Source organism: Lactuca virosa, chromosome 2 (genome assembly GCF_052849685.1).
Source record: "Lactuca virosa cultivar CGN04683 chromosome 2, Lactuca_virosa_CGN04683_v6, whole genome shotgun sequence".
Classification (NCBI taxonomy): Eukaryota; Viridiplantae; Streptophyta; class Magnoliopsida; order Asterales; family Asteraceae; genus Lactuca; species Lactuca virosa.
In genome coordinates, this window is record NC_136427.1 from 162,377,034 (window position 1) to 162,449,122 (window position 72,089).

A 72,089-nucleotide genomic window follows, 5' to 3' on the forward strand; every position below is an offset into this window, starting at 1 on the left:
TACTCTATGAGATATCATGTATGCATGTATCATCATGCATAATATGGTTGTCGAAGATAAAGGACGCAATATTGCAACGTATTCGCCTACGGAACCAAGACACGTGCAATTTCAACCAGTGACATCAGAATATTTACATAGAGTGGTTGATATTCAAGACCAATGAAAACACAAGCAACTCTGTGAAGACTTGGCGGATTACATCTATGTTGGTTACAAAGATGAATAGTTTAGGTGAAAAAATGTAGGTTTTATCATCCTTTTTTTTTTTTGTTTTTTAGGTTTTTAAATGTTTTTACTTTTCAAATGTTATTTTTAATTTATGATTTAATTTATATGATAAATATAATTGTTATGATATAAATAAAAAAACAAATTCAAAATATAGAAAAGAAAAACATCAAAAAAATTAAAAAATAAAATAGAAAATAAATGGTGTTATCACATGTTATTAGATGTTGCCTATTTCGACATTGGGTGTTATAACACCCATGTATGAGTAGGATGTTGACGTGGCACCTTATAGGTGTGGTAACATGCAATAACATGTTGCCCACACCCAACAGTCTAAATGGAAAATTGTCATTGATAAGTGCACACAAAATATTCTAAATGGAATGTTAGTATTCTTTCTGTAAGGGGTCGTCTAACTGTACTTAATTTAGTTTTAGGTTGCCTATATATCTACTTTATGTCGCTTTTTCAGAGCCATAGATTCTATCATTAGTTGTTTAAAGTATCTTTAAAGTAGATTCTTTTAGGGAAGATTTGTGTAAGAAAAAGATTGTGTGGATGAAATGGAAAAAAAATATTTCTATTAAAGATCAAGGTGGGATAAGGATTATCAGTCTTTATACTATCCATAGAACGCTTCTTTTTAAATTGAGATGTAGATGTTTAATAATGTCAATTGCTATGTGGGTTATTATTTTTAATGCTTTGTATGGTTTGAAGGGGGGGGGGGGTTATTCGTTACGGTTTGGGAGGTGGAGGATTTGGGCCATGGTTGAATATTATTAGACCAATTGATTAATTGCGAGATGAAGGGTTTAATCTTGGTAGTTTTATAAAAAAATGTGGGTGCCAGAGATTCAATACATTTTTGGGAAGATGTTTTGGTTTTGCAAATTGGACTTGAAAAGTCATTTTTCTTGTCTTTATTGTTTAGAAACTGATATAGTGGTCACGGTTAAAGATCAATGCAATTTGGAAGTGTAGCCTTTTTGCTTGTGTATATGTTAAAATATGTATATCTTTCTTCTCAAACTTATCATTGATTATATCATTTATTAATTGTATCCTATTTTTATATCCTTTTATGTTGATATCATTTGTTTAATTATTTGTCTAGGGTTAGTTTGTAATTTATTGGAACTTGTTAGTAAAGATTATTTGCAAGAGGGACTTATCCATGTTTTACCCGAAGTATATATATATATATATATATATATATATATATATATATATATATATATCTTTTTGTATGTGTATTCATTGTTTTATCAATTCATTTGTTCACTTTACACTTTGTGTTTAGCTCTCAAGTTCTCTCTACTCTAGATTAGGGTTTTCTCTCTGATTAGGGTTTGTTAACAATCATTCATATTCTATCTTCTTTTACAAGTTCTTGTTCTAGACTGGGTGTGAGTAGAATAGGTGAGAGTTGTAGTGAGGATTGATGTATTAAGTGATTTGAGAGAACTGTAGTGAGGTTTTTGTGTAAAATCTGAAAACCAACTGGTTCTTGATTAATAAGAATTGTTGATGTTGTGGTATTTTGTATTTATGTTAGTTTTGGATTTGTTTAAATGGTATCAAAGCCTCGTTTGGCTAGTTTTTTTAATCTTATTTCATTTTTAATCGTGTTAGGGTTTCAGGTCGAGGTTTTAGGGTTGGTCTCTTGTCTAGATCTGGTTCTAGTTCTCCGGTATGCTATCAGATCCTGGTGTGGATTGTAGATTGTTTGTTTCTATTTCTGATCAAGTTTTTGTTGCTTGTTCTTTAAGCTCTATTATCAAATCTTGTGTTTCCCTAAGATCTACTATCAGATCGTAGGTTTAGTGATGTTAATCAACGTGGTAGTATTCTTGTCACACATTTGAGAGTAAGCGTTTCCGATAAAAGTAAACGATTAAGGTTAATAATTTGTTAAATCAAACGGTCAACACAATCATCAATGGTCAACGTCAAGTGTGTGCAAATAAGGGGCTATTAAAAGTGTTGGTTCTGGCATTTGAATGCCTTGTCTTCTTCAGTGATAAATCTATGTTTCAGATTGATTGAAACTACTTTGCGGCTTGCAGAGTATTTTTTGTGGATCACTGTAACTCACACACACTCTTCTTATGTTGTTTCTTTTAGTGTTCCTAATTTATCAGCTATATGATGATCACGACTGTTCACGTCTATAGTTCAATATGCTCTGGCCTTATATGTGCTATGAACCTTGTTTGAACTATAGAAACAATCTTGTGAATCTTCGTGCTTAGGGTTTAAAATTTTGAATCTGTGGTGATTCGTGATTTTTATCAATCATGATTGGAACACCAGGAGAGAGTTCTAACAAGAATGATATAGTTAATTTTGATGATTTTTTATATTTGCATCCCACTGATAACTCTGTTACCATTATAATTAGTTTCAAATTACTTGGTACTGAGAATTTTAGAGTATGGAGGAGTTCTATTACTAGAACCTTGGAGGCTAGAAATAAAAATGGATCTATTTAAGGTACTAAAATTAAAGTTAAAAAGGATATTGTTAGATCCCTTAAATGGGATAGGGTAAATGCAATTGTGTGTTCTTGAATTCTTAATTCATTATATGAATCCATTTATATTGGTCATGTTTGTTCTGAATTTGCTCTTGATATTTGGAATGATTTGTGTGAAACTTATTACAAGGCTGATAGGTCTGTGGTGTTTAATGTGCATCAACATATAAGTTCTTTAACTCAAAGGGGCTTATATGTGTCTGATTATTTTAATAAATTGAATGTTCTATGGAAAGAGTTTGATGCTTTAACTAAATGTACTAAGTGTATTTGTGAAGTTGTTGCACAATTAACTAATCATTCAAAGTTAATGAAATTAATGTAGTTTTTGAGTGGTTTAGATTCTTTTAGTCAAGTAGAGAGTCACATTTTGATCATGTAACCATTACCTAATGTTATAAATATGCTTTTTCTATAGTTTCTAGGGAAGATTCAGATCAGAAAATGATTATGTTTCTGTTATAACGAATAAAAGTCAATCTTCTACTTTTTCTAGTAAACTAAATGATTCTAAAAAGTTTAAAAATAGGAATCAAGGTCTTTTCTGTAAAAACTATGGTTTGAAAGGTCGTACTATTGAAAAATTTTATAAACTGATAGGATATCCTAACGACTATTAACCAAGAACTGAATTTAACAAATCTTCTTCTGTTTCTGGAAGTGCTTCTTTTTCAAATGATTCTTGCAGTTCTTTGGATGGTCCTTCTAATAAGGCTAATCATCATGTTTTGAAAAGTGATCAATATACGAAATGTACGGCTCTTCTTAATGATAAAAAAACTTTCTGAAGATGTTTCTAGGATTGTCAATATGGTAGGTATTACTTGTAACAATGTTTTTACAAAAGATAAAAAGTGGGTAGTTGATTCAACAGCCAGTCAACATATGATTGCATCTCAATCACAACTTGTTGATGTTGTTGATGTTTATAGGTTAAATCTTAGGGTTGATTATCCAAATGGATCTACTACTAAGTTTAACAAAATAAGGAATATTAATTTTTCTAATTCTGTGTCTTTGAATGATGTTTTTGTAATACCTGACTTCCATGTTGATCTTCCTTTTGTTCATAAACTTTTGAAAGGAAAGCAAATGTAAACTCGTATTTGATGAAATTCATTGTACCGTTCAGGATTCACAGTCCATGGAGATCGGTAAAGAATCATGGGTCTATACTATCTTGAAAGTAAATCATTAGGTGGATCAAATTCTGTTAGCAATAATTCTAAATGTTTTCTTTCTAAAGTCACACGCCATAATAGACTAGGGCATCCTGTTGATCAAGCATTAAATGTCTTGAAGCATGTTCTTAATTTTGATAATGAATATGCTAAAAAACTGGTTCTTAATCTAGTTTTTCATAATAAAACTAAACACTTCGATGTTGATACTCATTTCAGTAGAGATCGATTATCAAAGGGTGTTTTGGAAATTTTCAAAAGTGTTCTGTTCATAACATAACAAATAATTTTACCAAATCTTTGGGAGTTTTGCAGCACAATACTTTATTTGGAAAAATGGATCTTGTTGATCCACTTCAAGGAAAGTGTTAAATAATTTTTATCAATGATTAAGTTGGAAGGGGTGTTAATATATATATATATATATATATATATATATATATATATATATATATATATATATATATATATGTATTTGTTCTCAAACTTATCACTGATTATATCATTTATTAATTGTAGCCTTTTTTATATCCTTTTATGTTAATATCATTTGTTTAATTATTTGTCAATAGTTAGTTTGTAATTTATTGGAACTTGTTAGTAAAGATTATTTACAGGAGGGACTTAATGTGGCATATTGTGTTTCTATTGGACTGCAGCTCGTATTGTGAATCTCTTATTGAACATGCGGATCTTTTCCGGTTCGGATCATGCTGGGGCAGAGTTGGATTTGGTGTTTATTTGATCCATGTTTTACCCAAAGTATATATATATATATATATATATATATATATATATATATATATATATATATATATATATATATATATATATATATATATCTTTGTGTATGTGTATTAAGTGTTTTATCGAGTCATTTCTTCACTTTACACTGTGCGTTTAGTTCTGAAGTTCTCTTTGATGGGTTTTGAGCATTCTAACACTCCTAAGGTGTACATGCAACCATAAATACCTTGGATCTATGTTTTCTCTATTATACATGCAAACTTTTATTTTCCAAGGTATTACCCTAACTAGCATACAAAACTTTGATACTTGGGGTAATAAAACAAGTTAGATAACATACCTTTTGTTGTAGCTTGTTGCTTGGAGCTTCAAGAGCCTAGCACCAATAATGTGAATGCCTCAAGTGGAATCACAAATCACCACTAACACTTGGAAACTTGGAAGAGGACTCTTTAGCTCACAAAAATCGGCCACACTCTTACAAAGACTCTAGGTGCCAATTTCATTAACCAAAGGGTTTCTTATATAGTGTGGCTACATTAGGGTTACACCATGCAAACCCTAATGTGCATGTCTTTCTACATTCCTCATGCTCCATGGGTTTTAACCTCCATGGAGTATCCATGGGTCACCACATGGGTTTAGCCCAACTTAAGGAATCATGGATCATTAGCCCACTTTATAAGAATGAATGATTTACACAATCAATCCCTATATATATTAATTAGTCTCCTTTGATCACCAAATTAATTCTTGATCAATACTAATTAAATAATATGATTTCATATTAATATATTAGAACTTATAATATATTAATAAATCATAATTATCCTCTTCTCAAAAATCCAAATTGTTCCGGTGAAGTGCAACCCAAATAGACCATGCTAAATCGGGTCAAGTACATACCAAATATAGTTATGGACTTAGACACTTTATCCAACAGTCTCCCACTTGGATAAGTCTAGTAACTATAGTTGCAAGTATGACCTCAGGATCCGACTAGGAATCCTGGCTCTTAAATGCCTTTGTCGAACTTAGACGTACCATTTCAGACCAGTGATCATAGAATCCACTGTTCTCAAGATATCAGCCAGACAAACACATGGAACACAGTCAACATTATTGTCCAACAGTTTGTTTCCCGATTTTTGATTTGTTTGACATAGAACTTAATCGAACACATCAATTTAGTTCTGATCGGGCCCGACACATTGGTCAAAACAAAATCATCGAGGGGCCCAAGATATCGCTTTTAATCCTCCAAGGACTAAAAGGAACATATAAACTTTGACAGTATATGCTTGTACTAACTATTCACTGAACCATACACAACAACACGTTTTATAACATCGAGTTACCGATGCGTTTTCGTACTATCAATGTACGACCAACTCACAGTCAACAACTCATATATCTAGGTTTGAAGATTATATGATATTATCGTCTCACGATCACTGGAGATAAGTTCAATGAAGTGATACAAGTGAGTGTGGGTTGAATCCAATACTCAGGCCTTATGAGCACTCATGGATGTCATAGCAATGTCTAACTATTTCTGACAATCTACAAGCCAAATTCATGACAGTCTTGATTCAATACCTACATCCAAAGTATGATCGACTGTGGATGGTTTGAATAATCCAATTATTCAGGAAGTCAAAACATGCAAAATTGAAACAATAGTAAAAAAATTGACATGAGACAATACCATACTAGTAAATAAAAAACACCTTTTATTTAAGCATCAAACGTCAATTACAATTTATCTATTACAAGTTTCGAAACATCTATCTAATCATTAAAACTAATATCATCCCTCAGCCCAATGCGCCTCGCATGCTGTAAATGCTTAACCCTACTCAGTCCCTTCGTGAGGGGATATGTCGGGTTCTCATCTGATGATACCCTCTTTGCCACGAGGACTCCTTCTTCTATCTTTTGTCTTATGAAGTGATATTTCGTGTCGATGTGTCTGGACCTGCCATGATCCCTTGGTTCCTTGGCTAAGGCAACCGTACTATCGCTGTCACAGAAAATCTCCACAGGCTCCTTTATAGCTGGTACAACTCCAAGGTCTCCGATGAAGTTCTTCAGCCATATCGCCTCCTTCGTCGCTTCGCTTGCTGCTATGTGCTCTGATTCGCAAGTTGAATCAGCTACAGTCTCCTGTTTGGAACTTTTCCAAGTTATTGCTCCTCCATTCAGGGTAATGACCCAGCCCGAATGAGAGCAGAAATTATCCGTGTCGGTCTGAAAGCTGGCGTCAGTATACCCCACCACTCTTAAGTCATCACCCCCACCAAGTGTATGGACCCAGTCCTTAGTCCTCCGCAGGTACTTGAGAATGTTTTTCACTGTAGTCCAGTGAGCCTTGCCAGGATTCTCTTGATATCTGTTGACCATGCTCAAAGCAAAGGCCACATCAGGGCGGGTACAAGTCATTGTTGGATTAATGTCTAAGTCCATAACTATATTTGGTATGTACTTGACCCGACCCGACATGGTCCATTTGGGTTGCACTTCACCGGCACAATTTATATGGATAGTCTTTTGAGAACAGTATATTTATGATTTATATTAATATATTTTAAGTTCTAATATATTAATATGGAATCATATTATTTAATTAGTATTGATCAAGAATTAATTTATAATTAATTAAATGATCAAAAAGAACTAATTAAATATGGACTCTTATACATATAGAATGGGCCAAGTTCATTTAGGTTGGGCTAAGCTTTCATGGATGGTCCATGGAGCTTTTAACCCATGGATCCTATGTAAATGAAAGGTCATGGGTATTAGGGTTTACATGGATGTAACCCTAATCCTCCATAATATATAAAGGGGTCCTTGGCTCACAAAATTGGCACAAGTGTGTGAAAATAAGAGTGGGCCGATTTTAGTGTGCATACATATTCTCTTAAGTTCTTCCAAGGTGTTTTGGTGATTTGTGATTCCATTTGAGGCTTCCACACTATTGGGGCTAAGCTCTTAAAGCTTGAAGACATCAAGCTACATCAAAAGGTATGTCATCTAACTAGAACTTTGTAGTATAGGTGCTTCATAATATGCAAGTTAGGATGAAACCTTGGAATAGTTAATATTTGCATGTATAATAGAGAAAACATAGATCCAAGGTTTATAGGGTTGTATGTACACCATAGGAGTGTTAGAATGCTCAAAACCCAACAGTGGTATCAGAGCCATTGGCTGTTTTCTGTTATATTGATGCAAAATGTTTTATTTTCAAGTTGAAAAAAAAAAGGAAAAAAAAACATGACGTTTGTCAAATTTTAAGATAATTACTTGTTTTGTGAAAAACGAATTAATTAAATGGTTTTAATTTTGAATTTAATAATTGGAATTATGATGTTTTATTGAATAATTCAATTAACTCTTATGGACTTTATTAATAGATAATTAAAGTGTTTAATTAAAAGATAATTAATAATTCCATAATGGCATGGTTTAAATTTAATTAAAAAAGAGTATAGTTTAATTAATAGATTAAACCACCAAGTATTTTAAATGTCTAAAATACACCCTTATACTATTATAATATTAAAAGTTTAATATATTATATGTATAAGAGCAAGTTGTCTTACCATTAGTAGGCCTCATTCACGAAGCCGGTCTATAAGAGGGTATAAGGTTACTGCCTATAAAATGGCAGTTTAATGGGTATCCACTCTCACCCACCGCTTCCTTGACTGGTGGAGGGTCGTTAGCCGAACAGATAGGACAAGGACTATAATTCTCCCTTCATTAAAGGTATTAATGATAAATACTAAGTAACTAAACTTTTTATAAATTCCCAATCTTAGTTACTTAGGAAAATGTGAATAAGGTGCTAATCCATGAAATTACACTTTGCACTTTGTTTAAGCTGTTAGTGGAGCGTGTGTGGTTAACCGGCACACTAACTTGGACTTAACAAGGTAGGCAAAGGGTAACTTAATGTTTATCATAGTATCGTTGGAGCGTGTGTGGTTAACCGGCGCATCAATTGAGGGGTAAATATTAAGGGTACCAAATATATTTGCATGGTTACTTCACACCTTGTTTTGTGATCATCGGCATCCCAGTCACAAAACCTGAAGGGCACACTCGAGATTGAAACATGTCATTGAAAAGTTCAATGAATCTCAAAAGAATCTAGGAGTTTCAAAACCAATTAAAACCTAATAATACATTTCGTTTATCTTGGTGGAAATTGGTGAATCGTCATTCACCTACCTTCAAATATTTTATAGCTTGGATTACGGCATCCCTCTTCCAAGTTATAAAATAGTTTGTTGGGTCCTAGCCTTAATATTTCATATTGGGTGTTATATTAAGGACTTAAATCAACTTTACGTGAATTTCTCCCATTGTTGATGTCTGGTTTAGACAACAATGATCTTCCCAAACCAAGCTTTCCTAATGAATATGAATTCCCGAGTTTGGCTCATGGAAGTCATACTTCTCTTCCTCCACCTCCTCCAATTATTCTCCCTAACCCACAAGTTCAAGGTCACTCAAGCCCTAATGGCAAGCAAGGTCTATGTGTGATCACATCTTAGAGATGAAGTCACATATTGACAAGCCGAGAGAGTTGGGTGTCAAAGTCTTGAGAAAGTTGGATGTTCAATCACTTTCTAAGTCACATAGTGAGTTCCTTTGGGACTACTATGAAACAGACTATGACATGAACCTTAATGATCATATCTATTTGCTTGGTGCTGCTGAATCAGCAATGATTTGGAACGATAGTAAAGCAAATTTGATTAGAAGATCAACTTCCCAAAAACTTTATGGACAGTGACAATGGTGACACTGGAAATCCAGAAAAAGCATTCTCTTCCCAATGGAAAGGGATTGGCCATAGTCAACCCGGTTGACCAAATGGTAAAGAGAAAGGCTAAGTCTGAGATAGTCCCATTACCAAAGGGTCCATATGTTTATTTTGACAAAGGAAGGGGCGTTGATTGCAAAGCTGCCAAATTTACCTAAGGATGTTAAAGTCAATAAGTTTGACTCTACATCAGGTAGAGCCCATTATCTAACTCTGTTAAGTTCTATTCTGAGATCCTCATTACATGATGTGACTGGGTCACATGTTGATGTTTTAAGAATCAAAGAATAGAGAGAAATCTTAAAGGAAGTATATGCTGATTCTGATCGCGAAGGTGGATTTCGATCGCATCAGAATTTTGAGCAGTTGCTTAAGAAGTTATGATATATTGCTAAGGAATAGATAACAACAATTTTCCATGTGGATTGTAAGGATAAGTTTTTCCGCAAAGTTTTAAAATAAAAGAAAATTGTTTAATTTTATTTATTTGAAGTATCCTTACAATGGCATTTGTGGAAAATTGTTGCTTATATGATTCCACTGACAGCAATATTGGAAAATGGATTTGATTCTTTCATTTGTGGTAGTGTCTAAATTTACCAAATCAGGAAAGTTCCTCATCGCCCAAGTTTCAATTGGACCGAAACTTGGAATCATGCAAGTTGAATAGTATGATGAATGAGAACTTTCAAGCATTGGAAAATCAAGACTAATTACTTGTTCACATGGATGTGTGAGTCAAGTGAAGGACTAAAGGGATCGAGTACACATTCTTGTGCACTGGTCATGTCCACCACAAAGCTCGTTAAGACTATTTGATTTACTAAAGTTTAGGTTATACTTACAAGTTTAAGTATAATTCTGAAACATTGGAAAAGTCTCAATGTATGGCAGAACGAATAGGAAGAATCAAATTAGGCAGAAAGATAAAAGTTTCTCAAATCTGAAAAGATGGGAGAGTACTTTAGTATCATGTTTGTGATCATATTAATGATTTAGAAATCATATCACAATTAGTCCTCTAAAGGTCATCTTAGTGCATTATTATGACTAAGAAGAGGAGTCATGAATTGTTGAAATGGTTAGATCAGGAAGATGAGTCATACTTCGTTCCAAAACAATTCTTAGAGTCATACTCCAAGATTGTAACTTGAGTGATATATCTTAAAGAAAGGTTTAAAACACTTGTCAAATGTAAGAGTAAAAGTGTCCTACTCTTGTACATTTGAAATTGGTAAGTTGTGATGTTTTGGATAAAACAAAGACCAACTAAGGCCAATTGTGTGAAGTGTTTGTCTTGATAAAGAATCCGCACTATCTCTTGAATATTTGGCAAGATAGTCTTATATGTCAAGAGGATAGTGGGAGTCTTAAAGATCCTAAAAAGAATTTCAAGAACTAATCAAGAATAAAACCTGAGGTTCTTCACTAGCACACGACTTGAGGTTTATAACCTATCGTGTTGACATATTCTGTGCCCATTCCAGTTAAAGTTGGCTTTGCATAGGAGTTCTGAAAGTTCTCAATTGGTTGCATAACAACTTGGAAGCAATGGCAGGCCCTGTACTGCCAGGTGGCAAGAAGTTAAGATTGCATAAGTTCAGTCCATATGAGTTTGGATTTGTCATTATCCTTGTCTTGTGACTATGGTTTTGACGATTCACATGGATAAGAACACATACACCATAAAATCTAAGGGTCATAAGGTTTCTCTCCGATTCATGAAAATGATGGTGAGGAAACACTTCCACCAAGTAGATTTGAAGAAGATGGCAAAAGGTCTAAACAATTGAGACTATGATTACGACATCCCTTTTCATAGTTCTGAAATTGTTTAGACACACATGCATGCTATCTAAGGAAAGGTGTATGATTTTGATAAAGTTTAATCAAAGCATCTCGTATCAGAAATTTGAACTTTGGTAAGAAAGTTAATAAAGTATTGATTTCTAGAAGTCCAGCTGATTTCTGAGTACATGTCAAAGCTAGTGGGAGCATAAGTGTTATGCTAATAATCATCATGTTAGTGGGAGCATGATAATTATTGTTAGTGTTGCAAGTTAGCAATGTTAATTATAGAAAACAAAAGTTTCAATTCGTGAGGCTGCAAGGATTGAAAAAGTTGTTTTGCTATAATTAAGGGAGAGGATATACTTCATTTCAGTTCTAAAGGCTTAGATTGAGACCTTAATCATCTTTAGTCAAGAATATATATATGAATTTCATGTTGGATTGGTTCAACTTAAGGAAATTCTATATATTGCGTTCTCAAAATTCGATTATGATTACGGCATCCCTCTTCATAGTCAAATTTTGAAAACATGGCAAATAAAAATATTGTAGCAAAAGACTGGTCTAGAATCATGTCTTTATGTGAGACATCATGAATCGTGTACCATTTGCTTTGGGTACAGGATCGATTGCATGTGCTATAATATTTGTCATTTCTAAATTTTTCCAAATGTCCAGAGGCATTAAGAAGGGAAAAGGTCTAGAATTGGATATGACTAAAATGATTAAGCAATTGTCGAGGACAATCTGAGGTTTACCAAAGATTGGTTGCTCAGGGACAGTTGGAAGTATAGTGCTAATTTTGGAAGGACCATATTGACATATTCTGAAAAGAGGCATCTCTTATTCAGAAGTGATAGTCAAAATGAGAATATGGAGTTGTCTCCATAGGTGGAAGTTATCTGTGTAAGATTAGAAAACTTAATGCAAGAAGCATGTCCAAAGCAATGTACTTTGAATATGAGACTTAGTTTCCATGGAGTTGATCTCCATTGGAATACCTTATAATGACTGTTGACAAGTCTTTGTGACTTTGTACATATTCATTAGAGGAGGGTCAGTGCATATAAGTTTAAAATCTACACAGATTTCGATAAATGATAGGAATTTGAAATTCCCACATTTTTCGATAAGGATTTGGGAGTGTGAAATTAGAATCATTGAAATTATGTTCAATTGGTTTATTTCACAAAGTAAGGATCATAGACAAACATAGAGTGCATACTTGGTGTATGGCAAAGCTATTGTTTAAGAAAAACATAGTGTACATGCTTGGAGCATGGGACAACTAGTGTTTTTAATTCAAGTATAAAGTTGATAAAACCGAAACAATGAATAATGAGTAATCAGTATGGTGATAAATAAAAGTGTTTATTTATATTCATACGGTTTGATACCATATTTGATTCATTTATTCTTGTGTTTCACTTGACATGTTTTGACTTCCAGAATAACTAAGTCGCTCTTCCTGAATGATTAAGTTATTCAAACCATCCACAGTCGGTCATATGTTGGAAGTAGATATGAATCAAGACTGTCATGGGTTGGTTTGTAGAGGTCCAAGTTGGTGGACAAAGTGGTGCTACAACACTCATGAGTGCTCATAAGTTCTGAGTATTGGATTCAACCCGCGCTCATTTGAATCACTTCATGGATTTTATCACGAGTGATCATGAGACGATAATATCTTATATTCTTCAAACCTAGAGATATGAGTTGTTACTATGAGTTGGTTATACATTGATTGCACGAAAATGCATTTGGTAACTCGATGTTATAAAACGGGCCTTTGTGTATGATTCAACAAGTAGTAGAACAAGACATATGAGTCGAAGTTTATCCATTCCTTTTACCTTCGGGATAAAAGCGATATTTGTGGTCCCCTCGATGATTTAGCGATGACACATGTGAGTGCTTGGCCAAGCCAGGACTGATTTGATTTGTTCAATCAGTCAGTCATCATAAATCGAAAATCGGGAAACAACAAATGGACAGAGAGAATGATTATAGTCCATGTCTCAGTCCATATGATATCTAGAATGGAGGAATATATGATCCCTTATCTAATGGACAAGTCATTGACAAGGTCAGAGTTCGACAATGGCTTTAAGAGCTACGATTGCCAGTTAGGTTTTGAAGTCATACTCAATAATAGTTTTAGACTAATCCAAGTGGGTGACTATTGGATTAATGTCTAAGTCCATAACTATATTTGGTATGTACTTGACTCGACCCGGCGTGGTCCATTTGGGTTGCACTTCACCGACACAATTTATATGGATAGTCTTTTGAGAATAGTATATTTATGATTTATATTAATATATTATAAGTTCTAATATATTAATATGGAATCATATTATTTAATTAGTATTGATCAAGAATTAATTTAGAATTAATTAAGTGATCAAAAAGAACTAATTAAATATGGACTCTTATATATATATATATGGAATGGGTCAAGTTCATTTAGGTTGGGCTAAGCTTTCATGGATGGTCCATGGAGCTTTTAACCCATGGATCCTATGTAAATGAAAGGTCATGGGTATTAGGGTTTACATGGATGTAACCCTAATCCTCCATAATATATAAAGGGGTCCTTGGCTCACAAAATTGGCACAAGTGTGTGAAAATAAGAGTGGGCCGATTTTAGTGTGCATACATATTCTCTCAAGTTATTCCAAGGTGTTTTGGTGATTTGTGATTCCATTTGAGGCTTCCACACTATTGGGGCTAAGCTCTTAAAGCTTGAAGACATCAAGCTACATCAAAAGGTATGTCATCTAACTAGAACTTTGTAGTATAGGTGCTTCATAATATGCTAGTTAGGATGAAACCTTGGAATAGTTAATATTTGCATGTATAATAGAGAAAACATAGATCCAAGGTTTATAGGGTTGCATGTACACCATAGGAGTGTTAGAATGCTCAAAACCCAGCAGTCATAGCATACATGATCGAGCCAACAACGGAAGCATATAGTAATCGACTCATCTCAGCTATCTCAGCCTCTGTACTCGGACACTGAGCCTTGCTCAGTTTGGCATTGCTCTGGATCGGTAAGTCACCTTTCATGGAATTATGCATTTTGAACCTCTTCAACACCTTGTCCAAATAGGTACTTTGACTAAGTCCAATTAGTCTCTTACTCCTATCTCTTAATATCCTTATCCTTAGGATATAGGCAGCTTCTCCAAGGTCCTTCATAACGAAACACTTCCCAAGCCAGGATTTCACCTCCTGCAAAGTTGGGATGTCGTTTCCTATGAGTAATATGTCATCCATATACATTACCAAAAAACTAACTATACTCTCACTAGCTCTGACATATACACATGACTCATCCTCACTTCTCGAAAATCCAAACTCTTTGACTTTCTCATCGAAACAAAGATTCCATCTACGAGATGCTTGTTTCAATCCATAAATGGATTTATCAATCTTAGACACTCTATTAGGGTACTTAGCATCGACAAAACCCTCTGGTTGACTCATGTAAACATCCTTAGCCAACTTCCCATTAAGGAAAGCGGTTTTGACATCCATTTTCCATATTTCATAGTCATGAAATGCAGCAACGGCTAGCATAACCCTAATAGACTTAATCTTTGCTAGTGGTGAGAAGGTTGTTGGATTAATGTCTAAGTCCATAACTATATTTGGTATGTACTTGACCCGACCCGGCATGGTCCATTTGGGTTGCACTTCACCGACACAATTTATATGGATAGTGTTTTGAGAATAGTATATTTATGATTTATATTAATATATTATAAGTTCTAATATATTAATATGGAATCATATTATTTAATTAGTATTGATCAAGAATTAATTTAGAATTAATTAAGTGATAAAAAAGAACTAATTAAATATGGACTCTTATATATATGGAATGGGCCAAGTTCATTTAGGTTGGGCTAAGCTTTCATGGATGGTCCATGGAGCTTTTAACCCATGGATCCTATGTAAATGAAAGGTCATGGGTATTAGGGTTTACATGGATGTAACCCTAATCCTCCATAATATATAAAGGGGTCCTTGGCTCACAAAATTACACAAGTGTGTGAAAATAAGAGTGGGCCGATTTTAGTGTGCATACATATTCTCTCAAGTTCTTCCAAGGTGTTTTGGTGATTTGTGATTCCATTTGAGGCTTCCACACTATTGGGGCTAAGCTCTTAAAGCTTGAAGACATCAAGCTACATCAAAAGGTATGTCATCTAACTAGAACTTTGTAGTATAGGTGCTTCATAATATGCTAGTTAGGATGAAACCTTGGAATAGTTAATATTTGCATGTATAATAGAGAAAACATAGATCCAAGGTTTATAGGGTTGCATGTACACCATAGGAGTGTTAGAATGCTCAAAACCCAATAGTGGTGTTAGAGCCATGGGTTGTTTTTTGTTATATTGATGCAAATGTTTTATTTTCAAAGTTGGAAAAGAAAGAAAAAAAAACATGACGTTTGTCAAATTTTAAGATAATTACTTGTTTTTGTGAAAAACTAATTATTTGTAAAATTTGAATAATTTGTTATATGAGTTGAATTAGGTCAAATTTAGTAAAAGATAAAATGATATGATTATTTTATTAGTTTTAAAAGTTTGATCTAAAGAGTTTTTTGAAACCTCCGTAAGTTACGGATATGAAAAGGTTTTTAAAAAAAATTGATTCAAAGTTTTTTATGGAGTTAGAAAACTTGGTCTTAATGTTTTAAAGAATTCCATAACTTGTTCTTAAGTTATGGAACATGAAAAGTTTCATCATAAAACAAGTATTTAACTCCATAAGTTATGGAATCCAAAAGTTTTCAAGAGTTACAAAACTTGCCCTCAAGTTTTGGAATTTGGAAAAAGTTTTTTTATGATAAAAAAAAGAATTGAATTCTAAAATTCTTGGGTTCATAACTTAAACAATTAATTAAATGGTTTTAATTTTGAATTTAATAATTGGAATTATGATGTTTTATTGAATAATTCAATTAACTCTTATAGACTTTATTAATAGATAATTAAAGTGTTTAATTAAAAGAGAATTAATAATTCCATAATGGCATGGTTTAAATTTAATTAAAAAAGAGTATAGTTTAATTAATAGATTAAACCACCAAGTATTTTAAATGTCTAAAATACACCCTTATACTATTATAATATTAAAAGTTTAATATATTATATGTATAAGAGCAAGTCGTCTTACCATTAGTAGGCCTCATATGATTCCGCAAAGTTTTAAAATAAAAGAAAATTGTTTAATTGTATTTATTTGAAGTATCCTTACAATGGCATTTGTGGAAAATTGTTGCTTATATGATTCCACTGATAGCAATATTGGAAAATGGATTTGATTCTTTTATTTGTGGTAGTGTCTAAATTTACCAAATCAGGAAAGTTCCTCATCACCCAGGTTTCAATTGGACCGAAACTTGGAATCATGCAAGTTGAATAGTATGATGAATGAGAACTTTCAAGCATTGGAAAATCAAGACTAATTACTTGTTCACATGGATGTGTGAGTCAAGTGAAGGACTAAAGGGATCGAGTACACATTCTTGTGCATTGGTCATGTCCACCACAAAGCTCGTTAAGACTATTTGATTTACTAAAGTTTAGGTTATACTTACAAGTTTAAGTATAATTCTGAAACATTGGAAAAGTCTCAATGTATGGCAGAACGAATGGGAAGAATCAAATTAGGCAGAAAGATAAAAGTTTCTCAAATCTGAAAAGATGGGAGAGTACTTTAGTATCATGTTTGTGATCATCTTAATGATTTAGAAATCATATCACAATTAGTCCTCTAAAGGTCATCTTAGTGCATTATTATGACTAAGAAGAGGAGTCATGAATTGTTGAAATGGTTAGATCAGGAAGATGAGTCATACTTCGTTCCAAAACAATTCTTAGAGTCATACTCCAAGATTGTAACTTGAGTGACATATCTTAAAGAAAGGTTTAAAACACTTGTCAAATGTAAGAGTAAAAGTGTCCTACTCTTGTACATTTGAAATTGGTAAGTTGTGATGTTTTGGATAAAACAAAGACCAACTAAGGCCAATTGTGTGAAGTGTTTGTCTTGATAAAGAATCCGCACTATCTCTTGAATATTTGGCAAGATAGTCTTATATGTCAAGAGGATAGTGGGAGTCTTAAAGATCCTAAAAAGAATTTCAAGAACTAATCAAGAATAAAACCTGAGGTTCTTCACTAGCACACGACTTGAGGTTTATAACCTATCGTGTTGACATATTCTGTGCCCATTCCAGTTAAAGTTGGCTTTGCATAGGAGTTCTGAAAGTTCTCAATTGGTTGCATAACAACTTGGAAGCAATGGCAGGCCCTGTACTGCCAGGTGGCAAGAAGTTAAGATTGCATAAGTTCAGTCCATATGAGTTTGGATTTGTCATTATCCTTGTCTTGTGACTATGGTTTTGACGATTCACATGGATAAGAACACATACACCATAAAATCTAAGGGTCATAAGGTTTCTCTCCGATTCATGAAAATGATGGTGAGGAAACACTTCCACCAAGTAGATTTGAAGAAGATGGCAAAAGGTCTAAACAATTGAGACTATGATTACGACATCCCTTTTCATAGTTCTGAAATTGTTTAGACACACATGCATGCTATCTAAGGAAAGGTGTATGATTTTGATAAAGTTTAATCAAAGCATCTCGTATCAGAAATTTGAACTTTGGTAAGAAAGTTAATAAAGTATTGATTTCTAGAAGTCCAGCTGATTTCTGAGTACATGTCAAAGCTAGTGGGAGCATAAGTGTTATGCTAATAATCATCATGTTAGTGGGAGCATGATAATTATTGTTAGTGTTGCAAGTTAGCAATGTTAATTATAGAAAACAAAAGTTTCAATTCGTGAGGCTGCAAGGATTGAAAAAGTTGTTTTGCTATAATTAAGGGAGAGGATATACTTCATTTCAGTTCTAAAGGCTTAGATTGAGACCTTAATCATCTTTAGTCAAGAATATATATATGAATTTCATGTTGGATTGGTTCAACTTAAGGAAATTCTATATATTGCGTTCTCAAAATTCGATTATGATTACGGCATCCCTCTTCATAGTCAAATTTTGAAAACATGGCAAATAAAAATATTGTAGCAAAAGACTGGTCTAGAATCATGTCTTTATGTGAGACATCATGAATCGTGTACCATTTGCTTTGGGTACAGGATCGATTGCATGTGCTATAATATTTGTCATTTCTAAATTTTTCCAAATGTCCAGAGGCATTAAGAAGGGAAAAGGTCTAGAATTGGATATGACTAAAATGATTAAGCAATTGTCGAGGACAATCTGAGGTTTACCAAAGATTGGTTGCTCAGGGACAGTTGGAAGTATAGTGCTAATTTTGGAAGGACCATATTGACATATTCTGAAAAGAGGCATCTCTTATTCAGAAGTGATAGTCAAAATGAGAATATGGAGTTGTCTCCATAGGTGGAAGTTATCTGTGTAAGATTAGAAAACTTAATGCAAGAAGCATGTCCAAAGCAATGTACTTTGAATATGAGACTTAGTTTCCATGGAGTTGATCTCCATTGGAATACCTTATAATGACTGTTGACAAGTCTTTGTGACTTTGTACATATTCATTAGAGGAGGGTCAGTGCATATAAGTTTAAAATCTACACAGATTTCGATAAATGATAGGAATTTGAAATTCCCACATTTTTCGATAAGGATTTGGGAGTGTGAAATTAGAATCATTGAAATTATGTTCAATTGGTTTATTTCACAAAGTAAGGATCATAGACAAACATAGAGTGCATACTTGGTGTATGGCAAAGCTATTGTTTAAGAAAAACATAGTGTACATGCTTGGAGCATGGGACAACTAGTGTTTTTAATTCAAGTATAAAGTTGATAAAACCGAAACAATGAATAATGAGTAATCAGTATGGTGATAAATAAAAGTGTTTATTTATATTCATACGGTTTGATACCATATTTGATTCATTTATTCTTGTGTTTCACTTGACATGTTTTGACTTCCAGAATAACTAAGTCGCTCTTCCTGAATGATTAAGTTATTCAAACCATCCACAGTCGGTCATATGTTGGAAGTAGATATGAATCAAGACTGTCATGGGTTGGTTTGTAGAGGTCCAAGTTGGTGGACAAAGTGGTGCTACAACACTCATGAGTGCTCATAAGTTCTGAGTATTGGATTCAACCCGCGCTCATTTGAATCACTTCATGGATTTTATCACGAGTGATCATGAGACGATAATATCTTATATTCTTCAAACCTAGAGATATGAGTTGTTACTATGAGTTGGTTATACATTGATTGCACGAAAATGCATTTGGTAACTCGATGTTATAAAACGGGCCTTTGTGTATGATTCAACAAGTAGTAGAACAAGACATATGAGTCGAAGTTTATCCATTCCTTTTACCTTCGGGATAAAAGCGATATTTGTGGTCCCCTCGATGATTTAGCGATGACACATGTGAGTGCTTGGCCAAGCCAGGACTGATTTGATTTGTTCAATCAGTCAGTCATCATAAATCGAAAATCGGGAAACAACAAATGGACAGAGAGAATGATTATAGTCCATGTCTCAGTCCATATGATATCTAGAATGGAGGAATATATGATCCCTTATCTAATGGACAAGTCATTGACAAGGTCAGAGTTCGACAATGGCTTTAAGAGCTACGATTGCCAGTTAGGTTTTGAAGTCATACTCAATAATAGTTTTAGACTAATCCAAGTGGGTGACTATTGGATTAATGTCTAAGTCCATAACTATATTTGGTATGTACTTGACTCGACCCGGCGTGGTCCATTTGGGTTGCACTTCACCGACACAATTTATATGGATAGTCTTTTGAGAATAGTATATTTATGATTTATATTAATATATTATAAGTTCTAATATATTAATATGGAATCATATTATTTAATTAGTATTGATCAAGAATTAATTTAGAATTAATTAAGTGATCAAAAAGAACTAATTAAATATGGACTCTTATATATATATATGGAATGGGTCAAGTTCATTTAGGTTGGGCTAAGCTTTCATGGATGGTCCATGGAGCTTTTAACCCATGGATCCTATGTAAATGAAAGGTCATGGGTATTAGGGTTTACATGGATGTAACCCTAATCCTCCATAATATATAAAGGGGTCCTTGGCTCACAAAATTGGCACAAGTGTGTGAAAATAAGAGTGGGCCGATTTTAGTGTGCATACATATTCTCTCAAGTTATTCCAAGGTGTTTTGGTGATTTGTGATTCCATTTGAGGCTTCCACACTATTGGGGCTAAGCTCTTAAAGCTTGAAGACATCAAGCTACATCAAAAGGTATGTCATCTAACTAGAACTTTGTAGTATAGGTGCTTCATAATATGCTAGTTAGGATGAAACCTTGGAATAGTTAATATTTGCATGTATAATAGAGAAAACATAGATCCAAGGTTTATAGGGTTGCATGTACACCATAGGAGTGTTAGAATGCTCAAAACCCAGCAGTCATAGCATACATGATCGAGCCAACAACGGAAGCATATAGTAATCGACTCATCTCAGCTATCTCAGCCTCTGTACTCGGACACTGAGCCTTGCTCAGTTTGGCATTGCTCTGGATCGGTAAGTCACCTTTCATGGAATTATGCATTTTGAACCTCTTCAACACCTTGTCCAAATAGGTACTTTGACTAAGTCCAATTAGTCTCTTACTCCTATCTCTTAATATCCTTATCCTTAGGATATAGGCAGCTTCTCCAAGGTCCTTCATAACGAAACACTTCCCAAGCCAGGATTTCACCTCCTGCAAAGTTGGGATGTCGTTTCCTATGAGTAATATGTCATCCATATACATTACCAAAAAACTAACTATACTCTCACTAGCTCTGACATATACACATGACTCATCCTCACTTCTCGAAAAGCCAAACTCTTTGACTTTCTCATCGAAACAAAGATTCCATCTACGAGATGCTTGTTTCAATCCATAAATGGATTTATCAATCTTAGACACTCTATTAGGGTACTTAGCATCGACAAAACCCTCTGGTTGACTCATGTAAACATCCTTAGCCAACTTCCCATTAAGGAAAGCGGTTTTGACATCCATTTTCCATATTTCATAGTCATGAAATGCAGCAACGGCTAGCATAACCCTAATAGACTTAATCTTTGCTAGTGGTGAGAAGGTTGTTGGATTAATGTCTAAGTCCATAACTATATTTGGTATGTACTTGACCCGACCCGGCATGGTCCATTTGGGTTGCACTTCACCGACACAATTTATATGGATAGTGTTTTGAGAATAGTATATTTATGATTTATATTAATATATTATAAGTTCTAATATATTAATATGGAATCATATTATTTAATTAGTATTGATCAAGAATTAATTTAGAATTAATTAAGTGATAAAAAAGAACTAATTAAATATGGACTCTTATATATATGGAATGGGCCAAGTTCATTTAGGTTGGGCTAAGCTTTCATGGATGGTCCATGGAGCTTTTAACCCATGGATCCTATGTAAATGAAAGGTCATGGGTATTAGGGTTTACATGGATGTAACCCTAATCCTCCATAATATATAAAGGGGTCCTTGGCTCACAAAATTACACAAGTGTGTGAAAATAAGAGTGGGCCGATTTTAGTGTGCATACATATTCTCTCAAGTTCTTCCAAGGTGTTTTGGTGATTTGTGATTCCATTTGAGGCTTCCACACTATTGGGGCTAAGCTCTTAAAGCTTGAAGACATCAAGCTACATCAAAAGGTATGTCATCTAACTAGAACTTTGTAGTATAGGTGCTTCATAATATGCTAGTTAGGATGAAACCTTGGAATAGTTAATATTTGCATGTATAATAGAGAAAACATAGATCCAAGGTTTATAGGGTTGCATGTACACCATAGGAGTGTTAGAATGCTCAAAACCCAACAGTGGTGTTAGAGCCATGGGTTGTTTTTTGTTATATTGATGCAAATGTTTTATTTTCAAAGTTGGAAAAGAAAGAAAAAAAAACATGACGTTTGTCAAATTTTAAGATAATTACTTGTTTTTGTGAAAAACTAATTATTTGTAAAATTTGAATAATTTGTTATATGAGTTGAATTAGGTCAAATTTAGTAAAAGATAAAATGATATGATTATTTTATTAGTTTTAAAAGTTTGATCTAAAGAGTTTTTTGAAACCTCCGTAAGTTACGGATATGAAAAGGTTTTTAAAAAAAATTGATTCAAAGTTTTTTATGGAGTTAGAAAACTTGGTCTTAATGTTTTAAAGAATTCCATAACTTGTTCTTAAGTTATGGAACATGAAAAGTTTCATCATAAAACAAGTATTTAACTCCATAAGTTATGGAATCCAAAAGTTTTCAAGAGTTACAAAACTTGCCCTCAAGTTTTGGAATTTGGAAAAAGTTTTTTTATGATAAAAAAAAGAATTGAATTCTAAAATTCTTGGGTTCATAACTTAAACAATTAATTAAATGGTTTTAATTTTGAATTTAATAATTGGAATTATGATGTTTTATTGAATAATTCAATTAACTCTTATAGACTTTATTAATAGATAATTAAAGTGTTTAATTAAAAGAGAATTAATAATTCCATAATGGCATGGTTTAAATTTAATTAAAAAAGAGTATAGTTTAATTAATAGATTAAACCACCAAGTATTTTAAATGTCTAAAATACACCCTTATACTATTATAATATTAAAAGTTTAATATATTATATGTATAAGAGCAAGTCGTCTTACCATTAGTAGGCCTCATATGATTCCGCAAAGTTTTAAAATAAAAGAAAATTGTTTAATTGTATTTATTTGAAGTATCCTTACAATGGCATTTGTGGAAAATTGTTGCTTATATGATTCCACTGATAGCAATATTGGAAAATGGATTTGATTCTTTTATTTGTGGTAGTGTCTAAATTTACCAAATCAGGAAAGTTCCTCATCACCCAGGTTTCAATTGGACCGAAACTTGGAATCATGCAAGTTGAATAGTATGATGAATGAGAACTTTCAAGCATTGGAAAATCAAGACTAATTACTTGTTCACATGGATGTGTGAGTCAAGTGAAGGACTAAAGGGATCGAGTACACATTCTTGTGCATTGGTCATGTCCACCACAAAGCTCGTTAAGACTATTTGATTTACTAAAGTTTAGGTTATACTTACAAGTTTAAGTATAATTCTGAAACATTGGAAAAGTCTCAATGTATGGCAGAACGAATGGGAAGAATCAAATTAGGCAGAAAGATAAAAGTTTCTCAAATCTGAAAAGATGGGAGAGTACTTTAGTATCATGTTTGTGATCATCTTAATGATTTAGAAATCATATCACAATTAGTCCTCTAAAGGTCATCTTAGTGCATTATTATGACTAAGAAGAGGAGTCATGAATTGTTGAAATGGTTAGATCAGGAAGATGAGTCATACTTCGTTCCAAAACAATTCTTAGAGTCATACTCCAAGATTGTAACTTGAGTGACATATCTTAAAGAAAGGTTTAAAACACTTGTCAAATGTAAGAGTAAAAGTGTCCTACTCTTGTACATTTGAAATTGGTAAGTTGTGATGTTTTGGATAAAACAAAGACGAACTAAGGCCAATTGTGTGAAGTGTTTGTCTTTATAAAGAATCCGCACTATCTCTTGAATATTTGGCAAGATAGTCTTATATGTCAAGAGGATAGTGGGAGTCTTAAAGATCCTAAAAAGAATTTCAAGAACTAATCAAGAATAAAACCTGAGGTTCTTCACTAGCACACGACTTGAGGTTTATAACCTATCGTGTTGACATATTCTGTGCCCATTCCAGTTAAAGTTGGCTTTGCATAGGAGTTCTGAAAGTTCTCAATTGGTTGCATAACAACTTGGAAGCAATGGCAGGCCCTGTACTGCCAGGTGGCAAGAAGATAAGATTCCATAAGTTCAGTCCATATGAGTTTGGATTTGTCATTATCCTTGTCTTATGACTATGGTTTTGACGATTCACATGGATAAGAACACATACACCATAAAATCTAAGGGTCATAAGGTTTCTCTCCAATTCATGAAAATGATGGTGAGGAAACACTTCCACCAAGTAGATTTGAAGCAGATGGCAAAAGGTCTAAACAATTGAGACTATGATTACGGCATCCCTTTTCATAGTTCTGAAATTCTTTAGACACACATGCATGCTATCTAAGGAAAGGTGTATGATTTTGATAAAGTTTAATCAAAGCATCTCGTATCAGAAATTTGAACTTTGGTAAGAAAGTCAATAAAGTATTGATTTCTAGAAGTCCAGCTGATTTCTGAGTACATGTCAAAGCTAGTGGGAGCATAAGTGTTATGCTAATAATCATCATGTTAGTGGGAGCATGATAATTATTGTTAGTGTTGCAAGTTAGCAATGTTAATTATAGAAAACAAAAGTTTCAATTTGTGAGGCTGCAGGGATTGAAAAAGTTGTTTTGCTATAATTAAGGGAGAGGATATACTTCATTTCAGTTCTAAAGGCTTAGATTGAGACCTTAATCACCCTTAGTCAAGAATATATATACATATGAATTTCATGTTGGATTGGTTCAACTTAAGGAAATTCTATATATTGCGTTCTCAAAATTCGATTATGATTACGGCATCCCTCTTCATAGTCAAATTTTGAAAAACATGGCAAATAGAAATATTGTAGCAAAAGACTGGTCTAGTATCATGTCTTTATGTGAGACATCATGAATCGTGTACCATTTGCTTTGGGTACAGGATCGATTGCATGTGCTATAATATTTGTCATTTCTAAATTTTTCCAAATGCCCAGAGGCATTAAGAAGGGAAAAGGTCTAGAATTGGATATGACTAAAATGATTAAGCAATTGTCGAGGACAATCTGAGGTTTACCAAAGATTGGTTGCTCAGGGACAGTTGGAAGTATAGTGCTAATTTTGGAAGGACCATATTGACATATTCTGAAAAGAGGCATCTCTTATTCAGAAGTGATAGTCAAAATGAGAATATGGAGTTGTCTCCATAGGTGGAAGTTATCTGTGTAAGATTAGAAAACTTAATGCAAGAAGCATATCCAAAGCAATGTACTTTGAATATGAGACTTAGTTTCCATGGAGTTGATCTCCATTGGAATACCTTATAATGACTGTTGACAAGTCTTTGTGACTTTGTACATATTCATTAGAGGAGGGTCAGTGCATATAAGTTTAAAATCTACACAGATTTCGATAAATGATAGGTATTTGAAATTCTCACATTTTTCGATAAGGATTTGGGAGTGTGAAATTAGAATCATTGAAATTATGTTCAATTGGTTTATTTCACAAAGTAAGGATCATAGACAAACATAGAGTGCATACTTGGTGTATGGCAAAGCTATTGTTTAAGAAAAACATAGTGTACATGCTTGGAGCATGGGACAACTAGTGTTTTTAATTCAAGTATAAAGTTGATAAAACCGAAACAATGAATAATGAGTAATCAGTATGGTGATAAATAAAAGTGTTTATTTATATTCATAGGGTTTAATACCATATTTGATTCATTTATTCTTGTGTTTCACTTTGCATGTTTTGACTTCCAGAATAACTAAGTCGCTCTTCCTGACTGATTAAGTTATTCAAACCATCCACAGTCGGTCATATGTTGGAAGTAGATATGAATCAAGACTGTCATGGGTTGGTTTGTAGAGGTCCAAGTTGGTGGAAAAAGTGGTGCTACAACACTCATGAGTGCTCATAAGTTCTGAGTATTGGATTCAACCCACGCTCATTTGAATCACTTCATGGATTTTATCACGAGTGATCATGAGACGATAATATCTTATATTCTTAAAACCTAGAGATATGAGGTGTTACTATGAGTTGGTTATACATTGATTGCACGAAAACGCATTGGTAACTCGATGTTATAAAACGCGTCTTTGTGTATGATTCAACAAGTAGTAGAACAAGCCATATGAGTCGAAGTTTATCCATTCCTTTTACCTTCGGGATAAAAGCGATATCTGTGGGCCCCTCGATGATTTAGCGATGACACATGTGAGTGCTTGGCCAAGCCAGGACTGATTTGATTTGTTCAATCAGTCAGTCATCATAAATCGAAAATCGGGAAACAACAAAAGGACAGAGAGAATGATTATAATCCATGTCTCAGTCCATATGATATCTAAAATGGAGGAATATATGATCCCTTATCTAATGGAGAAGTCATTGACAAGGTCAGAGTTCGACAGCGACTTTAAGAGCTACGATTGCCAGTTAGGTTTTGAAGTCATACTCAATAATAGTTTTAGACTTATCCAAGTGGGAGACTGTTGGATTAATGTCTAAGTCCATAATATATTTGGTATGTACTTGACCCGACCCGGCATGGTCCATTTGAGTTGCACTTCACCGGCACAATTTATATGGATAATCTTTTGAGAATAGTATATTTATGATTTATATTAATATATTATAAGTTCTAATATATTAATATGGAATCATATTATTTAATTAGTATTGATCAAGAATTAATTAAGTGATCAAAAAGAACTAATTAAATATGGACTCTTCTATATATGGAATGGGCCAAGTTCATTTAGGTTGGGCTAAGCTTTCATGGATGGTCCATGGAGCTTTTAACCCATGGATCCTATGTAAATGAAAGTTTATGGGTATTAGGGTTTACATGGATGTAACCCTAATCCTCCATAATATATAAAGGGGTCCTTGGCTCACAAAATTACACAAGTGTGTGAAAATAAGAGTGGGCCGATTTTAGTGTGCATACATATTCTCTCAAGTTCTTCCAAGGTGTTTTGGTGATTTGTGATTCCATTTGAGGCTTCCACACTATTGGGGCTAAGCTCTTAAAGCTTGAAGACATCAAGCTACATCAAAAGGTATGTCATCTAACTAGAACTTTGTAGTATAGGTGCTTCATAATATGCTAGTTAGGATGAAACCTTGGAATAGTTAATATTTGCATGTATAATAAAGAAAACATAGATCCAAGGTTTATAGGGTTGCATGTACACCATAGGAGTGTTAGAATGCTCAAAACCCATCAAAGGTCTCATCATACTCAACTACTGGAGTTTGAGTAAAGCACTTCACAACCAGTCGTGCGTTAGAAGTGTGTACTTTCCCATCCATGTCAGTCTTCTTCTTGAAGATCCATTTGCACCCGACTGTCTTACGACCCGATACATTGTCAACCAAGTTCCAAACTTGATTGTCATACATGGACCGAATCTCGTTGTCTATCGCCTCTTTCCATTTACCAGACTCGGGGCCTGCCATGGCTTCCCTGTAGTTGTTAGGTTCATCCATATTTATCAATGTACTATCACTGATAAATGTATCACCCTCAGATTTTATATGAAAACCATATAACACAGGTGGAACACTAACTCTACTGGAACGCCTCAGAGGTACGGACTCGTCAATCGGATCGACAGGAGTTTCCTCCCCAGGTTGATCGCTAGTGTTTGAGGTTCCTTCACCGCTTGACTCTTGAAGTTCTTCAAGATCAATTTGCCTCCCACTATCCCTGTAACAACGTAAATTTTAAAACAAATTTTCATTTTTCGACATAAATAAACTCATATAATATTCTCAAAATCTCATGTATCAAATGTCATCATAATAAAACATATCCCAGAATCTCAAAACATAATCCCCTGCCAGTGTGTACAAATCATGCCGGCGCCTTCCCACGATCCTCGCTAGTATCTGAAACACATATCACATAACACAGTAAGCATAAATGCTTAGTGAGTTCCCCAAAATACCACATACAACACATAAGCCACTCGAGGCTATAACTCGGTATGACCCTCCGGTCAATGTGTCTCAGCGGGACCCTCCAGTCCCGTAGCTCGTTGGACCCTCCGGTCCTGTCTAGCTCGTTGGACCCTCCGGTCCGGTCTAAATCGTTGGACCCTCTGGTCCGGTCTAAATCGTAGGACCCTCCGGTCCGGTCTATATAACACATGACATACATATATCACAAAGCAAATAAACTCAACATACACATAACACATAAGACTCTCCGGTCTGCACACAGTTACCACTCGAGGTAATGTATAGTGAGAAGACTCACCTCGGGAAATCTCGGAAAGTCTCGAACTCGAATATCTGATCTAGCCTCCGCATAATCACATAAAGTAATTATCTCTAATTAGTACGGCTCTCAAAGGTTAGACTAATCCCTCCCTATATCCTCTCAGAAGGGAAAAAGACCATTTTACCCCTCCAATGGTCCACTGCCCAAATGTTGACCAAACCCTAAAAGTCAACCCCAGTCAACGGTCCAACTTTGACCAGACTCGTCGAGTGCACTCGGGTGACACGGCGAGTCCATACGGGTCCTCTGAATCCTCCTAAGGCCTCACTCGACTCGTCAAGTTAACCTTACTCTCGACGGTTACCACTGATCACGAATCGTGGCGCAACACGATCCGACTCGCCGAGTCCGCTCATGGACTCAGCGAGTTTCTTCCATGAGAATGCTCAAACGACCTTCTGAGGTCAAATCTGTTTCTCTAACCTATAGATCTGGCCTTCTAACATTCAAAAGTTACGTAAAGTTCCAAACTTTATGCTCATGCAACACTCATTTGGCTCTATATGATGATTTTGCCCTAAAATGACAATCATGTCCCAATACCCAAAAAGGAACTGCATAAAGCTGGATGCTTGGGGCTCTCTGGACCTCTCAAGGTCCAGATCTAAGGTCTATTTCACATTGGGACCTCTCATGCTCTTATTCCAACTCAAGAAAGGGTAAAGAAACCCTTGATTCAAGAAGCTTACACAATAAGGAAGAAAAAGGGCCGAAATGCTACCTCAGAGTGAAGCCTCCTTGCTTGAAAGTCTCAGAACAACAACCTCCTTTGGTCCTTCTTGCTGGATCACTTTTCCTCCTTAGCAAAATCACAACAAATGGGTCAAGATGGCTCTCTTCCTCACTACACACGCTCAAATATGCTAGGGCTCTTTCTTCTGGGAAGGTAGCCGCAACTGAAGGCTATAAATGCCTTTAAATAGGGCTCAGGCCCAAAGATTTAGGGTTTCTGCCAACAACGCGGACTCGTCGAGTCGCCTCACCGACTCGTCGAGTCCATTCATTAATCCGAGTCATCAATCGCGATCCTACTTGACGAGTCTAGGCGCCAACTCGTCGAGTCCCTCTTCTCAACTCAAAATAAATATTTAAATTATGATACCTGGAAATCCGGATGTTACAATCCCCTTGGAATATAAGTTCCCTCTCTCGGAAAACCCCTCTCCTCGCAACGAAGACAAAATTGTCACTCGGTCTGTAGAAGAGATAACCAAAGGACTTTTGCGGGTAGCCGATGAAAATACACCGCTCACTCCAAGGTTCGAGCTTGTCGTGAGTCTCGCGCCTCACAAATGCGTCGTAACCGCAAACCTTGATGTGTGCTAATGAGGGAGCCTTCCCTATCCACATCTCGTGAGGTGTTTTGGCAACCTTTTTAGTTGGGACTCTATTAAGGATATGGGCGGCAGTCTCCAAGGCATACGCCCAGAATGAGATTGGTAACGAAGCTCAACTCATCATGGAACGAACCATGTCTAACAAGGTTTGGTTGCGCCTCTCAGCCACACCAGTAAGCTGTGGTGTCCTAGGTGGCGTCAACTGTGAAACAATTCCACACTCCTTAAGATAGTCCAGGAATTCAATACTAAGATACTTACCACCTCGATCGGATCGGAGCATCTTTATCTTCCCGCCCAGCTGATTCTCCACTTCTTTCTTAAACTCTTTGAATTTCTCAAAGGTTTATGACTTATGCTTGATTAAGTAGATATAGCCATATTTGCTGTAATCATCAGTAAAAGTCACATAGAAGCGGTTAGCATCCCATGTGGCAGTTCTGAAGGGCCCACACACATCGGTGTGTATGAGATCCAACAAACCCTCACCCCTTTCACAAGAACCAATGAAGGGTGACTTAGTCATTTTTCCAAGAAAACAAGACTCGCAAGTGTCATCCGACCTTAAGTCGAATGAATCCAAGACTCCAGCCTTCTGGAGTTGGCCTATGCGCTTCTTGTTGACATGTCCACGACGACAATGCCACAAGGATGCCTTATCCAAATCATTAGAAGAATCGATATGCAACATATTATTTCCTAAGTTGTCTACAACCATCACAGTTTCATATACACCATTACAAGGTAATGCTTTAAAATGAAAAATACCATTATAATAAGCATTTATTGCACCAATTTCATTATCAAACGAAAATGTGAAACCTTGTTTGTACAAACCATGAAAAGAAATAACATTTCTCGCCATTTCAGACGAGTAGCAGCAATTATTCAAATCTATTTCTAACCCACTACTAAGCAATAAAGTGTAAACTCCAATCTTGGTGACAGGTGAAACCTTCCTATTACCCATGATCAAGTTTATCTTCCCGTGCTCCACATCCTTACTTCTTTTTAGGCCCTACACATCAGAACAAATGTGAATTCCACAACCTGTGTCAAGAACCCAAGAGTTATAATGTGATGAGTTTTTAGATAGAATAGTATAAGTACCTGCATGGGTGGGTTTAACCTTCCCATCCTTAACACCCTGCAAGTACTTGGGGCAGCTTCGCTTCCAGTGCCCCTTTTTTATGGCAATAGAAACACTCTATTTCTTTTGGGATGTCCGAGGGAGTAGCAGAACCTCATTTGGTTCCACTTGAAGAGGATCCATCAAGAGACTTTCCCTTGCGGCTCTTGGAAGGAGCCTTCCTCTTCTTCCCCTTACCTTGCCCAATTGCCAGAACAGGGGCATTAGCAGTACGAGTGTTACAACAGATTTACCTTTGAGACCACTTTCGGCAGTCCTCAAAAGGCCCTGAAGTTTGCTCAGGGGGACTTCCTCCTTGTTCATATGATATGTCATGCGGAAATGATCATAACATGGAGGTAAGGAGTGTAGAATAATGTCTATAGCCAGCTCCTCATCAAAGTTCACATTCAATTTGAGCAGACGGTCCACAAACCTTTGCATTTTCTACAAGTGGCCAGTGATGGGTTCACCATCCTTCATCTTTGTTGTAATCATGGAGCAGATGATTTCATACCGCTCTTGACAAGCACTCTGATGGTATCTTTCCATCAGGTCTTGGTGCATCTCAAAAGGGTATAAGTCCTCATAGGACTTTTGGAGTTCAGGAGACATGGTGGCAAGCATGATACAAGCTACCTTGGTGGCATCTTCCTCATGTGACCTGAAATCAGCAATCTCCTGAGGAGTAGCAGCAGACTCATCGATTTCCTTAAGCTCCTTGGCGAGGACATATTCCTTGTCCTCGTAGCGAGTGACCATCCTGATGTGCCGGTAAACCATACACACTCCATTGACCTTATGATAAACATTAAGCTACCCTTTGCCACCCTTACTAGTCTAAGTTAATGTGTCGGTTAACCACACACGCTCCATCAATGACTTGGTAAGGTGCAAAGTGTAATTTCATGGATTAGCATCAATTTCACATTTTCCTAAAGTAACTAAGAATGGGAATTTATAAAAGGTTTAGTTACTTTATTACTATCATTACACTTTTAATGAGAATTATAGTCTTTGTCCTACCCGTTTGGCTAACGACCCTCCACCAGTCAAGGAAGTGGTGGGTGAGAGTGGACACCCATTAAACTGCCATTTTATAGGTAGTAACCTTATACCCCCTTATAGACCGACTTCGTGAATGAGGCCTACTAACGGTAAAACTAACTTTTTCTTATATATATATATATATATATATATATATATATATTATTGAACTTATAATATTATAATAGTATAAGGGTTGAATTTTAAACTTTTAAAATTCTAGAGTTTGGAATTAAAGTATTAATGTGTGACTTTACAAATTCCAAAACTTGATGGCAAGTTTTGAAACTCTTCAAAAATTTTCAACTTCATAACATATGAGTTTAATGCTCTTTTAAAATGAGACTCTTTATTTTTCTATAACCTATGACTTTTAATGATTCATTTAAATGAAAAACTTTTGGAATTCCATAACTTTAGGACAAGTTATGGAGCCCATTAAAATCATCAAGATCATCAATTAAACTAACAAGCATGTTCAAGTTCTTGATTAAACTCATATGAACAAGATAATTCAAATCAAACAAATTCCATGTAATTAGACTAATCATATAAACGAATACAAAACATGAAATTTTGACATTTATCTTTTGAATTGGATAAGCATGATCAATACCACATCAAAAACAGGTTTATAAGTTTAAAAACAGTTTAGGGTAATGATCTTAGTCCAATTCCAGCCTTAAAACTATAAAATCTGCACTCAGGGGCTCCGACTCGTCGAGTGTATGAACAAACTTGGCGAGTTGGGCTGTTTTGTGAAGGGACTCGGCGAGTCCCCCAGTGGACTTGGCTAGTCCACTGTCCAGACAACATATTTTTTATTTTTAAAGCATTTTCAAGCAAGTAGCATCAAGTATAAATGAAAACAAGCCTAGGCTCTGATACCGCTGATGGGTTTTGAGCATTCTAACACTCCTAAGGTGTACATGAAACCCTAAATACCTTTCATCTATGTTTTCTCTATTCTACATGCAAAATTTCATTTTCCAAGGTATTACCCTAACTAGCATAAAAAAAACTTTGATACTTGGGTAATAAAACAAGGTAGATAACATACCTTTTGTTGTAGCTTGTTGCTTGGAGCTTCAAGAGCCTAGCACCAATAATGTGAATGCCTCAAGTGGAATCACAAATCACCACTAACACTTGGAAACTTGGAAGAGGACTCTTTAGCTCACAAAAATCGGCCACACTCTTACAAAGACTTTAGGTGCCAATTTCATTAACCAAAGGGTTTCTTATATAGTGTGGCTACATTAGGGTTACACCATGCAAACCCTAATGTGCATGTCTTTCCACATTCCTCGTGCTCCATGGGTTTTAACCTCCATGGAGTATCCATGGGTCACCACATGGGTTTAGCCCAACTTAAGGAATCATGGATCATTAGCCCACTTTATAAGAATGAATGATTTACACAATCAATCCCTATATATTTAATTAGTCTCCTTTGATCACAAAATTAATTCCAAATTAATTCTTGATCAATACTAGTTAAATAATATGATTTCATATTAATATATTAGAACTTATAATATATTAATAACTCATAATTATCCTCTTCTCAAAAATCCAAATTGTTCCGGTGAAGTGCAACCCAAATGGACCATGCTAAATCGGGTCAAGTACATACCAAATATAGTTATAGACTTAGACACTTTATCCAACACTCTTTAATCTAGACTTGGGTTTCTCTCTTATTAGGGTTTGTTCACAATCGTTCTTATTCTATCTTCTTCTACAAGTTCTTGTTTTAGACTACGTGTGAGTAGAATAGGTGAGAGTTGTAGTGAGAATTGATGTATTGACCGATTTGAGAGAATTGTAGTGAGGTTTTTGTGTAAGTTCTGAAAACCAACTAGTTCTTGATTAATAAGAACTGCTGATGTTGTGATATTTTGTATTTCTGTTAGTTTCTGATTTGTTTAGAGTAGACCTACTCGTGGGGGACTTGAGTCTGCTCAATTTTGGTAATTTGAAGGTCATTATTTATTCAACTATACTTTCGTGCAAGAAAGATAGGTGGAATTTCCAGTTGGAGCCGACCAAAGAGTATTCACATTCTTCCACAAGACAATTTATATGGTTCTATTGTGGTTATAGATGTTTCCACAAAGTGGAAATAGTCTTGGACACGTGTCATAGGAATTAGATGTGTAGAGAACGAAGCATTTATATTTGTATGGTTGGACTAGATTTCCTTATAGTAGGGCATTAGCTAGGTTGAATTAATCTACCAAATCCAAGAAAATTTTGTTTATCGGAGAAAACTGTAACACAATTGCATTTTTGGCTTTTTTCTACAGCAGCAAAAAAAAATAAAGGTTAACTAGGTTGGATAGGTGCAAAATTGAACTTTAACTCTGTCTTTTTTGTAATAATTGTGTAGCTTCTTATTAGGTTTTAATACATGTTGATTTGTTATTTAAAAACTTCTTTCAAATTTTAGTAGTACTCTTGGCTAAGTGGTTATAATCAAAGTTAATTAGTTCATTTTATGATAAACTGAAGTATGTGCAATTGTAACATCTTGATATTGAGGTCTTTCCATCTTAACCCTAAGTATGAGAATTAATTGCATTTTGGGCCGTTAGTGACATTTTCATAATTTTTGGAAGTGGGGTGCGTACGCTGGGCGTACGTGGTCAGGGTGCAAACCCTAATTTTTAAAGTTTGGACCATATTTAAACATCCTTAACCCCCAAGTCTTCTTCCTTTCATTAGCCTCCAAGCCCATTTTGACCCCCCTTGCAACCCCTAATCCATTTGAGAGCATTAGTGTGTTTTTGTGATTTTGAAGTAGCAAGAAAGAAGAGAAGGTCATCTTGGAGAAGTGGAACTCTTTGGATCCAAAATAACAACATCATTTGACACCATTTGAAGGTAAAAAGCTCTGAACTTGATGAAGCATTGATTAGATCTTGTTTATCCATGAAATTGTGTTATTTTGGTCCCATAAGCTTGGTATTATGAGTATGGATGACTCTAGTCCATATAAGTTGTCCTTTCAAACATTTTGGAGCATTTAGAAGCATAAAATATAATCTTGATTGTTAGTTTCCTTCCATGCATGAGTTACAAGGTCTTAATAAGTTAAGTAGTTATGGTTTTTGTTATTGGGCACTTATTGGCCATGCAAGACCATAAAGTTGGAAACTTTATGGTCAAGGATGTTATTTTAGGGCTAGATCTGGAATATGGACAATAGAGCTTAAGGATTAAGCTCTTAATAAGAAAAGAAGGAACACATCGCGTACGTTGGGCGTAACCCAGGTATGCTGGGCATACGAGGTCAACTCCTTGCATTTTAGTCAAGCTTCGTGTACACCATGCGTACCAGCTGAGTACGTTAGGCGTACTCAGCTCTGTTAACCAAGTTTGACTTTTTGACCTTGACCAGGATTTGACCATGTTTGACCTAAGGGTATTTTGAGTTGTAGTTGATATTGGTCACTATTTGATAAATAAGTGACGGGTAGAGCTGAGATTCGAAGCAGAGACGTATTAAACTATTTGTTCAGACTGAGAGGTGAGTTTTTCTCATTGTACTTGTGGGTCGAAGGCACCAATGCCGACCTACTAGGTTATGTATCGTGGTATATAGGATGATGTTTGCAAGTTATATGATATATTAGTAGATGTGTATGATTACCTATATTTTTTGGATATGTGTTTATGTTTATTTGTTGTATATGTTAACATATTGTGGATGGGTTGAGACGGTCTTGCTTTGTGATGAAGGCCAAGATACCCGATGTAATGCCCGTATTTCTAGGCTAGGCATTAATATTGACATGATAGTCTAGGTTAACCTTTGTGACTCATTTTGAAGAAATGAAAAGGAATTATGTGAATATTATGTGTTTTATGTGTTTTATGCTTAATTATTAGGGTTTAATTAATTAAGAATAAAAATGAGCGTCAAAAATTAAATTTTAGATAAAGCCGATATCTATTAAGAAACTTGTAGTGGGCGTGACAAGGATTACAGATATATAAAGAATGCCGAAATCCGAGTTATAACGAAGAAGTTATGATCTGTCGAAGTTTCGCGACAAAATCGACACGGTGCCGAATGTCGTAAAAAGTGAGTTTTTGATAAACTACTTTTTGGCCTTAGTGATCTAAACAAAACTCGTAGTGTTCGTTAAACCGAGAGTAGGTATAAAAACAACGCCCAAATCTGACTTCGTATGAGGAAGTTATGATTTTTCGAAGTTTCAGCTTAGCAGTAGACAGCTAAAAACTCGAATTTTAGATCGATTGATTTTTAGCCGACACGACCTAAATGAGAATCGAAGGTCTCGTCATTAGTAGCACAATGGTAAAAAAGTCTGACGAAAATGGACGTCGGATGAAGAAGTTATGAATTTTTAACGGATTTCCTGTCCCGGTCTGTTAAAAATAATAATATAAAAATTAAAGCCAAAATTAGCCGACGAGGTCTAAACGAAAGTTGTAGAGCGTAATTTTACCTACGCGTGCATATAAAGAACGTCAAAAACGGAGCTCGTATGCGAAAGTTATGGATTTTAGAAGTTTTGGCGCGAAAACCGAAAAATTTCGCATAGGTGGCTTCGGCCACGTCACCTTCGCTTAGAGCATGCCACGTGTCCAAAATTTGGATGAGTCATCCGAGCTGCTGAGTCATCCGAAGGGGTCCACTAGGAATCCGACGCGTGTCCGGAATGTTGTTGAGTCATCCGACGCGTGCCCCCTTTTCCTTGTGTCCGAACCCTCGCAGAAGCCACGAGCTTCCCTCCTCGGATCCAGACTTCGGTCCAATCAGAGGCTGCCAGCAGCCCCCTCGCATGCGCAGCCACGTGCAAGCCTATGTCCTGCGAGCTTCGGATCTTCGCCACCTGGAGGCTTCTCAGCTGTCCGATCAGAAGCTCCTCCCTATAAACAGAAGGCTGCGAGCCTTCCCGGGTAACTTTGGAAATTTGCCACCTTTCACCCTAAATTTCATATTTCTTTCATTCTAACTTCCCCCAAAGCCCCGGTATCAATTATAACCCCTGGAATACGCCACGAAGTGCCCGTGAAGCCCGGAAAATTTATCTTTTCGGTTTCGAAGCCCGACCCTTTGCAGAGCCCGATTTCTCAATAAAACTCTCGGTTTTATTAGAAACGATCGTTTTAGGAAACAAATTGTTGCACGATTTTCATTAAATCAAGCGAGTGTGTAGTTACTTTCACCTTACACATAGATATGAAGTATTTTACATAAAATACGTGCTGTGTGAATATTTATTGTTTGTTTATTTGAGTTGGATGTTAAAGGTGTGATTTATACATGTTTTTAAATAATTTAAACTGTATATGTATTTTTATCTACAAAAATGTTGGGTAAAACATGGGTAGATGAAATAATGGGTGTGTGATGAAAGGTGAGTTGGATAAAGGAGATGATCAGCAATATTGATCATAAGTTGAGGGTGAGTGGTGAAATATGAGAAAAGCCCTTACCCAAACGGTGATCCCCGTCATTCCACAGAGTATGGATGACAACCATGGACTATTCTAGATGGTCTGTGGAACACTAGCAGGCTTGCAACCTGTAGGTGGGTGAACTATATGTTCATAAGGTGTACTCTAAAAACCCATTGACATGTATGACAGGGGTGAATACTGTCAATACTACTGTCGATAAATAAGAGCTATGGACTTAGTGCCTATTGTATAAACCTAGGTGACGATGTGACTTCGTGCCTATTCCTTAGGATGAATCCTTAGGAAGGAGTGATAGTTGAATCTTAGGGTAAACCCTTAAGAAATTAATAAGATAATGGGGTTGGGGAAATTTGGTTGACTGATTGATGTTTAAACATAATAAATTTATGTATTGTGGGTTGAAAACTCTATATGCTCACCAGGCTTCCAAGCCTGACCCACTCAGCTTTTTATATTACAGGTAGTGGACCCCGAACATAGTCGGATGATGATGATGAGTGATTTATGGATTATAGGCCAGTAGTTATGAATAACTGTTGTAAGGCTTATAATGTCTTGTTTATGCTTTTGATCTGTATCGGAACATGACATCCCGAGGTTTTGATATAAAAGGAAATTATATATTTCTTAAAGAAAGGTTTTGACAAACTTTTATCATGTTTTGTTTTTGGGGACCAATTCTGCAACATCTTTTAAAAAGATTCTCTGACTTTATTTTAAAAAGCATAAATTAAATCGGTCTTTTCTGGCCGAGAAATTAGGGGATGTCACAACCGCGGCGGTCCGGATAGGTTGTAGGCCCTGCGAGGCGGTCCAGTCAGGCCGAAGGCCCAGAGAGCGGTCCAGATAGGTTGTAGGCCCTGTGAAGTAGTCCAGTTAGGATGAAGACTCATATTTGCATTTTGTTGTTTGTTATGTTGTGTGGTGGTACTTTGAGGAAATTCACTAAGCTTTTGCTTACGGTTTCAGTTTATTGTTTCAGATACTTTAGAGGATCATAGGAAAGCGAAGGCATGAGCGTGCATATCTTCCTATTTTTATGATATTGAATCTTGGGATATTCTGATTATGATTATACTTTTGAAACAAAGGTTTTGTAAACACTTTATGTTTAGTGGATTGTTTTTGAAAAATTTAAATTTCTAAGATTTTTGGGATGTAACGGTGCATTAACTGTACCATAAATATATAACTTGTCAACTTATTTCAAAAAATTTGAAATAATGAATCTCATATTAGGAAGCGGGTTGGAGATCGCTCTACCACTTTGTAATGGAAGAATATTTGGATTGGTGATTATCCTTTAAAAGATAGGTTCCAGAGATAAAGAATGTTGTTGATGATGGTGTATATTCATAGTTGGAATAAGAATTAGCCTAGAGTACGTAGTAGGGGGAGACGTCTAGTTAATGCCGCAAAAGCCCTTAAGTTTGCAACAAATTGTCGATTTTACGCAAAGTTGATTTTTATGTTCATTTATGCCTCACATTTGCAAACTTTTATTCATATTTGCCATATACCCGGTTTCTAGGTGACTTTGATGCTTATGTGTCGGTGACAGCTTATGTGGCGGCCATGTCAACAAGTACTGTTTTCTTGCAAAATAAAAAAATCTGATGAACGAAAGCAGCACAATGAGGATCGATCTCACAACGTATGATATTTTAACGCAGATGCCTTACCGCCATTACTGAAAACAAGACATCTACTACTAGGCTGAAAACATTTTTGCTTTTCTAAGTCCTAATTTCGTAAATATTATCTTTATTACTTAAGAGTTTATATGTTTTATTAGTGTTACTATTATTATTATTATTATTATTATTATTATTATAATTATTATTATTACTATTACTGTTATTATTATTATTATTATTATTATTATTATTATTACTTTTACTACGTTTTTATTGTTGGATTAATGTCTAAGTCCATAACTATAATTGGTAAGACTTGACCCGACCCGGCATGGTCCATTTGGGTTGCATGGCATCATGCATTTGGATAGACTATAATGAGAGAAATAACACTTAAGGTTGGTTAATATATTATAAGTTCTAATATATTAATAAGGTTATTTAATTAGTATTGATCAAGAATTAATTTGGAATTAATTAAGTGATCAAAAGGAGACTAATTAAATATATGGGTTGATTGTGTAAATCATTCATTCTTATATATGTGGGCTTGTGATCCAAGATTCCTTATGTTGGACTAAGTCCATGGGGTGACCCATGGATACTCCATGGAGGTTAAAATCCATGGAGCATAAGGAATGGGTAAAGTTATGAGTTACATGGTGTAACCCTAATAGCCACCATATAAAAGAATCCCATGGCTCAAGAAATCGTGCACTAATGTGTGAGTGTGAGGGCTAGACGATTTCAAGGAGTGTTCAAGTTTCTCTCAAGTTATTCCAAGTGTATTTGGTGTTGTGTGAACCATTTGAGGTGTCACACTTGGGGCACTAGGCACTCAAGCTTCATGAAGACATTCTACATCAAAGAGGTATGTATTCTATCTTGTTATATTTATTATTTTGTATGCTAGATTAGGATAATACCTTGGATGTTCATAATTGTATGTATAATAGAGAAAACATAGATCCAAGGAATTTAGGGTTGCATGTACACTTAGGAGTGTTAGAATGCTCATAACCCAACAGTGGTATCAGAGCCTAGGCTTGTTTTCTTGTTATACTTGCAAAATTAGCTGAAAAAATCGAGTTGGATGCATATATTCGATTGTTTTGGCTGGAATTGGACTAGGAACATTACCCTAAGATGTTTTTGGACTTATAAACTTGTTTTTGATGTGGTAATGTTCATGCTAATCCAATTTCTAAGATAATTGTCATAATTTCAAGATTTGTATTAGTTTGTATGTTCATGCTAATTTCTTGAAGATTGATGATTTGAATTATCTTGTTCTTATGAGGTTCTTAGATTAATAGAAAAGTTGTGTGAAATAGTTGTTTTTAATCCATTTTAATCTAAGAGTTGATTCCAAAGTGTGTTTTTGTAACTTGTCCTCAAGTTATATGAAAAGTCACATTTAAGAATCATAAAACTCATAAAAGTTGGCAAAGGTTACAAAATGAAGAGTCTAGTTCTAATTAAATGGTTTTATGACTCAATAACTTGTCCTCAAGTTATGGAGGTTCAAGAGTCTCTTCATTAAATTAAAAAAAAAGTGTAACCTTAATTAGTTCCATAAGTTACAATAAAAAAAGTTATTTTTTTTATTAATTAGTTTAAAGTAGTTTTAATTAAAACTACTTTAAACTCATAAGTTATGGAATTAATTATTTTTGAATAGTTTCAAAACTTGCCCTCAAGTTTTGGAATTTGAAAAGTTTTCACTTATGAATACTTTAATTCCAAGTTAGCCCTTAGAATTTTAAAAGTTAAAATTCAACCCTTATACTTTATAATATTATAAGTTAATAATATTTATATATAAGTATAAGAGTAAAGTCAGTCTTACCGTTAGTAGGCCTCATTCACGAAGCCGGTCTATAAGGGGGGTATAAGGTTACTGCCTATAAAATGGCAGTTTAATGGGTGTCCACTCTCACCCACCGCTTCCTTGACTGGTGGAGGGTCGTTAGCCGAACGGGTAGGACAAGGACTATAATTCTCCTTTCATTAAAAAGTATTAATGATAAATACTAAGTAACTAAACTCTTATTAATACCCAATCTTAGTTACTTAGGAAAATGTGAATTTGGTGCTAACCCATGAAATTACACTTTGCACTTTGCTTAAGTCGTTAGTGGAGCATGTGTGGTTAACCGGCACACTAATCTGGACTTAACAAGGTAGGCAAAGGGTAACTTAATATTTATCATAGTATCGGTGGAGCTCGTGTTGTTAACCGGCACATCGATTGAGGGGTAAATATTAAGGGTACCAAGTATATTTGCATGGTTACTTCACACCTTGTTTTGTGATCCTCGGCATCCCAGTCACAAAACCTGAAGGGCACACTCGAGATTGAAACATGTCATTGAAAAGTTCAATGAATCTCAAAAGATCTAGGAGTTTCAAATCCAATTAAAAACCTAATTACATTATTTCGTTTTTCATGGTGGAAATTGGTAAATCGTCATTTACCTACCTTCAACTATTTTATAACTCGGATTACGGCATCCCTCTTCCAGTTATAAATAGGTTGTTGGATCCTAGCCTTAATATTTCATATTGGGTGTTATATTAAGGACTTTAGATCAACTATCTTGAATATCTCCCAAAAGATGTCTAGTTCAGACATCTATGATCTTCCCAAATCTCTTGGAACTTTACTTCCTCCACCTCCTCCAATTATTCTCCCTAACCCACAAGTTCAAGGTCACTCAAGCCCTAATGGCAAGCAAGGTCTATGTGTGATCACATCTTAGAGATGAAGTCACATATTGACAAGCTGGGAGAGTTGGGTGTCAAAGTCTTGAGAAAGTTGGATGTTCAATCACTTTCTAAGTCACATAGTGAGTTCCTTTGGGACTACTATGAAACAGACTATGACATGAACCTTAATGATCATATCTATTTGCTTGGTGCTGCTGAATCAGCAATGATTTGGAACGATAGTAAAGCAAATTTGATTAGAAGATCAACTTCCCAAAAACTTTATGGACAGTGACAATGGTGACACTGGAAATCCAGAAAAAACATTCTCTTCCCAATGGAAAGGGATTGGCCATAGTCAACCCGGTTGACCAAATGGTAAGGAGAAAGGCTAAGTCTGAGATAGTCCTATTACCAAAGGGTCCATATGTTTATTTTGCCAAAGGAAGGGCGTTGATTGCAAAGCTGCCAAGTTTACCTAAGGATGTTAAAGTCAATAAGTCTGACTCTACTTCAGGTAGAGCCCATTATCTAACTCTGTTAAGTTTCTATTCTAAGATCCTCATTACATGATGTGACTGGGTCACATGTTGATGTTTTAAGAATCAAAGAATAGAGAGAAAGATTAAAGGAAGTATATGCTGATTCTGATCGCGTAGGTGGATTTCGATCGCATCAGAATTTTGAAGTTGTTACTTAGGAGTTATGATATATTGCTTAGGAATAGATAACAACAAGTTTTTCCGTATGCATTTGCACTATAAGGATAAGTTTTTCCCGCAAAGTTTTGAAATAAAATAAAGGTTTTAATTTTATATTTATTTTAAATATCCTTACAAGTGGCATTTGTGAAAAATGGTTGTTTATATGATTCCATTGATAACAATATTTGAAAAAAAAATGGACTTGATTCTTTCGTTTGTGGTAGTGTCATAATTTACCAAATAAGGAAAGATTCTCATTCCCAAGGCTTCAGTTGGATTGAAACTTGGAATCATGCAAGTTGAATAGTATGATGAATGAGAACTTTCAAGCATTGGAAAATTAAGACTTGTTCACATGGATGTGTGAGTCAAGTTAAGGACTAAAGGGATCGAGTACACATTCTTGTGCACTGGTCAAGTCCACCACAAAGCTCGTTAAGACTATTCGTCATGATTTACTAAATTTTAGTAAATATGGTTATACTTACAAGTTTAAGTATAATTCTGAAACATTGAAAAAGTCTCAATGTATGGCAGAACGAATGGGAAGAATCAAATTAGGCAGACAGATAAAAGTTTCTCAAATCTGAAAAGATGGGAGAGTACTTTAGTATCATGTTTATGATCATCTTAATGATTAAGATACCAAATCACAATTGGTCCTCTAAAGTCATCTTAGTGCATTCTTATGACTAAGAAGAGGAGTCATGAATTGTTGAAATGGTTAAATCAAAAAGATGAGTCATACTTCGTTCCAAAACAATTCTTAGAGTCATACTCCAAGATTGTAACTTGAGTGACATATCTTAAAGAGGGTTTGTTAACACTAGTCAAATGTAAGATTAAAAGGTTATCTACTCTTGTACATTTAAAATTGGTAAGTTGTGATGTTTTGGATAAAACAGAGACCAACTTAGGCCAATTGTGTAAAGTGTTAGTCTTGATAAAGAATCCGCACTATCTCTTGAATATTTGACAAGGGAGTCTTATATGTCAAGAGGACAGTGGGAGTCTTAAAGCTCTTGAAAGGTTCAAGACTTAATCAAGAATAAAACCTAAAGTCCTTCACTAGCACACGACTTGAGGTTTATAACCTATCGTGTTGAAATTTTTGTGCCTATTCAAGTTCGCTTTGCATAGGAGTTCTGAGAGTTCTTAATTGGTTGCACAACTACTTGGAAGCAATGGCAGGCACCTGAGCTGCCAAATGGCAAGAATTTAAGATTGCACAAGTTTAATCAATATGAGTTTGGATTTGTCACTAACCTTGTCTTGTGATTATGGTTTTGACAAATTCACATGGATAAGAACACATACACTATTAAATCTAAGTGTCATAAGGTTTCTCTCCGATTCATGAAAATGATGGTGAGGAAACACTTTCACTAAGTAGATTTTAGCTAGATAGCAATTGTGATATTTGCATTCTCAAAGTCGTTAGTGGAGCGTGTGTGGTTTACCGGCACACTAACATGGACTTGTGAGAAGTGGCAAAGGTCTAAACAATTGAGACTATGATTACGGCATCCCTTTTCATAGTTCTAAAATTGTTTAGACACACATGTGAGCTATCTAAGAGAGGTGTATGATTTTGATAAAGTTTTATCAAAACAATCTAGTATCAGAAATCTGAACTTTGGTAAGAAAGTCAGCTGATTTCTGAGTACATGTCAAAGCTAGTGGGAGCATAAGTGTTATGCTAATAATCATCATGTTAGTGGGAGCATGATAATTATGACAAAGGTTGCAAGTTAGCAATGTTAATTATAGAAAACAAAAGTTTCAATTCGTGAGGTTGCAGGGGTTGAAAAAGTTGTTTTGCTATAATTAAGGGAGAGGAAATTATACTTCATTTCAATTCTAAAAGCTTAGATTGAGATTTTAATCATATTTAATCAAGGATATATATATATGAATTTCATGTTGGAATGGCTCAACATAAGGAAATTCTATATATGGGTCCATTATTTGCGTTCTAAAATTCGATTATGATTACGGCATCCCTTTTCATAATCTGAATTTTTGAGAACTTGGCAAATTGAAATGGAAATATTATAGCAAAAGACTGGTTTAGTCTTTATGTGATACATCATGAATCGTGTCTCAAATGCTTCCGATATAGGATCGATTACATGTGCTATATTCATCCCTTCTAAAATTTTCCAAATACCTGGGGCATTATGAAGGGAAAAGGTCTAGAATTGGATATGACTAAAAATGATTAAGCAATTGTCGAGGACAATCTAAGGTTTACCAAAGATTGGTTGCTCAAGGACAGTTGGAAGTATAATGTTAATTCTGGAAGGACCATATTGACATAATCTGTAAGGAGGTAACTCTTGTTCAGAAGTGATAGTCAAAATGGAATATGGAAATGTTTCAAAGTTAGAAATTATTCAATCTGTGTAAGATTAGGAAACTTAATGAAAGAAGGATGTTTCCAAGGAGCTGATCTCCTTTGGAATGCTCTGTAATGATTGTTGTCAAGTCTTTCTGACTTTGTGCATAATCATTAAGAGGATCAATGCATATAAGTTTAGAATCTAACAGATTTCAGTAAATGGCATGAATTTGGAATTCTTGCATTTGCAGTAAGGATTTGGGACTGTGAAAAGAGGATCATTGGAGTGATGTTCAATTGATCTATTTTACAAAGTAAAGATCATAGATAAACATAGTATGCATACTTGGTGTATGGCATGACTAGTGTTTAGAAAACATAGTGTACATGCTTGGAGCATGGGACAACTAGTGTTTTTAATTCAAGTATAAAGTTGATAAAACCGAAACAATGAATAATGAGTAATCAGTATGGTGATAAATAAAAGTGTTTATTTATATTCATAGGGTTTAATACCATATTTGATTCATTTATTCTTGTGTTTCACTTTGCATGTTTTGACTTCCAGAATAACTAAGTCGCTCTTCCTGAATGATTAAGTTATTCAAACCATCCACAGTCGGTCATATGTTGGAAGTAGATATGAATCAAGACTGTCATGGGTTGGTTTGTAGAGGTCCAAGTTGGTGGACAAAGTGGTGCTACAACACTCATGAGTGCTCATAAGTTCTGAGTATTGGATTCAACCCGCGCTCATTTGAATCACTTCATGGATTTTATCACGAGTGATCATGAGACGATAATATCTTATATTCTTCAAACCTAGAGATATGAGTTGTTACTATGAGTTGGTTATACATTGATTGCACGAAACGCATTGGTAACTCGATGTTATAAAACGTGCCTTTGTGTATGATTCAACAAGTAGTAGAACAAGCCATATGAGTCGAAGTTTATCCATTCCTTTTACCTTCGGGATAAAAGCGATATCTGTGGGCCCCTCGATGATTTAAAGATGATACATGTGAGTGCTTGGCCAAGCCAGGACTGATTTGATTTGTTCAATCAGTCAGTCATCATGAATCGGAAATCGGGAAACAACAAATGGACAGAGAGAATGATTGATAATCCATGTCTCAGTCCATATGATATCTAGAATGGAGGAATATATGATCCCTTATCTAATGGACAAGTCATTGACAAAGGTCAGAGTTCATCGACAAGGTCAGAGTTCGACAGAAGCTTTTGAGAGCTACGATTGCTGATCGGTTCCTGAAGTCATACGCAATAATAGTTTTAGACTTATCCAAGTGGGAGACTGTTGGATTAATGTCTAAGTCCATAACTATAATTGGTAAGACTTGACCCGACCCGGTATGGTCCATTTGGGTTGCATGGCATCATGCATTTGGATAGACTATAATGAGAGAAATAACACTTAAGGTTGGTTAATATATTATAAGTTCTAATATATTAATAAGGTTATTTAATTAGTATTGATCAAGAATTAATTTGGAATTAATTAAGTGATCAAAAGGAGACTAATTAAATATATGGGTTGATTGTGTAACTCATTCATTCTTATATATGTGGGCTTGTGATCCAAGATTCCTTATGTTGGACTAAGTCCATGGGGTGACCCATGGATACTTCATGGAGGTTAAAATCCATGGAGCATAAGGAATGGGTAAAGTTATGAGTTACATGGTGTAACCCTAATAGCCACCATATAAAAGAATCTCATGGCTTAAGAAATCGTGCACTAATGTGTGAGTGTGAGGGCTAGACGATTTCAAGGAGTGTTCAAGTTTCTCTCAAGTTATTCCAAGTGTATTTGGTGTTGTGTGAACCATTTGAGGTGTCACACTTGGGGCACTAGGCACTCAAGCTTCATGAAGACATTCTACATCAAAGAGGTATGTATTCTATCTTGTTATATTTATTATTTTGTATGCTAGATTAGGATAATACCTTGGATGTTCATAATTGTATGTATAATAGAGAAAACATAGATCCAAGGTATTTAGGGTTGCATGTACACTTAGGAGTGTTAGAATGCTCATAACCTAACATTTATATGTTAAACTACGTTTTAAAGCTTTAAATACATTTTAAAAGATATTTTAACTATATATATATATATATATATATATATATATATATATATATATATATATATATATATATATATAAATCTTTTAAACTGCTAAAAAATACACATTTATACTTTTAAAAATATATTTTAAAGAAAAATATGCTTTTAAATGTATGAATATTATTTTAATTACATGAATATAATTTTAAATATATAAATATAAGTTTAAATATATAAATACCTTTGAAAATATATTTAAACATTTGAAATGTATTTAAATATGTAATTATACATTTAAAATATATTTGGTGTGAATTTATCCGATATATACGAAAAATATGTATTTTGTGTGAGTTTTTTACATATAGAAATACATTTATACATAATAATATTTATTTAATACACGAATAATATGGAAAAAATATGTATTTAATACATTAATAATACAAAAAAATGTATACAATATTTATTTTATACATGAATAATTCGGAAAAAAATATGTATTTAATACAATAATAATACAAAAGAAATATATACAATACATTAATAATACAAAAAAAATGTATACAAAAAAATATGTGCAATAACACATCGTTTAGCTGTTATATCTAATCATATATTAATTTAAAGGGTTAATAAACAAAGAATCGATGTAGCTCAATAGAGTAGACGCTAACGAGTTGATTCCAAGGTCTTTAGTTCGATTCTCGTTATCTCCCTCGGCGTCAACTCTTTTGGTGTAAAGGAGCTTGCCTCGTCAGCTCAGATGTGAGCAATTTCAGTCTAGTCAGCGTCCCAGTTGGCTTGTTGACCGGTTGAAACCGAATAAAAGGGCATAAATGACACCTCGTCAGCTCACATGTGAGCGATTTCAGTCTAGTCCTCGCCCCAGTTGGCTTGGTGACCGGTTGAAACCGAATAAAAAGGTATAAATGACAAGTCTTATTCAAATGTGAGACATAAATGAATATAAAAAATACTTACGCCGTAGTTTTTTTGGTTCATATGTTCCATCAAATCAAGCAAACATATGGATTTTTTATTTAGATAATTATGAATATCGTACAATCAGTTTGCTAGACAATATATGTTGGTGAAGTGACTTTAGAAGTTGGAAATTGTTCAACTAGGTGGGATGTGATTGTCCTAAAAAAGTTTAACATTTCATCCGGGAGGTTCTTTTGAAACCAGATACCGGCGAGATTGAATATGGAAAATAATGATGTTAATTGATTCAATTTTGTACCCTTTGTGTTCGAATTATGCTGAGAATGTTGATCATCGCTTCATTATTGGCAAAGTTGCAGCTCATTTATGGATTCATATTGGTCGTTGACGGGATATTATGACTCCAAATTTGATAGTATATTTCTTTTTCTTTTGGTTCGTTTGTTCATATAAATATAATAAAATTAAAATCAATTGGGTTTCTTGTTACAAATCATAATGTTGACTATTCCTTTGTAAGTTGTTTTGTGCTTTTTTTCTAGTCAAATTATAGTTTCTAAAATCCAGCATTTACAAAAATGAATCTCATTTAATCATAACAAAATATATATAATCGACTTGAAGATCTATCCTAGTTAGAGGGAATCATTCCTTGTTTCTCGTGTAACGTAAAATTCAACAATTCAGAAGTTCTATATAACGAAATCTATACTGGGATCCGAAACCTTGGAATACACCATCAAAGTGAATAACCTACAAACGTCTGGCTAGATTACTGTGTCCTCGGTCTTGGATTACGGGAATCTTCAAGTCGTCTGCTTAACACCGTTACTTTTATTTGGATATCATTATTCCCAAAATAAATAAAAATTTCAAATTACACAAATTATCAAAATGGTGTGGAACCCCTTCTTTGATGTCATTTTATTTTAACATAAAAGAAGCTGTTATTGGTTAAAAAAGTTTGCCTTTTCCAAATTAATTATCAACGCAACTTAATAAATTTGTAACTTATTTCATTAAATAGTCTGAAGGACATGCAAAACATTGGTTTGCAATAGGCAGGAATATTTAGATATCACGTGGAATCTTTTCTTCAAAACAAATGTCATCATCTGTCATGCAGGCATGGTATGGCCTCGGCTACTAGGAGGCCATTCTCATTAGCTGTCTCCGATGTTTCCATCACTATGATATGAGGCCCACCCACCTCAATAACATTTGTAACAATTACTCAAAATCTTTCTAAAAGATATAGCCACTTGAATGTTACGTTTTGATCTGCCAACAAAGTATTACTTCATTTAAGTTATGAAATTATTCAAACCGTGTGGTCATCCTCTTATAAACAAACAAGAATCGTAAGTTATGACGAGTCACAAGAATTGCAACAAACTAGTTGTAAAAGTTTTCTTAGTCCTTACTCGGAGTTTACTTAATCGTAATAATGTTGGACCCCACTATCAGACTGAAGCGTCCACCATGTTTTACAAAAAAAAAATGGATAATCGTCCAATCTGAATGACATATGTTAACCATCCAAGGAGTTACGTATTGCAGGACACCAACAATATTTTGAACGTGTGTGAGATTTTACAGCTACTATGCTTCAATTAAGAGGACTAGCATCAACTAAGTTTAGGTTCATTGTCGCATATCCTTTTGAATACATAATTTTGATATCAAATTTTGTATCGAAATTGTGGATAGTATGTGTTTTGTACTATTTAATATTGCTTTCAGTTAAGGTTCATTTAATTTGGCCAATTTAGTCCACACAAAATCATAAAAATTTACATAGACATAGCGGGTAGACGAGAAACAAGTTGTGTCTCTAATCATTTTTACATTTATAGCTGTAGGGGTCATAACATTATAATTCATGACCAATTGGATTCTATTTAATAGCATATTGTAACTACTTACTTGATATTTTAACGAGTGAAGTTAAAACAAGTCCTTTTTAACGCGAGAAATTAAAGCAATTTGGAAAAAACAAGTCCATTTTAACAAGAGAAATTAAAGCAATTTGAATAAACAGCGAAAGTCCATGTTGATTAGCTTCTTTTGTTTTCTTCATTTTAGGAAAGAAGTGGAGAGAAGATAAGAGAAGGAAACATTGATGATAATCTTCCCTCGTAATGATTTAGAGAGAAAATAAATGACAACTTTTATAACTCTTAGACAAAACATTACCAATTCACCCTCAACCTAATATAAAACTATATGTATCCTCATAAATCAGCTTGCTCTACGCTGCATCTTCTCCAAGTATTCGTCCATGTCACACCTGAAGACACAGAGCAATTTGGGAATTATATATTTTATTCATTCAATCGAGCAATACAAATATATACATGGGAGAATATGAGAGATATGGAAACAAAATATACACAACCTAAAATAGGAGATACTAATTGATCCTAATTCTAGAGAAAATATACACGAGATATTATTCTACACTCCCCCTCAAGTTGGTGCATAGATATCTATCATGCCCAACTTGTCAACTGATGTATCAAACAGTTTTTGAGATACTCCCTTAGTGAGGACGTCTGCTAGTTGTTCTTCTGATCTAACAAACGGAAAACAGATAACTTTATTATCCAAGTTTTCTTTAATGAAATGACGGTCTACTTCAACATGCTTAGTTCGATCGTGTTGGACAGGGTTATGTGCAATCTGAATGGCAGCAGTGTTATCACAAAAAAGGTTCATTGGGCGATTCATCTTGAAACCCAATTCCTTAATTATATTCCGGATCCACAACATTTCACAAACTCCATGGGCCATGCCTCGGAATTCAGCTTCTGCACTTGACCTTGCCACTACTTTTTGCTTTTTGCTACGCCATGTTACAAGGTTGCCACCAATAAATGTGAAATACCCAGAAGTGGACCGGCTATCTGTCTTGTCACCAGCCCAACTTACATCTGTATATCCAACAACATCTACTTCGTTGGAAGCATTATTATTTTTAGTAAACAAAAGACCTTTTCCTGGACTCATCTTCAAGTACTTTAATATACGATATACCGCTTTCATGTGTTCTTCGTTGGGGCAATGCATAAATTGACTAACCACACTCACCGTGTACGCAATATCAGGCCTCGTATGAGATAGGTAGATCAACCTTCCAACCAGCCGTTGATACCTGTCTTTATTTGTAGGGACTTGATCAGGGAAAATGGCCAACCCGTGATTCATTTCAATAGGAGTCTTTGCAGGTTTGCAATCTAACATCCCCGATTCAGTGAGTAAATCGAGAACATACTTCCTTTGTGAGAAAGAGATTCCCTTCTTTGACCTTGCAACTTCAATACCTAAGAAGTATTTTAGTTGTCCAAGGTCTTTGATTTCAAATTCTTTCGATAAATACTTTTTCAGCTCATTTATTTCCTTTGGATCATCTCCAGTGATGACAATATCATCAACATATACAATCAGAGTTGTGATCTTACCATTCTTTTGTTTGATGAACAAAGTATGGTCGCAGCTGCTCTGTTTGTACCCAAAAGCTTTCATTGATTTTGAGAATCTTCCAAACCAAGCTCTTGGAGATTGCTTCAACCCGTACAATGACTTCCTCAACTTACACACCTTATCAACATTACTTGGGTTGGTTTTTACACCCATAGGGATATCCATGTATACTTCTTCTTCTAAGTTTCCATTCAAGAATGCGTTTTTCACATCAAGTTGATGCAACGGCCAAACTTTATTTGCTGCTAGAGAGATGAGAATTCGGATGGTGTTGATTTTAGCTACTGGTGCAAATGTCTCTTTATAATCGATTCCATGGTGTTGTGTGTATCCCTTAGCAACGAGCCTTGCTTTGTATCTGTCAATCTTTCCGTCTGTATTAAGTTTTATGGTGAATATCCATCGACAACCCACCGTTTTCGTTCCAGCAGGCTTCTCTACAATATCCCAAGTTGCGTTCTTTTGAAGAGCCTCTAATTCTTCATTTATCGCATTCTTCCATTTTGGATCATTCAATGCATCCTGCACGTTATTAGGAATAGATACAGTAGATAAGTGATTAATGATAAGTGCATGTGACTCAGAGATCATGTGGTTCGACATAAAGTTAGCTATGGGGTATTTTGTTTTAGATTTGAAGTCTGGTTCATACTGTTTTTTGGGAACTCCTTTTGTGATTCGATTAGAGATTCGAGGTTCATGGTTCTCTATTACATGGGTTAAAGGAACATGTGGAGGGTCGATTCTGTCATTATTTTCAGGTTCTGGTGTAGGGGAAGAAATATTTTGATTTTCAGGGTTGATTTGACTAGTGGGTTCAGTTTCGTGATGAACGGGTTCGGTTTCGTGATTAACTGAATCACCTGGATCCGTTGTGTTATTTATCTCTTGGGGTATCGTTGATCTTGTTGCTGTGTTGAGGAGTTGTTCTTCCAAGTTCTCTACTTCCTCAAAAACATCAAACAACACATGAGAATTAGGATTTCCTTCACCGTTACTCTCCTCCTGAAGGGAAGACTCAGAAACTCCCCCTGTGTAGTAGGGTTCAGATTCACGAAAAGAGACATCAAGAGATATGTGCATCTGGTTAGTGAGTGGGTCATAACATCTATACCTCTTTTGGAACTCTGCATAACCCACAAAAATGCATTTCGTCGCACGTGGATCAAGTTTTCCACGTTGTTGTTTTGGGATGTGAACAAAGGCTGTGCATCCAAATACTCGAGGTTCTAAGTTTGGCATAGAAGGAACAGCCAACAGTTGATGAAGTTTCTGGTGGGGATTTTGAAACTCGATTACTCGTGAAGGGGTGCGATTAAGAACGCATGCTGCTGATTTAACCGCTTCACCCCAGTATGACTTGGGGACATTCATGCCAAACAAGAAAGCACGGACGATTTCTAGCAGTTGTCTACTTTTTCGTTCTGCGAGACCATTCTGTTGGGGTGTAACAGAGTTTGAGGTCTGATGGTGGATCCCGTTGTCACGACAAAACTCTGACATGCAACTATTCATAAACTCTCCTCCATTATCAGATTGAAAAACTCTGATACGTTGTTGATACTGATTTGCCACCATTTTGTAAAAATCAACAAACCTGTCAAAGACCTCATTTTTCTTTTTCAATACAACTACCCATGTCATGCGGGTACAGTCATCGATAGATGTTACAAAGTATCGGGATCCAGAAAAAGAAGGAATCTTTGCAGGACCCCACACATCCGAATGAATTTTCATAAAAGGAATAGGACATTTATTATTACTTGGTAAATATGAAACACGGTGACTTTTAGCAAGTTCACAAATGTTACAATGAAATTCAGAATCACTTATACTTGTAAATAAATGAGGTTGCAACTTCCTAAGGTAACCAAAAGATAGATGTCCTAATCGGCGATGCCATAACCATACAATTTCTCTTTCATTCTTCACTCCTTTGATTTGATTAGCATGACCTAAACGTTTGCATTTTTCTCCAGTCTCTGTTAGGTCCAAGTAATACATTTTCCCTTTTCTAACACCATAACCAAGAGTCTGACGAGTTAGAATGTCCTGAAATACGCAGAAAGAGGGATGGAATGTCACTGTACATGCAAGTTCGAGGACAATTTGACTGACAGATAGGAGGTTATATGAGAGGGATGGAACCACAAGGACACAGTCTAGTGTTAAGGAATCAGATAACACTACCGGGCCTTCACCATTGACCTTAGATATTGAACCATCAGCTGTTGAGACACCGTTTTGGGAAGAGGTTTTAAGGTTTTTTATAAATTTTGGATCATTAGTCATATGGTCAGACGCACCTGAATCAATTATCCATGTACTATTCAAAATAACATCATGATTTGTACCTGAGTGTGCTATGTTTGCAGTTGCGTTCGGTTGTTCATCTTCAGTAGTAGCCACAGCAACTCTGCTCACATTCTTTCGTGGTTTCTTAGTGAAATCAAACCAATCAGGATATCCGATCACTTCATAGCATCTCTCCTTGCTGTGACCTAATTCTCCGCACACATTACATTTTTTATTAGCATAGGAGTTTGTTTTACCGGTGGGACGACGAGTGTGAATACCATCAGGTACAGGAGCAGACCTGCGTTGAACAGCTAACACGGAGGCTTCAGTAGGAATTGAGTGTCCCATGGCTTGTTTTTCAGATTGAACTTTCCTAATGTATGCATAACTTTGTTCCAGTGAGAACTTAGGATCCGTTTGTAGTATTTCTCCTCTTACCTGGTCATATTCATGATCAAGTCCACTCAGAAACATATGCACCCGCAACCGCGCCATCATTGATGTCTCAAGAACAACTGTTGTTACATCATTGTTTTGAGACATCACTCTTTGGTCGATCTCCTGGAACATGGCTACCAATTCATTGTAGTAGGTAGTAATAGGGCGACCATTTTGTTTTGCTTCAAAACACTTTTTGTTCAATTCAAAGATTCGAGTTTCATCTGAGTCATCATAAAAGGTTTTCTCTACTGCATCCCAAATGTCTTTAGCACTTGGGAGACGAATGTACCTATTCATAAGGGAAGTTTCCATGGAATCAATTAACCAGCTTTTTACCTTCTCATTTTCTGTGGACCATGTTTCATATTCAGGAGAGTTCTTTGAGGGTTCAACTTTTGCACCGGTTAGGTATCCAATCTTCCCTCTTGCTCCGGTACGCATTCTCATGAGCTGCGCCCAAATGGTATAGTTGGATTCGTCCAATGAAAGGGTTTTTGGAAAAGCAGAATTATCATGTTGGGTGTAGTGGTGGTGGATGATTTGTGAGGATAATTGGGTATTTGGTTCTTCAGAGGATTGATTTTCGTCAGACATCCTTGAAAATTTTGGGTTTGGATTTCAAGGAATACAAGGGTGAATGATTCAGAATACAATTTAGGGTTTTTGTGTGAATTGGATCGGCTCTGATACCATGAAGACACAGAGCAATTTGGGAATTGTATATTTTATTCATTCAATCGAGCAATACAAATATATACAGGGGAGAATATGAGAGATATGGAAACAAAATCTACACAACCTAAAATAGGAGATACTAATTGATCCTAATTCTAGAGAAAATATACACGAGATATTATTTTACAACACCAGTGCTCCAACGAATATTATGTTCTCTATTAATTTGTTCACTTTTTTTTGTTGGAGATTATACAAAAATCACGTCAAAGTGTCAAACGATAAGATCACAATGTAGTTCTGAGGGATATGAAGAGAAAAAAAAAAAAGGTCCCACGTACTCAACAAACCAGTATTTGCAATGCCATCAATGATAAAATCATAATGCTTGCTTTTATTTTTTATTTGTTAAAGTCTTATACCTGAATAGATTGCTATTTATATTATTTTATTTGTTAAACTCTTATACCTGAAACTAATAGATTGCTATATGCATGGTTTTAGTTATCATTAATAATGTTTCAAAGGATCATCAAATAAAGAACATATTAATCGGCAATTTGAATGCGTAAAACGATAGGTAGCAACAATGTTTTAAAAACCGGTTTGAACCGGTTGGATCGGGAACCGGAGGAGGGAGCGGTTCAACTATCACCGGTTTTATATTGATTTCTGAACCGGATTGAACCAGCCGGTTTTTAGAAAAAACTGGTTGAACCGGTTAAACCGAATAAAAACACATGAAAAAAAACAATTTACATAATAAACTTTGGTGATTGGTTTACATATCTATTTAGTTTTTTCTAAATAAAAACATATGATAAATGCTATAAAGTTTTTTGATGTGTTTGTATTCATTTAAAACTATATTTCGTTACGTTATTATACTTTATTTTCTTTTTGACGTATATAGATTGATGTAAAACACTAAAACTTATGGTTATCTGTTATTTTAATGTATTTGGATTCATCCACAACTTATTTTTATGTGTATTTTTATTGTTTGAATTTGTAAACATCAAATTCATGATTTATATATGTATGTATGTATAGGAAAATAGAAAAAAACATGAAAACTATAGAAACCGGTTGATCCGACAGTCGAACCGGTTAAACCAGTTGAACCAGGAACCGATCACCATACCGGTTCAACTAAAAACCGGTTTTTAAAACATTGGGTAGCAGGCTATCTATTTGAATATTTGACTTTATTAAATTATTCTTTTTACGATTTCAATTCTCAAATTTATTCATATAAAATAGGGCAGAAACATATGGATGAGTAAAAGATTTCCAATTTTTTCAAGTTCCTTAGATTCAATTATCAAAACATTTCAAAAAATCATTTCATAAATCCACGATTAATCTACATAGCAAACAAATGTACATATACCATATGATGCAAGTAATTCATTCTACCATTTCTTTAAGTTGTCCTTTTCCATGGAGGATATGCAATCAAAATTCTTCAATGATCATGGAATCATATAAATGATAAATTATCACTTCATCATTATTATTGGAAAATCTAGGGTTTGTGGAGGTTTAGTGATTCTAGCATCAAATATACCATGGGATGATGAATTTGAGTTAGAAACCAACATAATAAACATGACTTGCTTAGAGCACAAAACGCTAATCCTCAAATGAGATGAAAAATGGGATTCAACTCTCAATCTAAATGTGAAACTCACATTCAACACAAATGGAGGAAGAAAATTTACCTTTAACCACTTGATTACTTCACAACTTTTACTACATGAACCATGAAAGCTTGAGATCGAATCCTAGGGTTTTCATATGATGAAATCACCATCTTCAAAGCATCCTACACCTCCCAATCGATATCTCCTGTTGAATGGAAGTTGGCCATCTATTTATGCTTTTCAACAAAATAAACCCAAAGTTTTATCAAATAGGATACAAAAATGATAGAGGACATTCCAAGTCCCTCTCCATCCAAAGGATGAGTAATCCAATCCGAAATCATTTAAGTGGGTGAAAGTCGTGGTCAACTTCCACCTTTCAAAACTTATACATTTTTAGTCCCTAAATACGTAAATGTTGAAAATTCAACATTTTATACTTATAAAATGTTTTATTATCTCCTAAATTAGTAATGTTTTTTGTTTTATTTATTTTGTTAATTAAATAATTCATTATTATTATTTTATTATTATCTAAAAAATTATAAAAAAAAATCTTACCCTAAATTTGAGATGTTACAGTTAATGACGTGGATGATTCTTTGTTGTGCAAAGAACTGAAACGAAGGGTTTCCACGAATGAAGGTGTTAATGATATATGTCTGTTTGTAGGCAGAAAAAGAACAATAAAGAGAGATGGTGGAAATTGGGAAAGTCACGTTCCAAATCTAAAATATCAACTAAGATTAAATGTTATAACTACAAAGAAAATGGGCACTACATAAGACATTGCCTACATCGAGAGAATGTGAATTTCAAAGTTGAATCAAGAAATAATGGGAATGCTGCTATTGTTGATGATATTTCTGATGAAGAGGATGTTGGATTAATGTGTCTAGGCAAGTAACTAAATTGGTATATTCTTGTAACTAGAAGCAAAATCCTTTTTGGGTTATCATCATAACTAGAACTTGATTAGAATGACATTTATAAAGAGATGATAGAATTATTAGATTATTATATGATTAATAAACTAATTAGAAATTATGAGGAAATGATTTGATAATATATGATATGATTAATATATTAATTGGAAATAGATAGGTGATTTGTTAATTTATTATGTGATTATTAAATTAATATGAGATCAATTGTTAAAGTAATTGATTTTGTAATTTATATGATTAATAAATTAATAAGAAATCAATTAGAATTAATTAACTATTAATCAAAATTAATTTGGAATTAATTTGGGATTAATTCAAATTAATTAAATGTGCAAGTGGTGAATTGTAATTGTTCAATAGTTGAACAAAAGAGACAATTTTATAACCATCCAACGATGGACGGTTTTAGGAGCCATACTAGGGTTTATAGAAGTCTCCTCGATGTTGATAAAGAAATGATTGAATTGGAATTAAATCTATTATTTAATTATTCAAATCTTGTTTTGTCCCTAAGTTACCTAAACTATAAATAGGATCCATTGGGCATCAATTTTCCGGATTACTCTTTCGTAGAAGCTTACGAACAAAAATTTCCACTCTTCTCCTCTCTCCTCAAGTGTCTTCTAGTTCTAGGGTTTGAGTGTGAGCTATTAGAGGCATCATCCTTTTGCTGCTATTTTTCCAAGCTCTTCAAATGAAGGATTGAAGTAACTTGTTTGCTATAACAATTTTGATGTATGTATCTTTAGTTTTTGAGTTTTGAAATTACAAGGATGCATATTAGGTTTTGTTATTCAAAGTATGTTGCCTTAATGTGAAGACCTAGATCCTTTTAGGTTGCATGTGCCCTTCTTAATTGTTAAGTGGTTTTCCACATTGAACATTTTGTGGTAACCTAATAAACCCATCAGTGGTTTCAGGGTCTAGTTGGTGTGTCTAACATTGAAAGTACATTAGTTAAATTGAACAATTTTTTTTTCTGTCAGACTGAGATCACGACGTGACACAGGCTCTATCACGACGTGAACATAACTCAAATCCATATTTTCGGGATTTTCTGTCTAATTTGATTTATGAGCTTGATTAATATTATCCTAATGGATCTAAATGATTAGTTCAATTATAAGACTAATTAAAAGATCATTATAAATGCATAAATGGTTTAAATGACTAATTAATTTATTGATTTAAATAATTAGTTTTAAATGTTTAAATGTTTAATTAAATAATCAATTAATTCAGATAATTAATCTTAAATCTAGTATTTTAAAGCTTTAAAATACGCCCTTATATATATATATATATATATATATATATATATATATATATATATATATATATATATATATATATAGGGCTAGGTTATAATGTGGATGGACAACTATTGTGCGGACGTGTGGACAATGACATTCTATGAGAATTACTAAGAGAATATGTTGTTTGCTAATGTGAATACGTTCAACCTCACACAACTATCGTCATTTTCATGCATTCTCACTAATTCTTATTCATTTTCATTCTTACAGGATACGACTCAATAAACATTCTGACAACATTCTTACAGAATGAGAATAATAATAAAAAGTATATAATAACCTTATTGACGATTTAATTAGTGAGAATATGTGATAATGACAATAGTTATGTAATATTGAACGTATTCACATTATCAAACACAATATTTTCTTTGTCATTCGTACAGAATAACAATGTACACACATCCGCACAATAGATGTCCATCCACATTTGAACCTAGCTATATATATATATATATATATATATATATATATATATATATATATATATATATATATATATATATATATATATATATATATATATATATATATCTTACTACTTTATAATGCATACATCTTGGTGGGGACCATCAAATTTAAGACAAAGTCTTAAAAACAAGGGGAGTTAATTTTGACCTTAGATTTTTATTGAATGGTGGAGATTATATTGTTGTTGGTGATCCAAGTAAACATGTTTAAACCAATCACAAATAAGTATTTTGGATTTTCAATTCCTTAAAGTTTATGTCTTCCGTATTTAAAGTGTTGTGCCTTCTTTATTTACATGGAAAGAAATCACCTTTCATTTAAAATCACATTTCTCATCTTCTCGCATTGTCGTCTCTCTAGAATCTCATCACCATCTTCTCCATTAACGACCCTGGAGATCAATGTCATCCTTACCTTTACTTACTGCTAACCCATTCGCCATTATCTTACCGCCATCAAACCCCCACACCAACAATGGAGTTGCTCATTACATTCTCCCTCTCTCTTTCTTCAACGCCACCTCCATTCTCAGACACGGGTAGGATAAAAAATTTCAAATCTTTATTTGTGTGTTTTAAGGATCTATATGTATGTAAACCTGTTTATATGTATAAATTTGTGTATTTATGTTTAATATATTTTCGATTTTAATGTTCTAAGAGTTTTATATTTCATATTTTCAGATCTGGATCTCTTATAATCTGTTGTAGATATTTGTAGGTCTTAGTTACTTAAAGCGTGTGAATATGTGTTTCAGATGTGTTTTTTGTTGTATTTTGTAAGTATCTATATTTTGTTTAAAGATAAATGAATTAATTAGGTCTATGTTTTTTTATTATTATTTATATATGTATAATGGATTTCAATGATTTGGAATAAGAACTAGGAACTGTATGTCACAGATTAAGATTTGTATTGCATTATTTACGTTTGATTTTTACATCTAGATTTTTAATGATTTTATATTTAGATGCACAAGTGAAGGATATAAAAACACAACAAAACTAATTTCCGGTTTTTGTTTTTCTCTTTAGATGTAAGGTTTTGATGTTAAAACCTAAAGGTGCAAAAAATGTTGTTCAATGATTTAGTATGATTTGTATATTCTATCTATTTGTATTAGTATAGAATGGATTATTTGTTTATTTTTATATATACGATCTTAAACAAGAAAATTTGTTTACCTTTTTTTTGTGTAGAATAGTCTTTCTATTTTTAAATATTTGGAGTTATACTTTTTATATAAAAAAGTTGAATGAGATATTGTAACTATTCTATTTACAAAAAAAAATATATTTTTCGAGACAAAAAATACATAACAAAGGATATATTTTTAAGAGGCTGTAAATTTTGTTTATAGAAAAAAAGTATTATGTTTGAGTATGTAATATTAAATACGGAAAACTGTTTTCTGATAATAAATGATTAACTAAATTAATAAATGACTTTTGTAAACAGAATTATAAGGGAAAAAAAATCAAAGATAAAGATGGAGTTGCAACAAAGTAAAAAGAGTTAAGATTCTTTCAAATATGGTGATTATCATAAATGTTGCGATTGGTACAAAGAGTTTTGGGTATTCTAACAGTTTTAACAAAAAAAAAATTAGGTTTGTAAATAGAAGGGTGGCTATATCATGGTTTACAAGAAAAAGAAGGGTAAAAGTCTTATCGGTTTGTAAAATACGTCTTTTCACTAAAAAATGATTTTTTATTTTTAATAGTATTATTCATTTTACATTTAGTTTATATTTAATTAGAAAACTTTCGATTAATATAGCAAAATAGAAGACTTTTCATCTTAAAAAATGAAATCAATTATGTATAAGGTATATCTAAATTTATAAATAATTGGTTTTTATAAAAACAACAGTTTAGGATGATTTGAAAGAAATTTATCTCTAAATAAATATGCTAACATAAAAAATGTTATATAAACTATAAGTTAAACTAACATAATATTAATGCAAGATATTTTAAATTTTTTTGAATATCTAGATATATGATTATGTTGTTTTAATGGGTTTTGTTTTGCAAAATTTATTAAGAATGAAGAAACCACAAAAATATAAACACTTGAAAGATTAATACAAGTGAAAAACAATAAGTGAGTTTTTAAAAAAAAAAAGTGATATGTATAAGGAAAAGAAGTGATTAAATGTTATATAACTTTGTACATATTTTTTATGATATTTCATATTTAAATAATGGGTTAATAACTCTTTTTGGAAGAGAGTTTTCGTTTTTTCAATCTCTGAATAAAATAAAATGATTTTGAAGTACTATTTTTATCCAAATATCTAACACACTTATTTTCTTGATAATAAATGAACGAATTAAAAAAATTCTAACTTATTGAATTTTAACATCCAAATAAATTGATAACTTTAAATGTATTTAGTTATATCTTTTTATAATCATATAATACTATTTTAACTTAAAACAATTTATAAGAAATTATCAAACTTTTAGTTAGAAATTTTAATCATCATATATACATATCAATCATCTAGATTTTATGTGGGGAAGATAACTTTTAAAGTCAGACACTCAACCTATATATAGTAGTTGAGTTCTACCTACTAATCTATAATCATCATCATTTATTTTTAAATTAGACTAAGATAATAGATTTGTCTAGATTTTTTTTAGAAGAAACTTATAAAAATAAATATGTTCGTCTATTATAGTTTATTATACAAGTTATTTAGCTAACCTAAAAAATATTATTTTTTAACAGTGACTTAAAAAGTAAATTATTTATATTTTTAATTGAAAACATACAATTTTTTTTCATCTCACAAAAATAACTTATTGACACTTAAAAATGAAACAATAACATATTTTTACTTTTAAATCAAAATAATAAGGTATATCTAATATTCACCCAAAATCCAACTATACAATTTGTATTTGGATTTGGATTACAACTACAAAGTAACACATCATCAAACATGAAAATTACCATCTGTGGACCCATTATTTCAACTATTTGTATTGCCCTCATTTTAAGTATATTTAAAAACTAAAAAACACAATTTTATTTTAAAACCAAAATAACGATGCATATTTACTAATCTTTTGCCGGTCGAAAGTAAACTAATTGCACATAAGAATATATTCTAGAAATAAGTTTCCGAAACAAAACAAATTGCGGAAAAAACTATTTTCGTTCTAATTTTATAGTCCTGATTATTTAACATTTGACCAAATTAACTAAAAATATCTTTTTTATATTTGAACAACAAATAACATATTATGTGATTTACTCAAAATAATATGACTTTTCTGTTAAAAAAATTAGGATTTTTTTAAAATTTTTTACAAAAGTTTGAGACTTTTCTATAGATTTCACAAAAAAAAAAAGATGAGTCAGGAAAAAGACCGGTACAAAAAACAAACGGTCAAGACAGCCCGTAATACATCGAAAGCAAATTATTCGTTGTTCGGAAAAATTTACTAATCTCCGGAATGAAATTAATCGCCGTCCGTTGCATCGCGCGGGTAGCCTACTAGTATATATATATATATATATATATATATATATATATATATATATATATATATATATATATATATATATATATATATATATATATATATATATATATATATATATATATATATATATATGTATTATAAGATTAATTATTTTATTTATAAGAAAAGTCAGTTGAACCGCTAGTATGCCTCATTCACGAAGTCATGCTAGAAAGATAGTATAAGGCAACGATCTATAAAATAACCGTTCAATGGGTGTCCTTTTCACCCACCGCTCTCCTGTGCGGTGGAGGGTTATTAGTTGAACGAGTTCGATAGTACATAATCAGATTAAAAGTATAATCTATAAAGTACTAGGTGGCGTCAACTGTGAAACAATTCCACACTCCTTAAGATAGTCCAGGAATTCAATACTAAGATACTTACCACCTCGATCGGATCGGAGCATCTTTATCTTCCCGCCCAGCTGATTCTCCACTTCTTTCTTAAACTCTTTGAATTTCTCAAAGGTTTATGACTTATGCTTGATTAAGTAGATATAGCCATATTTGCTGTAATCATCAGTAAAAGTCACATAGAAGCGGTTAGCATCCCATGTGGCAGTTCTGAAGGGCCCACACACATCGGTGTGTATGAGATCCAACAAACCCTCACCCCTTTCACAAGAACCAATGAAGGGTGACTTAGTCATTTTTCCAAGAAAACAAGACTCGCAAGTGTCATCCGACCTTAAGTCGAATGAATCCAAGACTCCAGCCTTCTGGAGTTGGCCTATGCGCTTCTTGTTGACATGTCCACGACGACAATGCCACAAGGATGCCTTATCCAAATCATTAGAAGAATCGATATGCAACATATTATTTCCTAAGTTGTCTACAACCATCACAGTTTCATATACACCATTACAAGGTAATGCTTTAAAATGAAAAATACCATTATAATAAGCATTTATTGCACCAATTTCATTATCAAACGAAAATGTGAAACCTTGTTTGTACAAACCATGAAAAGAAATAACATTTCTCGCCATTTCAGACGAGTAGCAGCAATTATTCAAATCTATTTCTAACCCACTACTAAGCAATAAAGTGTAAACTCCAATCTTGGTGACAGGTGAAACCTTCCTATTACCCATGATCAAGTTTATCTTCCCGTGCTCCACATCCTTACTTCTTTTTAGGCCCTACACATCAGAACAAATGTGAATTCCACAACCTGTGTCAAGAACCCAAGAGTTATAATGTGATGAGTTTTTAGATAGAATAGTATAAGTACCTGCATGGGTGGGTTTAACCTTCCCATCCTTAACATCCTGCAAGTACTTGGGGCAGCTTCGCTTCCAGTGCCCCTTTTTTATGGCAATAGAAACACTCTATTTCTTTTGGGATGGCCGAGGGAGTAGCAGAACCTCATTTGGTTCCACTTGAAGAGGATCCATCAAGAGACTTTCCCTTGCGGCTCTTGGAAGGAGCCTTCCTCTTCTTCCCCTTACCTTGCCCAATTGCCAGAACAGGGGCATTAGCAGTACGAGTGTTACAACAGATTTACCTTTGAGACCACTTTCGGCAGTCCTCAAAAGGCCCTGAGGTTTGCTCAGGGGGACTTCCTCCTTGTTCATATGATATGTCATGCGGAAATGATCATAACATGGAGGTAAGGAGTGTAGAATAATGTCTATAGCCAGCTCCTCATCAAAGTTCACATTCAATTTGAGCAGACGGTCCACAAACCTTTGCATTTTTTACAAGTGGCCAGTGATGGGTTCACCATCCTTCATCTTTGTTGTAATCATGGAGCAGATGATTTCATACCGCTCTTGACAAGCACTCTGATGGTATCTTTCCATCAGGTCTTGGTGCATCTCAAAAGGGTATAAGTCCTCATAGGACTTTTGGAGTTCAGGAGACATGGTGGCAAGCATGATACAAGCTACCTTGGTGGCATCTTCCTCATGTGACCTGAAATCAGCAATCTCCTGAGGAGTAGCAGCAGACTCATCGATTTCCTTAAGCTCCTTGGCGAGGACATATTCCTTGTCCTCGTAGCGAGTGACCATCCTGATGTGCCGGTAAACCATACACACTCCATTGACCTTATGATAAACATTAAGCTACCCTTTGCCACCCTTACTAGTCTAAGTTAATGTGTCGGTTAACCACACACGCTCCATCAATGACTTGGTAAGGTGCAAAGTGTAATTTCATGGATTAGCATCAATTTCACATTTTCCTAAAGTAACTAAGAATGGGAATTTATAAAAGGTTTAGTTACTTTATTACTATCATTACACTTTTAATGAGAATTATAGTCTTTGTCCTACCCGTTTGGCTAACGACCCTCCACCAGTCAAGGAAGTGGTGGGTGAGAGTGGACACCCATTAAACTGCCATTTTATAGGTAGTAACCTTATACCCCCTTATAGACCGACTTCGTGAATGAGGCCTACTAACGGTAAAACTAACTTTTTCTTATATATATATATATATATATATATATATATATATATATATATATATATTATTGAACTTATAATATTATAATAGTATAAGGGTTGAATTTTAAACTTTTAAAATTCTAGAGTTTGGAATTAAAGTATTAATGTGTGACTTTACAAATTCCAAAACTTGATGGCAAGTTTTGAAACTCTTCAAAAATTTTCAACTTCATAACATATGAGTTTAATGCTCTTTTAAAATGAGACTCTTTATTTTTCTATAACCTATGACTTTTAATGATTCATTTAAATGAAAAACTTTTGGAATTCCATAACTTTAGGACAAGTTATGGAGCCCATTAAAATCATCAAGATCATCAATTAAACTAACAAGCATGTTCAAGTTCTTGATTAAACTCATATGAACAAGATAATTCAAATCAAACAAATTCCATGTAATTAGACTAATCATATAAACGAATACAAAACATGAAATTTTGACATTTATCTTTTGAATTGGATAAGCATGATCAATACCACATCAAAAACAGGTTTATAAGTTTAAAAACAGTTTAGGGTAATGATCTTAGTCCAATTCCAGCCTTAAAACTATAAAATCTGCACTCAGGGGCTCCGACTCGTCGAGTGTATGAACAAACTTGGCGAGTTGGGCTGTTTTGTGAAGGGACTCGGCGAGTCCCCCAGTGGACTTGGCTAGTCCACTGTCCAGACAACATATTTTTTATTTTTAAAGCATTTTCAAGCAAGTAGCATCAAGTATAAATGAAAACAAGCCTAGGCTCTGATACCGCTGATGGGTTTTGAGCATTCTAACACTCCTAAGGTGTACATGAAACCCTAAATACCTTTCATCTATGTTTTCTCTATTCTACATGCAAAATTTCATTTTCCAAGGTATTACCCTAACTAGCATAAAAAAAACTTTGATACTTGGGTAATAAAACAAGGTAGATAACATACCTTTTGTTGTAGCTTGTTGCTTGGAGCTTCAAGAGCCTAGCACCAATAATGTGAATGCCTCAAGTGGAATCACAAATCACCACTAACACTTGGAAACTTGGAAGAGGACTCTTTAGCTCACAAAAATCGGCCACACTCTTACAAAGACTTTAGGTGCCAATTTCATTAACCAAAGGGTTTCTTATATAGTGTGGCTACATTAGGGTTACACCATGCAAACCCTAATGTGCATGTCTTTCCACATTCCTCGTGCTCCATGGGTTTTAACCTCCATGGAGTATCCATGGGTCACCACATGGGTTTAGCCCAACTTAAGGAATCATGGATCATTAGCCCACTTTATAAGAATGAATGATTTACACAATCAATCCCTATATATTTAATTAGTCTCCTTTGATCACAAAATTAATTCCAAATTAATTCTTGATCAATACTAGTTAAATAATATGATTTCATATTAATATATTAGAACTTATAATATATTAATAAATCATAATTATCCTCTTCTCAAAAATCCAAATTGTTCCGGTGAAGTGCAACCCAAATGGACCATGCTAAATCGGGTCAAGTACATACCAAATATAGTTATAGACTTAGACACTTTATCCAACACTCTTTAATCTAGACTTGGGTTTCTCTCTTATTAGGGTTTGTTCACAATCGTTCTTATTCTATCTTCTTCTACAAGTTCTTGTTTTAGACTACGTGTGAGTAGAATAGGTGAGAGTTGTAGTGAGAATTGATGTATTGACCGATTTGAGAGAATTGTAGTGAGGTTTTTGTGTAAGTTCTGAAAACCAACTAGTTCTTGATTAATAAGAACTGCTGATGTTGTGATATTTTGTATTTCTGTTAGTTTCTGATTTGTTTAGAGTAGACCTACTCGTGGGGGACTTGAGTCTGCTCAATTTTGGTAATTTGAAGGTCATTATTTATTCAACTATACTTTCGTGCAAGAAAGATAGGTGGAATTTCCAGTTGGAGCCGACCAAAGAGTATTCACATTCTTCCACAAGACAATTTATATGGTTCTATTGTGGTTATAGATGTTTCCACAAAGTGGAAATAGTCTTGGACACGTGTCATAGGAATTAGATGTGTAGAGAACGAAGCATTTATATTTGTATGGTTGGACTAGATTTCCTTATAGTAGGGCATTAGCTAGGTTGAATTAATCTACCAAATCCAAGAAAATTTTGTTTATCGGAGAAAACTGTAACACAATTGCATTTTTGGCTTTTTTCTACAGCAGCAAAAAAAAATAAAGGTTAACTAGGTTGGATAGGTGCAAAATTGAACTTTAACTCTGTCTTTTTTGTAATAATTGTGTAGCTTCTTATTAGGTTTTAATACATGTTGATTTGTTATTTAAAAACTTCTTTCAAATTTTAGTAGTACTCTTGGCTAAGTGGTTATAATCAAAGTTAATTAGTTTATTTTATGATAAACTGAAGTATGTGCAATTCTAACATCTTGATATTGAGGTCTTTCCATCTTAACCCTAAGTATGAGAATTAATTGCATTTTGGGCCGTTAGTGACATTTTCATAATTTTTGGAAGTGGGGTGCGTACGCTGGGCGTACGTGGTCAGGGTGCAAACCCTAATTTTTAAAGTTTGGACCATATTTAAACATCCTTAACCCCCAAGTCTTCTTCCTTTCATTAGCCTCCAAGCCCATTTTGACCCCCCTTGCAACCCCTAATCCATTTGAGAGCATTAGTGTGTTTTTGTGATTTTGAAGTAGCAAGAAAGAAGAGAAGGTCATCTTGGAGAAGTGGAACTCTTTGGATCCAAAATAACAACATCATTTGACACCATTTGAAGGTAAAAAGCTCTGAACTTGATGAAGCATTGATTAGATCTTGTTTATCCATGAAATTGTGTTATTTTGGTCCCATAAGCTTGGTATTATGAGTATGGATGACTCTAGTCCATATAAGTTGTCCTTTCAAACATTTTGGAGCATTTAGAAGCATAAAATATAATCTTGATTGTTAGTTTCCTTCCATGCATGAGTTACAAGGTCTTAATAAGTTAAGTAGTTATGGTTTTTGTTATTGGGCACTTATTGGCCATGCAAGACCATAAAGTTGGAAACTTTATGGTCAAGGATGTTATTTTAGGGCTAGATCTGGAATATGGACAATAGAGCTTAAGGATTAAGCTCTTAATAAGAAAAGAAGGAACACATCGCGTACGTTGGGCGTAACCCAGGTATGCTGGGCATACGAGGTCAACTCCTTGCATTTTAGTCAAGCTTCGTGTACACCATGCGTACCAGCTGAGTACGTTAGGCGTACTCAGCTCTGTTAACCAAGTTTGACTTTTTGACCTTGACCAGGATTTGACCATGTTTGACCTAAGGGTATTTTGAGTTGTAGTTGATATTGGTCACTATTTGATAAATAAGTGACGGGTAGAGCTGAGATTCGAAGCAGAGACGTATTAAACTATTTGTTCAGACTGAGAGGTGAGTTTTTCTCATTGTACTTGTGGGTCGAAGGCACCAATGCCGACCTACTAGGTTATGTATCGTGGTATATAGGATGATGTTTGCAAGTTATATGATATATTAGTAGATGTGTATGATTACCTATATTTTTTGGATATGTGTTTATGTTTATTTGTTGTATATGTTAACATATTGTGGATGGGTTGAGACGGTCTTGCTTTGTGATGAAGGCCAAGATACCCGATGTAATGCCCGTATTTCTAGGCTAGGCATTAATATTGACATGATAGTCTAGGTTAACCTTTGTGACTCATTTTGAAGAAATGAAAAGGAATTATGTGAATATTATGTGTTTTATGTGTTTTATGCTTAATTATTAGGGTTTAATTAATTAAGAATAAAAATGAGCGTCAAAAATTAAATTTTAGATAAAGCCGATATCTATTAAGAAACTTGTAGTGGGCGTGACAAGGATTACAGATATATAAAGAATGCCGAAATCCGAGTTATAACGAAGAAGTTATGATCTGTCGAAGTTTCGCGACAAAATCGACACGGTGCCGAATGTCGTAAAAAGTGAGTTTTTGATAAACTACTTTTTGGCCTTAGTGATCTAAACAAAACTCGTAGTGTTCGTTAAACCGAGAGTAGGTATAAAAACAACGCCCAAATCTGACTTCGTATGAGGAAGTTATGATTTTTCGAAGTTTCAGCTTAGCAGTAGACAGCTAAAAACTCGAATTTTAGATCGATTGATTTTTAGCCGACACGACCTAAATGAGAATCGAAGGTCTCGTCATTAGTAGCACAATGGTAAAAAAGTCTGACGAAAATGGACGTCGGATGAAGAAGTTATGAATTTTTAACGGATTTCCTGTCCCGGTCTGTTAAAAATAATAATATAAAAATTAAAGCCAAAATTAGCCGACGAGGTCTAAACGAAAGTTGTAGAGCGTAATTTTACCTACGCGTGCATATAAAGAACGTCAAAAACGGAGCTCGTATGCGAAAGTTATGGATTTTAGAAGTTTTGGCGCGAAAACCGAAAAATTTCGCATAGGTGGCTTCGGCCACGTCACCTTCGCTTAGAGCATGCCACGTGTCCAAAATTTGGATGAGTCATCCGAGCTGCTGAGTCATCCGAAGGGGTCCACTAGGAATCCGACGCGTGTCCGGAATGTTGTTGAGTCATCCGACGCGTGCCCCCTTTTCCTTGTGTCCGAACCCTCGCAGAAGCCACGAGCTTCCCTCCTCGGATCCAGACTTCGGTCCAATCAGAGGCTGCCAGCAGCCCCCTCGCATGCGCAGCCACGTGCAAGCCTATGTCCTGCGAGCTTCGGATCTTCGCCACCTGGAGGCTTCTCAGCTGTCCGATCAGAAGCTCCTCCCTATAAACAGAAGGCTGCGAGCCTTCCCGGGTAACTTTGGAAATTTGCCACCTTTCACCCTAAATTTCATATTTCTTTCATTCTAACTTCCCCCAAAGCCCCGGTATCAATTATAACCCCTGGAATACGCCACGAAGTGCCCGTGAAGCCCGGAAAATTTATCTTTTCGGTTTCGAAGCCCGACCCTTTGCAGAGCCCGATTTCTCAATAAAACTCTCGGTTTTATTAGAAACGATCGTTTTAGGAAACAAATTGTTGCACGATTTTCATTAAATCAAGCGAGTGTGTAGTTACTTTCACCTTACACATAGATATGAAGTATTTTACATAAAATACGTGCTGTGTGAATATTTATTGTTTGTTTATTTGAGTTGGATGTTAAAGGTGTGATTTATACATGTTTTTAAATAATTTAAACTGTATATGTATTTTTATCTACAAAAATGTTGGGTAAAACATGGGTAGATGAAATAATGGGTGTGTGATGAAAGGTGAGTTGGATAAAGGAGATGATCAGCAATATTGATCATAAGTTGAGGGTGAGTGGTGAAATATGAGAAAAGCCCTTACCCAAACGGTGATCCCCGTCATTCCACAGAGTATGGATGACAACCATGGACTATTCTAGATGGTCTGTGGAACACTAGCAGGCTTGCAACCTGTAGGTGGGTGAACTATATGTTCATAAGGTGTACTCTAAAAACCCATTGACATGTATGACAGGGGTGAATACTGTCAATACTACTGTCGATAAATAAGAGCTATGGACTTAGTGCCTATTGTATAAACCTAGGTGACGATGTGACTTCGTGCCTATTCCTTAGGATGAATCCTTAGGAAGGAGTGATAGTTGAATCTTAGGGTAAACCCTTAAGAAATTAATAAGATAATGGGGTTGGGGAAATTTGGTTGACTGATTGATGTTTAAACATAATAAATTTATGTATTGTGGGTTGAAAACTCTATATGCTCACCAGGCTTCCAAGCCTGACCCACTCAGCTTTTTATATTACAGGTAGTGGACCCCGAGCATAGTCGGATGATGATGATGAGTGATTTATGGATTATAGGCCAGTAGTTATGAATAACTGTTGTAAGGCTTATAATGTCTTGTTTCTGCTTTTGATCTGTATCGGAACATGACATCCCGAGGTTTTGATATAAAAGGAAATTATATATTTCTTAAAGAAAGGTTTTGACAAACTTTTATCATGTTTTGTTTTTGGGGACCAATTCTGCAACATCTTTTAAAAAGATTCTCTGACTTTATTTTAAAAAGCATAAATTAAATCGGTCTTTTCTGGCCGAGAAATTAGGGGATGTCACAACCGCGGCGGTCCGGATAGGTTGTAGGCCCTGCGAGGCGGTCCAGTCAGGCCGAAGGCCCAGAGAGCGGTCCAGATAGGTTGTAGGCCCTGTGAAGTAGTCCAGTTAGGATGAAGACTCATATTTGCATTTTGTTGTTTGTTATGTTGTGTGGTGGTACTTTGAGGAAATTCACTAAGCTTTTGCTTACGGTTTCAGTTTATTGTTTCAGATACTTTAGAGGATCATAGGAAAGCGAAGGCATGAGCGTGCATATCTTCCTATTTTTATGATATTGAATCTTGGGATATTCTGATTATGATTATACTTTTGAAACAAAGGTTTTGTAAACACTTTATGTTTAGTGGATTGTTTTTGAAAAATTTAAATTTCTAAGATTTTTGGGATGTAACGGTGCATTAACTGTACCATAAATATATAACTTGTCAACTTATTTCAAAAAATTTGAAATAATGAATCTCATATTAGGAAGCGGGTTGGAGATCGCTCTACCACTTTGTAATGGAAGAATATTTGGATTGGTGATTATCCTTTAAAAGATAGGTTCCAGAGATAAAGAATGTTGTTGATGATGGTGTATATTCATAGTTGGAATAAGAATTAGCCTAGAGTACGTAGTAGGGGGAGACGTCTAGTTAATGCCGCAAAAGCCCTTAAGTTTGCAACAAATTGTCGATTTTACGCAAAGTTGATTTTTATGTTCATTTATGCCTCACATTTGCAAACTTTTATTCATATTTGCCATATACCCGGTTTCTAGGTGACTTTGATGCTTATGTGTCGGTGACAGCTTATGTGGCGGCCATGTCAACAAGTACTGTTTTCTTGCAAAATAAAAAAATCTGATGAACGAAAGCAGCACAATGAGGATCGATCTCACAACG